The sequence below is a fragment of the Apodemus sylvaticus genome, chromosome 19, assembly GCF_947179515.1.
Source record: "Apodemus sylvaticus chromosome 19, mApoSyl1.1, whole genome shotgun sequence".
Lineage (NCBI taxonomy): Eukaryota > Metazoa > Chordata > Mammalia > Rodentia > Muridae > Apodemus > Apodemus sylvaticus.
The window spans coordinates 66,059,277-66,131,365 of record NC_067490.1 but is presented as its reverse complement, the minus strand read 5'-3'; the positions used below and the strand labels follow the sequence as shown (position 1 = coordinate 66,131,365).

The 72,089-nt window shown below is 41.8% G+C and overlaps 2 protein-coding genes across 2 annotated transcripts; both read left to right on the top strand.

The window, feature by feature from the left end:
• Positions 1-31,488: 31,488 nt before the first annotated feature.
• On the top strand, positions 31,489-34,017 carry LOC127669353 (PRAME family member 8-like). Its single transcript, XM_052163160.1, has 4 exons — positions 31,489-31,613; positions 32,023-32,422; positions 32,534-32,613; positions 33,636-34,017. Exons 1-4 carry the CDS (start codon positions 31,489-31,491, stop codon positions 34,015-34,017), a joined length of 987 nt encoding a protein of 328 aa, XP_052019120.1.
• A 1,220-nt stretch (positions 34,018-35,237) lies between these two features.
• Positions 35,238-69,653, top strand: LOC127669352 (uncharacterized). Its single transcript, XM_052163159.1, has 2 exons — positions 35,238-35,361; positions 69,133-69,653. The coding sequence occupies exons 1-2, from the start codon at positions 35,238-35,240 to the stop codon at positions 69,651-69,653; spliced, it is 645 nt and encodes a 214-aa protein (XP_052019119.1).
• The last annotated feature ends 2,436 nt before the right edge of the window (positions 69,654-72,089 follow it).

The following is a 72,089-nucleotide window of genomic DNA, read 5'->3' as shown; positions in this document are numbered from 1 at the left end:
TAAGAATTGAATTCATGACCTGTGTAAGACTAAAGCAGAGCTCTTAACCCCTGAGCCATCTCTCCAAGCCTATTCCTGCCTTAAAGACAAAAAGGTTTGGACATAGGTGCTGCAGCATCACAGAAACTTCCCATGTTTCTACAAAAAAGAAACTAGTCCAGATGTTTTGGGTAGATTCAGAATCTGCCATGATAGTGAAATTACTTAGAGGTCACCGCCTGAACTAGCAAGTAAGAAACACCATTAGAAACCTCACAAGTGGTCACATCTGGCTGATGCTTCCCATCCATTCCCAGATAGTAACCACCACCCAGCATCCACTGCTCAGCCACATGTTCCTCCCCATTGTGGGTAGATATCCTGTGCTCAGCATGTCTCGATTTCAGAGCTTCCCTGAGGTCCCCACACAGCACCCAACAGCAGAGCTCAGAGCAGGACACAGAGAGCCATTCAAGCCTGCACAACCACAGTGAAGACACAGAAGACATCGGAAGATCCCACCTCTTTCTTTGACTGGCAGGTCTGTCTAGCAGCCTTGATTGGCTAGTGAGCTTTACCCCTCCTTAGGTTAACGTGGGCTTCCAGCCTAGGGCCAGAGTTCTCAGGAGAGGGTTGCACCCCATTAGCAGTTGAACAAAAATTCCAAGATGAATGTCACCCCACTCATTCCTGGAGGAGATTCCACCCTTCCAGCTCTGGCTTGTCAGCTGCCTGTTTTTTCCCTCTGTGAACCACAACCCTGGGCATACCAGAACCTGACCTGATTTCTGAATTGGCCTAAGATTTTTCTCAAAGCACTTTTCTTCTTCACATAATCAAGATTAATAAATTTTGTAGACTATTACTCAAGGTGAATTGGAGGTATCAATGTGACCCAGGAATGGATGACCCAATTAACATTAAAGATGGAGTTTTACTAAAGAGTTGTAGCTGGGCAGAGGTGGTACACACCTGTAATCACAACACTTATATAGCAGAGGCAGGTAGATTTTGGGGTTCGAGGCCCACCTGTTCGACAGAGTGATTTCCAGAACAGTCAGGGTTATACAGAGAATCTCTGTCTCAAAAAATAAATAAACAATCTAACAAAAACAAATTAACCAAGAGTTTTGTTGTTGTTTTTGTTCCTCTGTTTGTTTGTTTGTTTGCTAAATGCTTGGATCAGGGAAACTAAAGCTCCTTAAGGGAATCACTGTAGAGCACAATTACTAGTTAGGACATTTTCATCAGTGACAAAGCAAAGAAAAAAACACAGTTGGACTAGTTCAGATTTTCTAGATTAAGCCTACCTCAAATCATAGAGGAAATGAATCTATCTATGCATAGAAAGTGTAGTTAATAGAAAGTTCCAATAAAGGCTGTCAGCCAAGGGAAGTTGGAAAAATTAGGATTTTTTTTTATTTCATGCTTCAGGGTATTACAGCAGTTCTTCATTATATACCAGAATGCTTAAGAAATAAGTACTTCTAATGTGACTTTTAAAATAAAATAAACAAATCAACTTTGTTTTGTAAAATAAAGGAGTGCAAATACAAAAAACAAAAAGGACCTTTCCACAAGGTTGCAGAAAGCATCTACAGCCTATATCAAAGGTGGATCAGAACATCTCAAAAGATCAAGATTAAGAAAGGGTTTCTCACTTCAAAAGGTATAATTAAGAAACATCCCCCACAGTAAGCATGGTTAGAGTTAGGGTTAGGGGATTAGAGGGTTATAGTTAGGATCAGGACAAGCATTGTTAGGGTTAGGATGCTTAGGAAAATAAGGGGTTAAGATAGGATTAGAAATTTAGGGTAAAACCCAGGGTTAGGCTGAGGGTTATGGTTAAGGTGACCACCATTATTATTGATCAATAGTATCCCTATTACACAAAGAAGAAATGTCAGGGTTAGGGTTAATCTCAAGTCAAAGTATTTGTTTGTTGTGCTGAGTGGAATCAGGTTCTATCTTTTTGCTCTTCTGCCTTCCTAGTCCTTTATATATTCTTTCATAGTATCAAAATATTCTTTCCCCACCAGGCAATGATGGTGCACGCCTTTAATCCGAGCACTTGGGAGGCAGAGGCAGGCAGATTACTGATTTCAAGGCCAGCCTGGTCTAGTGAGTTCCAGGACAGCCAGGGCTATACAGAGAAATATTTTCTTGAAAAAAGCATATGACAAACAAACAAAAAAATTATAAAATCTTTTTTCCTGGCTCAATGAAAATGGAAAGTGAGTTATCCAAGAACCTAGAATTCCCAGATGGGAAATATCTTTACATTATTATGGGGCCCAGTTCACAAACAACAGAAGAGTAAATATGACTTGCAACATCAGTTGTCCCAAGCTCACAAACACACTGCACCTAAAGAAATTCTTAAGTTTATTAAAGAATGGCAGTAAAATGTCCTTGCTATTAGTTAGTACGTGCTGATCAAATTATTACCTACTGTGAGGTCAGGACACCCCTCATCCCTCCCCAGGCTCTGAAGAGCTTCTTTAAAAGCATCAGCCTATGCAGGTGAGGCACGCATACACTGCCACCTCCATACACATCACTGGACACTTGTCAAATAGGAGAATAAAGTGAGCTCCAGCCAACCTAGAAGACACAGTGAGTTCTAGGGCAGCCCTAGACTACACAGCAGGATCCTTTCTCAAAACACTCAAGTTAATATATATCACACACTACATGTATGCTATTCAAAGAACTTCAGTTTGAGATCAAAGGCTGCAGGTGACATTTAGAAATTACAGCAAGTTACTTCAACACATCAACCTCTGGACACATGGCTTGGACTCCTTTTTCAGAGGGAACATTAAAAAACACTGGCCGACCATACGATTTTATAGTGATAACTGCAAACACTGTCAAAAATATATATGCCAAAATTTTGACACTGAGCTAATGGCTTGACTGCTGTACTTACCACCCTTTTAATCCCCTATCAAATCCCTAGTACTTCAAATTACACAGTCGGACAGCAAGAACAGGTTTTGCACTTAGCAGTTGCCATGTGGTCTCAGGTCCCTAGTGGCTCTCACTGTTAGTCTATGTCCTCCAATAAATAAAAAGAACCTGGACAGCCAAGCAATAGTGGCACACACCTTAAATACCAGCTCTTGGGGGGACAGAGGCAGGCAGATCTCTTGTGAGTTTGAGGCCAGCCTGGTCTACAGAATAAGAACTAGGGACAGCCAGGGCTAATGAGGGAACCCTGTCTCAAAAAACAAAACAAAACAAAAAACAACAACAAAAAACCAAAATAATAGCCAAATGAACAAAAAACTTTGACAAGCATGGCAAATGTCCCACCAGTCTCAAACATGCTCCAAGTTCATCCCCTTAACCATCCATGATGTTCCAAGGCCATCCCCTTAACCATCCATTGTGGACCCAAGCAGATCATCTTCCCCCACAGCCTCATCTCACCCGGACAAATCAACAGCACTTTAATTCACAGCAAGCTCACTGGCTGTTGCTTTAAGACTGAGTCTCAGGAGTCACACTTCTGCATTTTATTGCAAGGTAAATCCCACTTCCAAATGTTTGTGTTTTAAATAAAAAATATTTTAAGGTTTTAGTTTTTGAATCAAATCCTATTCATTGCATGCCTATTATGAAGGCCTTTAAGGAGGAAAAATGTCAAAACTTATACATCTTTATCTTTTCTAGACATCTGGGACATTCACTCGTTATTATTTTATTTGAGTTCTCAAAGTGAAGAGGAAAATCTGTCCTATTTCCTGTAAGAAATTTAATTTTAGGGTCTGTCAACATTTTAAATGCACTGTTGCTATTTTTAAAATATATGCATGCATACTGGAATAAGGCTCAGCCTAAGCTTTCCATATAACCATGCCCTGGGCACTCGATAACTTATTAGATGCCAGGCTCCCTGCCTAACACATCAACTCCACTATATCTCATTTGTTGAACAAATAAACTCTCATCTTCTCTGCAACACCAGGCCAAGCATAAGAAGCAGCCACGACAATTATCAAAGTGATTTCTGTAACAGATACTGGTGCTGTGCGGAATCCCTAATGCCTAACACACACATGTCATCCAACTCAGCCCATTTTACTGTTAGCATGGTTTCCAACAGCATTGCTGGGGGAGCTACAGAATCTGCCATCGGTGGTAGCACAACAGGGAAAGCTATTATTAAGTGATGTCCACTAACATCCCTTTCTACAGGTAGATGAACATGATCTTAACAACCCAGATACTTAATTCCCATCATAACTGTAAATTAAATTTCCCCAAACATGATGATCAGCATGTCAACAAAAAGCGAAATGCCTTCCTCCTGAATTCTTAAGCCTGGTGGTGGTTGTGCAAGTCTTTAATCCCAGCACTCTGTAGTCAAAGGCAGGTGGATCTCTTGTGAGATCAAGGCCAGCCTGGTCTACACAGCAAGTTCCAGAACAGCCATGTCTACACAGGAAAAAAATGAATTGAAAATAAATAATAATAATAATGACGGTGATGATAAAGTGCTGTTATACATTTTTTCATTGTTTTGAATTCCAGACTCAATAGATAAGCAATTCTAGTTCTGTTTTGTTTTGATTTTTTAAGGGAAAGCAATGAAACTCTTCAATGATCTACTAAGTTTCAACACCACATTTCCAATGGCAATACTGTGTTTACAAATTGCTCCGAAAGCGATTAGGAGATGGAAAGGAAGATTACATGCAGACATAAAGAATGGTGAACCTCCAAGATAAGACAATAGAAAAAGAAAATGTGTAACTGAATCAGGACTAGCATGTCCCCCCAACACACACACACACACACACACACACACACACACACACACACACACACACACACATACACGTACACACACATATCTACAAGACCCAGCTTTATTTCAATATCTCTTCAGTCCTGACTCTTCAACTGCCCCTGAGTCTTCACCTCTCCACCGGCCTTTCCTGGCCTCGCATACTGTCAAGGCTCAACTGCTACTCATTTTCATTACCCTTTGTCTTAATCAAGGTTCCTATTCCTACACAAACATCTTGACCAAGAGGCAAGTTGGGGAGCAAATGGTTTATTCAGCTTACACTTCCATGCTGTTGTTCATCGCTAAAGGAAGTCAGTACTGGAATTGTAGGGGAGCACTAGACTACACAGCAAGATCCTGTCTCAAAACACTCAAGTTAAAACATCACACACTACATGTATGCTACTCAGAGGACTTCAGTTTGAGAACAAAGGTTGCAGGCAACATTTAGAAATTACAGCAAGTTACTTCTATGCAGCAACCTCTGGACACGGGGCTTGGACTCCTTTCGCAGGGAATATTAAATAACACTGGCCGACCATACGACTTTACAATGATAGCTGCAAACACGGTAAAAAAAATATGGGCTAAGGGTTTGGCTGTTGTACTTACCACCCTTCTAAACCCCTCTTGAATCCCTACTGCTTCAACTACACAGTAGGGCAGCAAGAACAGGTTTTGCACTTAGCAGTTGCCATGTGGTCTCATGTCTCTGGTGGTGCTCACTGTTGGTCTATGCCCTCCCATAATTAAAAAAGAACGTGCATATCCAAGTAGTGGTGGTACACACCTTTATTCCCAGCACTTGGGGGCAGAGGCAGGTGGATCAATTGTGAGTTTGAGGTCAACCAGGTCTACAGAACAAGATGTAGGGAAAGCTAGGGCTAATGATGAAACCCTGTCTCAAAAAAAACCAAAAAAACAAAAAACAAAAACAAAACAAAACAAAACAAAAAGCATACAAACATACATAAAACAAAACAAAACAAAACAAAAAACCCTTGCCAAATATGCCAAAGGTCCTACCTGTCTCAAACATGCTCCAAGGCCATCCCCTTACCCATCCATTGAGGACCCATCCAGATCATCTTCCCCCACAGCCTCATCTCACCCTGACAAATCAAAAGCACTTTAATTCCCTGCAAGCTCACTGCCTGATGCCTTAAGACTGAGTCTCAGTCTGCATTTCCTTGCAAGGTAAATGCCACTTCCAAATATGTTTGCTTTTTTAATAAAAAAATTTAATTTATGTGTCAAATCCTATTCATAGCACATCTATTATGGAGGTCTTTAAGGGGGAAAATGCCAAAACGTATATATCTTTGCCTTTTGTAGACATCTGGGATATTCACTCATTATTTTATGTTAGTTTTCGAAGTTAATAGAAAAAGCTGCCCTATTTCCTGTAAGAAATTTAATTTTAGGTTCTGTCAGCATGTTAAATGCACTGCTGTTATTTTTAAAATATATGCATGCATACTTGAATAAGGCTCAGCCTAAGCTTGCCATATAACCATTCCCTAGGCACTCGATAACTTATTATATGCCAGGCTCCCTGCCTAACACATCAACTCCACTATTTCACTAATTTTACAAATAAACTCTCATCATCTCTGCCACGCCAGGCAAAAGCAGCAGCCATGAAAGTTATCAAAGTGATATCTGGATACTGGCGTTGTATGGAATCCCTAATGCCTAACACAAATGTGTTGTCCAACTCAGACCATGTTATTGTAAGCACGATCTCCATCAGCAATGCTGAGGGAACTGCAGTGTCTGCCATCTGGGTGAGCCAAAGAGGTAAAGCCATGATTAAGTGATGTCAACTTATAATCCTTTCTACAGGGAGATGAATAATATCTTAAGCACCCAGATATTTAATTCGCACCATAACTGTAAATTAAATTTCTCCAACATGATGATCAGCATGTCACCAAAAAAGTGAAATGCCTTTCACAAGAACTCTTAAGACTGGTGGTGGTGGTGGTGCAAGTCTTTGTTCCCAGCACTCTGTAGGCAGAGGCAGGTGGATCTCTTGTGAGATCAAGGCCAGCCTGGTCTACAGAGCAAGTTCCAGAACAGCCAGCCAGGGCTACACACACACACACACACACACACACAAACTGTCTTGAAAATCAATAATAATAATAGTGATGGTGATGATAAAGTGCTGTTATATATTTTTTCACTGTTTTGAATTCTAGACTCAACAGATGGACAATTCTAGTTTTGTTTTGTTTTTAAAGGAAGGCAAGGAAGCTAGCTCTTCAACAATCCAAGAAGTTACACCACTGCCTTCCCAATGGCAAAACTGTGTTTCCATGTTGCTCCAAAAGGAAAGGAAGAATACACTCAGACATAAAAAATGGTGAACATCCACAATAAGAAAATAGAAAAAGAAAATGGGTATCCATATCAGGACTAGCATGTACCCCCAACACACACACACACACACACACACACACACACAGACACACACAGCTCTGCAAGACCCAGCTTCATTTCAAAATCTCTTCAGTCCTGAATCTTCAATTGCCCCTGTGTCTTCACCTCTCCACTGACCTTTCCTGGCCTCTCATAATGGCAAGGCTCAACTGCTACTCATTTTCATTACCCTTGTCTTAGTCAAGGTTTCTATTCCTGCATCTTGACCAGGAAGCAAGTTCGGGAGGAAAGGATTTATTCAGCTTAAACTTCCATGCTGCTGATCATAACTAAAGGAAGTCAGGACAGGAACTCAAGCAGGTCAGGAAGCAGGAGCTGATGCAGAGGCCATGGAGGGATGTTTCTTACTGCCTTGCGTCCCCTGGCTTGCTCAGCCTGCTCTCTTAAATAATCTAAGAATACCAGTCAAGGGATGGTCCCAATCCACAATAGACCCTCTGCTCTTGATCATTAATTGAAAAGCATGGCCCACAGTTGGATCTCTTGGAGGAAATTCCCCAACCTAAGCTCATTTCTCTGTGATAACTCCAGCCTGTATCAAGTTGACACACAAATGCAGCCAGTACATTTGACCCCTTGTCACTTGACACACCAACATTTCACTATTAATCCTAAACCCTTACTTTCTTGTTCATCTGTAAGATCTAAATAAATTTACAAGTCCCATACTCTTTACATATTAAAAATTCAATTCCTTTAAAAGGTCCAATATCTTTTAAAATTCAAAATACTTTAAAAATTCAAATTCTCTTAACAGTGGGCTCCACTAAAATACTATTTTCCTTCAAGAGGGAAAAATAGCAGGGCACAGTCACAATCAAAATCAAAACTTAAATCCTTCAATGTCTGGAATCGAACTCAAGAACTTCCAGGCTCCTCTGAGGGCTGGGGTCATTTCTCCCACTCTGCCCTTTGTAGCACACAACTTTTCTTCTAGGGTCCAACTAACTGTACTCCACTGCTGCTGCTGTTCTTGGTTGTCATCTCATGGCACTGGCATCTCCAAAACACTGCTGTTTTCTGCCATAACTAGGCTTCACATATATCCTCTCATAGGCTCTTTTCATGGTGCCAAGCCTCAGCTCCTATGCATGACCCCCTAAAGTCCTGGGCTTTCAATTGCAACTGAGATTGCACCTTCACCAAAGGGCTTACATGGCCCGTCTCTCACAGTGCTGCATTTCACCTGTTCTTCTTGACACCTTCACACCTTCAAAACCAGTACTGTCTGTGTTACACATATGCACATTATCAATTCCAACCACAGCACAAAGTACAACTGTGATTATCTCTGGAACACAGCCTCTGTACCCTCAGAAAAAACTTCCCAGAAGATTTCAGCTGAGTGGTGCTAGGCTTTTCTTAATCACTGCTAATTTCTTAGCTCCAGCGAAGGAGCCATCAATAGTTCCAGTAATGCAAAAGGTTTTGCTTTAATAGTTCTAGTATCTTGTTAATCTCAGCTGATTCTTCAGCCGCCCCTAACCAAAATCACAGAATCTTCACAATCAAAACAGCAACAGCCCTGAAAAGAATCTTAAATTTTCCTTCTGAAATTTCACGAGCCAGGCCATCATTTTCTGAACTGTTCTCAACATTATCATACAAGCTCCTACAGAAAATTCCACAGAGCTCTTAACAACCAATGGTTCTTCTAACCCAAAGTTCCAAAATCTTTGCACAGTCCTCCCCAAAACAATGGCCAGGTTGTCACAGGGATACACCACTATGCTGGTACAAATTTCTCTTAGTCAGGGTTTCTATTCCTGCACAAACATCATGACCAAGAAGCAAGTTGGGGAGGAAAGGGTTTATTGAGCTTATACTTCCATAAATCTGTTCATTACTAAGGGAGGTCAGGATTGAAACTCAAGCAGGTCAAGAAGCAGGAGCTGATGCAGACGCCATGGAGAGATGTTTCTTACTGGCTTGCTTGCCCTGGCTTGCTCAGCCTGCTCTCTTATGTAACCCAAGATTACCAGTCTAGGGATGGCACCACCAAAAAGGGGCCCTCTCCCCATAATCACTAATTGAGAAAATGCCCCACAGTTGGATCTCACAGAGGCACTTCCCCAACTGAAGCACCTTTCTCTGTGATAACTCCAATCTGAGTCAAGTTGACACACAAAACCAGCCAGTACACTCTTTCATTCACTTGGCTGCCTTGTCTAAATTCAGTAAGAGAGCTATGCCTAAACATACAGAGAGTTGAAATTCCATAGGTTTTTGATATGCCAGTGATGCCCATGCTTCTTGAAGAGATAAAGGAATTAGGGATGACAGACTGTGTAAGGTGGAAAAGAGAGATGGGAGAAAACGGAATTTAAATCAAATAAATAAATAATAAATAAATAAATAAATAAATAAATAAATAAATAAATAAATTAGTGGGGAAGTGACAAACAAATACATATAAATAGAATGAAATTTAGAAATCAGCCCATTATTTTAAAATTTACCCCACTCTATATTCAGGTATAAGACAAGGAAAAAGGATTTTTGGCAAAATATCACACAAAAGACCTCTCACTAAAATTTACAGTTTCTGTATTCCTCTGATATGCTATGTTCTCAATTTTCTCTGGCTGCATACTGTCAAGACTTCCATCTTCCAGGTCCTATGAGAAAAAAATGATTAAATACCATCTACAGATTTCTATGACTTTCACCATTTCAATTTCTGATATATTCCATATTCCTTCAAAAGAGAACATAGATTCTGTCCAGCAGCAAAATCATATATTGATAACATTTGTTGTTGCAGTTCTAACTTCCTATTCTGCGTCTGTGGTGGGATCCTCTGGGCAAAAGGAACTCAGGTAATAAATGGTTGTTGTGAATGCTTCTGTCAGACTACAGTTCACCACTTTGGGAGGTTAGAGTAGAAATTGAAAGGACAAACTGAAGGTAAAAGCATGGACAAACATTGTCTCCTGGCTTGTTGTCGTCCTTGGTCAGTGTCCCATGCTCAGGTAGCTCTTTCATGCATCCCAGACCCACTTGTTTATATATTGTCACCCTCAGTGGAAGAGTCTTCCCACATCAATCATCAATACTATCTCACACAGATAGAGCAACCAGCAATTGTGACAAAGGCACACCTTCAACTGAGGCGCATTCAGATAACTGTAGCTCTGGAATATTGAAATGTTGTTAGCTTCACCTCTCTCCTGACTACATCTCCATGTGGATTGCTAAGATTATGTCTTCCTGCCAACCTCTTCTCCTAGCTTTCAACATTAGCCAGCATTCCCTCTTGAACATACCCAACAAACAGAGCAGTAAAGGGGGCAACACTCAGTCAACACTATCTGATAATCTAGACAGCAAACTATAACTCAGGAATAACTTCCCATCCAAACTAGACAAACTGAGAAACCTTACCTAGCCTAAAATAACCACACATGCTGATGCCTAGACACCAGCACAGAAAGATAAGGTATTCCAGCCAGGAAAATAATTCAACATCCTCCAATTTTTAATACTCTGCCTCGCTTCATACAACCTCTTTTGCATCAGTTAGTTTTGTTTAGTTTCTCAAGACATATTAGGGAAGGAGGAGGAGAAAGAGAAGGAGAAGAGAGATGAGAAGGAGAAGGAAGAAGAAGAAGAAGAAGAAGATGATGAAGAAGAAGAAGAAGAAGATGAAGAAGAAGAAGAAGAAGAAGAAGAAGAAGATCAATAATCATAAAGATCTAGAAAATATTTCCACAGAAATCATAAATGAAAACTTTCCTAAACTAAAGAAGATGACTGTTAATGTACAAGAAGCATCAAAAATACCAAACAGATTGGGAAAGTGTCTCTTTGCCACATAACAATCAAAGCACTAAAGCTATAATTTAAAGAAATATAAAAAAATTACAGCGGAAAAATAACAAACTAAACAAAAGAAAAATTATTAATGTATGAATTCAGAATTATTAGATTCATATCCATCTTCTTTTCTTAAGGATTGAATTCATTATTTATACAAAGTTCTCAGTACAAGTATTCCTGCAGTCCAGAAGAGGCCACCAGACACCATTACATATAGTTATGAGTGACCATGTGGTTGGTAAGAATTGAAATCATGCCTGTGTAAGAATAGCCAGAGCTTTTAAACTTTGAGCCATCTCTCCAGGCCTAACCCTGCCTTCTTAATGTATATTATAAAAGACAAAACGGTTTGGACCCAGGTGCTGCATAGTCACATAAACCACCCATGCTGCTACAGGAAAGCAACTAGTCCAGATGTTCTGGACAGAATTAGAATCAACCATAAAACTTAAGGTATTTATATTTAAAGGCCTGAATTAGCAGGTAAGAAGCAGCAATAGAAACCTCACAGGAAGTCACATCTTAATGATGCTTCCGATCCAACACCATAGAGGATCCACAACCCCAGCACCCACTGCTCAGCTGCATGTTCCTTCCCATTGTGGGCAGAAATCCTGTCCTCACCATGTCTTGATTTCATCGTTTCCCTGAGGTCCCCTCACAGGACACAACAACAGAGCTCAGAGCAGAACAAAGAGAAGCATTCAAGCTGCACACCCACAGGGAACACCTCAGAAGGAGAAGCTGAGGGCAAGAGTGAAAAAGATCAATCAGCATAAATGTCTAGAAAACATTTCCAATGAAATCTTAAATGAAAATTTCCTAAACTAAAGAAGGTGCCTGTGTAAGAATAGCCAGAGTTATTATAAACATATAGCCAGAGTTAATGTAAAAGCATCCTAAATACCAAGCAGACTGGGGAAAAGTCCCTTTTCTGCACAATAATCAAAACACTAAGCATCTAAAGTAAAGCAATAAAAAAACTACTACAGAAATAATTAACAAAAACTAAACAAACAAACAAACAAACAAACAAAAAAACAAGTTACCCTGGGACCACAAACAAACAAGCAAAAAACAAGTTACCCTGGGACCTAGCCCCGCCCATCCCACAGACCTTGACCCCAGCCAGCTGCAACTTGGTCATTAATGTTCCTTGGGAAAGCGCCAGCACAGACCTCTGTAAACTCTATCAGGTCTTTGTCCTTTCACAGCCCAGCCTGTGTCATTAAGGAACAGGATGCAATTTATTGGCCTGTCTCAGCAGCTCAAACTGCGAGGGCTGGGCGCACAGACCAGCGATCCAGGGCAGCCAGGCTCTGCTTCTGTTCCCACAGGAGGGTCATGCCAGGAGGCCACTGTCCCTGCCTGGAGGATCACAGTGAGGTTTTGCACTCAGCCCCTCTGCAAACTATTCCGGAGAGGGAAGCTCCGCCTTGTCCTGCCACTGTCTCTTCCAGGAGCACAGAGAGGGTTTGCACTCCGCCCCACTGTAAACTTTCCAGAGCGGGAAGCCTGCTTCTTTCCTGGCCACTGTCCCTGCCTGGAGCACAGAGAGAGTTTGCACTCTGCCCCTCTGCAATCTTTCCAGAGCTAGAAGCCTGCGCCTCACCAGTCCACTGTCCCTGCCCTGAGCACAGAGATAGTTTGCACTCCATCCCCCTGCAAACTTTCCAGAGCGGGAAGCCAGTGCCATGCCAGGCCATTGTCCCTGCCCAGAGGAGCACAGAGAGGGTTTTCACTCCGCCCCACTCTAAACTTTCCAGAGCAGGAAGCCTGCGCCTTTCCTGGCCACTGTGCCCGCCCAGAGCACAGAGAGGGTTTGCACTCCGCCCCACTACAAACTATCCAGAGTGGGAAGCCTGCTTCTTTCCTGGTCACTGTCCCTGCCTAGTGCACAGAGAGGATTTGCACTCTGCCCCACTGTAAACTTTCCAGAGCAGGAAGCCTGCGCCTTGCGTGTCCACTGTCCCTGCCAGGAGCACAGAGAGGGTTTGCACTCCGCCCCACTGTAAACTTTCCAGAGCGTGAGGCCTGCATCTTTCCTGGCCACTGCCCCCTCCTGGAGTACAGAGAGGGTTTGCACTCTGCTCTGCTGCAAACTTTCCAGAGTGGGAAGCACGCGCCTTGCCCGGCCATTGTCCCTGCCCAGAGGAGCACAGAGAGGGTTTGCACTCCGCCCTGCTGCAAACTTTCCAGAGCGGGAAGCCCGCGCCTTGCCAGTCAGTCCACTGTCCCCGCCAGGAGCACAGAGAGAGTTTGCACTCCACCCTGCGCCAATTTTTCCAGAGCAGGAAGCCCGCACCTTGCATGGCCATTGTCCCTGCCTGGAGGAGCACAGAGAGGTTTTGCACTCTGCCCCACTGCAAACTTTCCAGAGCGGGAAGCTCGCGCCTTGCCCGTCCACTGTCCCTCCCCGGAGCACAGAGAGGGTTTGCACTCCATCCCACTGTAAACTTTCCAGAGCGGGAAGCTTGTGCCTTTCCCGGCCACTGTCCCCGCCTGGAGGAGCACAGAGAGAGTTTGCACTCTGTCCCCATGCAAACTTTCCAGAGCGGGAAGTCCGGGTCTTGCCAGGCCTCTCCAAACTCACAGACCGCCTCTGTGGAGAGGACAGGAGGATATCATGGAGTTACTCCAGAGCTCACAGACACCCGCAGCATGGAGCACTATCTTCATCCGAATGCGCATGCAAATGCGGTCCCGTTCCACAATTCCAGGCCGGGTTGCTCAGAGCCTGGGAAGCTAAGCAATCCTAGCAGCTGTAAATGCGTGCGCTCACCTCCTGCCAGCCCCTGCCAGACCTCCGACCAACACGCACGTTCAAACTCGCGGCCCAATTTCATTCATAAAATAGAAGACAGGAAATGACATCATTCCAGGAGGCTGGATGCTGGGCCGGCACCACAGTGACGTCAGGGGTGGGGCCAGCGGTCGCCGGGTGATGGACAGGGATGCCAACATGGCGCCCGCCAGGGGCTGAGATGCATGGTCATGGAGTGGGGGTGGGGCTCGAGTGATGTCAGAGGGCGCGGCCAGCGGTTGCTGGGTGAGAGTCAGGGACTCCAACATGGTTTCTGCCCTGGGCTGAGATAGATGGGCAAGGGCCGGGGTTGGCATGACCTCAGGGGCAGGGCCATCAGTCTCTGAGTGACTGACAGTGAACCCAATGTGACATTTTCACTGAATTTGAAGAAATATATAAATATGTGTGTTAAAATTGAAGAATTTGATGTACAATATACACATGAAAGTGTACACATAGATAATACATCAAAACTGACTGACAAACCATGTAAAAAATTCTAATCAAATTGATGGCTTTCATGGAAAATACTTCTTATAAAATTGAAGAAATATACAGAAAATTTATTTAAAATTAAGATTTGGCCCTGAAAATAAATACACATAAAATGTTGACAAAGAAAACTAAATGTCTAGGCAAATTCAATTTTAGGAAAAAATTGAAAAATAAAGTGTTAAAATTGAAGAATCTGTTGGAAAATAATAATGGTAAAAGATAAATCATCTTTACTAAATCAAGCACTTACAAACATTTTCTTATTAAATTGATGATTTTCATGGAAAATATTTCTGATAAAATTGAAGCAATATATAGAAAAGTAGTGTTAAATTGAAGACTTTTAATGGGAAATTATTCAGATAATAGTGTGTACATAAAAACATCTCTAAATAATTGAAAAATTAAATAGAAATATTTTCTGATAAAATTAAAGTTTCTCTTAACTGATATTCAAGTAATATTGAACAAATATATATAGATATGTGTTAAAATTGAAGAATTAGTTGGAAAATAATAATAGTAAAATAGTAAACATAGAAAATATACCTAGAACATTGTCCAACAACCAAGAAACAATTTTAATAAAATTGAAGATTTTGATGGAAAATATTTCTAATACAATTGAAGTAATATACAGGAAATATATTATAATTTAAGATATCAGAAAAGATAATACAGATAAAATATTAGACATATAAAATATTTCTAAACTAATTGATAAAGGTAGTAGAAATATTTACTGAAAATATTTGTGAAAAAAATTAAGTAGAACTTGAAATAGTGAAGGTTTTAATTGAAAAATAATACAGATATATGGTGGACATTGAAGGGAGCTAGGATTTCTCAGAATGCATAGTTGAGGCAGCAGGCAGACTTAGAGCCCGGGCACAATAGACAGGCTTGAAGCAATGTTGTGATTGAGCCATTCTGCAAACAGACCTGCCATAAAAAGATAAGGGACATGCCAGGGCAATCTCCTATGGGTCATACACCATCTGGACTGGAGTCTCCTGTCTCCTGTCTCTTGGATGCAGTTTACTAATGTCGAAGTGACCTTCCTGCTAACAAAATAAATCGCCCTCTTACATTGCTGATGGCCCAAGCTGTATGTATGCAAAAAAGCCCCCTCTGCGTGCCAGAATCCCCTGTCAATTTTTGGATCAGCAAATCATGTGTAACCATGCCAAAGCCCCTTGACTTTTCCTATATAAAACACTAACTTTTGAGCCTCAGGGTCGACTCCTCTGTCTCCTGTGTGAGATATGTGTCAGCTTGGAGCTCTGAAAATAAACTGCCTCATGTGTTTCCATCAAGTTGGTCTCTCATGTTTCCTTGGGTGTATGCTATCCCAAGAATGGAGTGGGGGACTCCCCAAAAGGAGGTCCTACATTTGGTGTCCCGTACGGGGATATAGGTGGCACCCAGGAACCTTGAAGACACCTTGGAGGTACGCTTGTGTGTGTGTGTCTGTGCTGGCAATGTTTTTGTTCTAAATATCCTGAGTGTCTGAGTGCGGCACCTCTGTGTATGTGTTTTGGTTTCAGTTTGTTAACAGATAGGAGTGGAAGCAGAATTCCACTCTGCAGTTTGTTTGCAGCTGCTGCTGCATGCCATGAGGACCCAGCTCCTGTGGAGGGAGACATCCTAGAGTCCTGGAGACTGCAACTTTGGAGGACTCTCCAAGGGTGAGGGGCAGTCAGGGGGACCTAACTGTGGTTTTCAGGAACGAAGGAGACAGAGTACTTCTTCTACCAAGAAGGGAGTGGAAGCAGAATCCCACCCCGTCAGAAGTTGTGTTTGGCTGTTTGTATAAGTCCAGACAGGGACGAGTGTGCTTGGACGTGCTAGTGTTTATTGTTTGTGTCTTGTTCTTGTACCTTTGGTTTTTTGTTTTTGTCGTAGGGAAGACAGTGACAACCCCTTTGTCTTGGACTAAGGACCATTGCATGGAAATTAGGGCAAGAGGACATAATTTATCAGTAGAAATTAAGAAAAAACAGTGGCAGTCCTTTTGTGCCTTGGAAAGGCCTGATTTTGGGGTAGGATGGCCGCCCATAGGAACTTTTGGTTTGGCTACCATTAGAGCTGTGAAGGCCATTGTTTTTCATGAAGGACCGGGATCACATCCAGACCAACAGCCTTACATAAGAGTATGGGAGGACTTGCGCGATCATTCCTCCCACCCCATCATTCCAGCTCCAGGATCCTGGCTGCGAGAGGAGATGCTGCAGATAAGAAAATGAAAGTGAAGCCTAAGGAGAGGGGCAAGTGCAGCACTCCACTAGCACATGTTCCTAAGATCTACCCTGAAATAGAAGAACCCCGAGTGGCCTGCTCCCCCACCCCCACTTTACCTTGCAGCCCCACTACCAGAAACCCAAACCTGAGCTCCGCTGGCCCCCCTTCTAGCTCCAGTCCCTGGGGCCGGAGGAAGGGATACCGTTGCAGGGACAAGGAGTCGATGGGGAGTTACCTCCGAAGGACTGGCCGACTCCACTGTAGCATCCCTGGGTGTGGCGCTTCCCCTTAGGGCTGTTGGACCACCTCCAAATCCAGACGACCAGGATGGTTTACAACTTTTACAGTACTGGCCTTTCTCTTCCTCTGATTTTTATAACTGGAAAGTTAATCCCCCTCCCTTTTCAGAAAACCCTGCAGGGCTTACAGGTCTAATAGAGTCCATGATGTTTTCGCATCAGCCTACCTGGGATGACTGCCAACAACTTTTACAAACCTTGTTCACCACCGAGGAGAAAGAAAGAATTCTCCTCGAAGCTCAGAAGAATGCCCGGGACAATATTGGATGTCCTGTACAGACTCCAGCTGGGATGGATGAAGGATTCCCCTTGATGCGTCCTCAATGGGACTATAACATGGCACAAGGTAGGGGTGAGCTGTCCAATTACCATTGGGCTCTAGATGCGGGTCTCAGGGGTGCCGCACAAAGGCCCACAAATCTGGCTAAGGTGAGAGAGGTCATGCAGGTGCTGACTGAACCCCCTTCAGTCTTTCTGGAGAGGCTCATGGAGGCTTACAGAAGGTTCACCCCTTTTGACTCCATGTCTGTAGGGGAGGGAGCCTCTGTGATTATTGCCTTTATTGGACAGTCAGCTCCTGACATCAGAAAGAAATTGCAGTGGATTGAAGGATTGCAAGATTGTACTATAATGGATGTGGTTAGAGAGACTGAGAAAGTGTACCACAAGAGGGAGACAGAGGAAGAAAAACAAGAAAGAGAAAAGAGGGAGAGGAGAAAAGACAAAGCAAGAAAAGACTTTGACTAGAATACTGGCCGTAGTAGTAGACAGAGATAAAAGAGACAGGATATGGCTGTCAGGGGACCTGGGAGACAGAAAATGGTAGGGGACAAAGAGACCCAGAAGAGATAAACCGCATTTAGAAAAAGATCAATGTGCACACTATACAGTCAAAGGGCGATGGGCTCAACCTTTTACTCTAAGGTAGTGTCTGTCTTTGTCACTGAGGTGTGTTTCCAGTATGCAGCAAAATGCTGGGTCTTGCTTGCATATCCAGTCCATTAGTCTGTCTTTTTATCGGTCATTGATATTAATAGATATTAAAAAATAGTGATTGTTGCTTCCTGTTGTTTTTATGTTTGCATGGTTATCTTATTTTGGTCTTTTTGAAAGACTACTATATTGATTTTTCTAGGGTGGAGTTTCCCGCCTTGTGCTGGCATTTTCCATTTATTATACATTTTAGGGCTGATTTTGTGGAAGTATATTGTGTACATTTTTTTTTGTCATGGAATATGTTGTTTCTCCATTTCTGTTAATGTTGAGTTTTGCTGGGTATAGTAGGCTGGGCTGGCATTTGTGGTCTCTTAGGGTCTATATGACACCTGCCCAGGATCTTCTGGCTTTCATATTTTCTGATATGAAGTCTGGTGAAATTCTGATAGACCTGTGTTTATATGTTACTTGATCATTTTCCCTTACTGCTTTAAATATTCTTTCTTTGAATTGTGCATTTGTTGCATAGATTATGTGAGAGTAGAAATTTCTTTTCTAGTCCAGTCTATTTGGAGTTCTTTAGTCGTCTGGTATATTCATGGGAATCTCTTTCTTAAGGTTAGGGAAGTTTCCTCTGTAATTTTGTTAAAGATATTTACTGGGCCTTTAGGTTGGGAAATTTTGCTCTCTTCTCTATCTATTACCTTAGATGTGGCCTTCTCATTTTGTTCTGGATTTCCTGGATATTTTTGTTTAAGAAATTTTTGCATTTACATTTTCTTTGACTTTTCTGTCAGTATTTTCTACAGCATCTTCTACACCTGAGATTCTTTCTTCTCTTTCTTGCATTTTATTTATGTTTGCATCTATGACACTCGATCTCTTTCCTAGGTATTCTATCTCCAGGGTTGTCTCCCTTTATGAATTCTTTATTGTATCTATTCCATTTTTAGATCCTGGATGGTTTTGTTCAGTTCCTTCCCCTTTTTATTTGCCTTTTTCTTAAAACCATTAAGGGATTTTTGTGTGCCCTCATTAAGGGATACTGGATGTTTTCCTGTGTTCTGTATTTCTTTAAGAGAGTTATTTATGCTCTTCTTAAAGTTCTCTATCGTCATCATGAGATATGATTTTAAATCAGAGACTTCCTTTTCTTGTGTGTTGGGGTATCCAGGGCTTGCTCTGGTGGCAGAACTAGATGTTGATGATACCAATTTGCCATGAGTTCTGTTGCTTATGATCTTGCCCTTGTGTCCTGCTCTCTGGTTATCTCTGATGTTAGCTGAACTGTCTCCGATTGAGGCTTGTCTCTCCTGTGAGTCTGTGTTTCAGTACTCCTAAGAGAACAGTTCTCTCCAGGAGAAATTTTGCATGGAAATAATTGGCACATAATCAGCTACCTCTAAGGTGCAGACAGAATCCAGAAGGATCCTGTCCCCTTCTGTCCCTTGGTTCCAGGGTTCTGATGGCTCTGCGTGGATCTCTCATGGTCCAGGGATTTGAGCAGAAGTGGAGCTTACAGGTGTGATGGAATTTCTGGGAGATCGACTCTCTCCACACAGAATTTGGTTATGGAGCACTGTGGCAGAGGATAAGCTCTGGGTGCAGGCAGAGAATAAAAGGATCATGTCCCAGGCTGCTGCTCAGTTCTTTCCGAACTGAGTGCTCTGTCAGGGTCCTTTGAGCAGAAATGGTAATCTTACCTCTACTCACAGGCTTGTCAGAACTCCTGGGAGACCCGCTCTCTCACTTCAGTATTTGGGTATGGAGAACTGTGGCACAGGATCAGCACTCACATTTCATGTTTTGAATATTGTATGACAAGAAAATTTTTTTTTTTTTGTATAAATTGTTTGGAGATTTATAGGCTTCTTGTATAGTTATGGCCAGTACCATTTTAAGTTGGAGAAGGATTTTCTTTAATGATTTTATTGATGACCTTTTTCTAGTACTTTGAGCTGTGTGTTTGAGGACTGAGACATGCTATTGGAGACAGAGGGTAAGAGGAATGGGATGGGTAATTCTGGGATAGTGTGCCAGGAGAGAACTAAGAACTGGACTGAAAAAAATGAAAGTAATAAAAATGAAAATAAATAAATAAATAAATAAATAAATAAGACTGAAAGATCTCCCATGTTCAAGAATATGTAAACTTAACATAATATGAGGACAATAAACTAAAAGCAATCATCAGATTTAATACAAGCCCCCTCACATTTTCAGCTTATTTTTTTTGCAGATACTTCAAGGACAGTACTCAATTTCATATGGGAAAAAAACCTCTAAGATATCTAAAACCATTCTTGGTCAATAATTGAATTCTTGGAAATAAGACCATCCTTTACTTTCAGTTTTCTTTTATAAAATATTTATTTATTTATTTATTGTATGTAAATATCCTGTAGATGTCTTTAAGAAACTCCAGAAGGAGTCATCAGATCTCATTTTAGATGGTTGTGAGTCACCATGTAGTTGCTAGGATTTGATCTGCATAGAGTAGTGGGGTGTTGTTAGATTTGAGACACTTAGACCATATTTGGAGGCAGTCGGGTGTGGCATACTGTGGTTAATTCAGTAATAGAATAGGTTGGAAGTGGTTGAGGGACAGATGACAGCTGTTTAGGAAATGGGGAATTTGGAAATGTGTTGACAAATTTGGATACACAACTCTTGGGCAGTGTCTGGGTAGATGGGTCTCTCACAGCCTGACTTACAGAGCATGGAATACAGAGATATATACTATACAATATGCTATATAATATGTACAAGATTACTCAGATCTGACACTCTGACCGAAGAGAAAAAAACAGAATAATCTTGTTTCCTGATCGCTGTCCGCAGGCATCATCTCCAAGCAAGACCTTCCTGAGAACGTCCCTCCTGTGCTAAATCTTCACATGCTAAAGGTGTCCCTGGAACTGCCTTCTAACAAGTTCATGCGGCCAAAGCCTAGTAAGAAAGTGGACATCTCATGTCTTCTGCTGCCAACTTTATGGGCTAGCTCTTCTCTCCATCCCGTCCCAGTTCTCCACAGTTAACACATTTGGAAATAAAGCACGCCAATTTCCCATTGTTCTGACACTGACAAATCTCAGTGGCTGAGACCTCTGGGTTTTGAAAGGGAGGTGATCAGCATTTGTGTCCCAGGAGAGTCTCCCAGAATGGGTGCTACAACTTCTGTTCAATAGAGGGAGAGCATTAACAGGAAGGCAAAGCCTGTTCCCCATGACATAAATAATCCCTTGTCTGAACATTCTAGTGTATCCTGGAGAGATCTAGGCAAGCCCTGTGATGTCACCAGTGATGTCACAACACCCACTGCTCTCAGGGCTTTCAATTAGTCCCTAGAGAGTTCACCAATATTTATGTCTGCAAGATGGAGGAGGAGTCTACTTAAGAGTGAGAATGGGGAACTTAAGAGAAGTGAGAGTCCAAAAAAGGTTGACTTTCAATCTCACTGTAAACCAGCGAGGAAGATGTGGTCCTAGGAAAGGCACAGGGAGTCATGGATCAGTGATTTGAAAATTCCTGGATTTGGCACACTTGAGCTTGGCTTCTTAGGAGTGGGTAACAGGAAATAGTGCACCCAGGTCTGCAGTACACTGCCCTCCCAGCCTCTATCTCGGACCCATGAAGAAAGAGTTAGCATATGCATCCTTGACCTCGCCTGAGCATCCCAGCCTGTAGCATGCAGATGTTGTTGAAGCTATGACAGAAAATCAATTGCTAATTGATCAATAATCATCAATCGATTGATAATTGATACTTATTCGACAATTGAGTCATAGTTGCTATACAGCCAGTCATAGAATAAACCACAGCCTGTCAATAATTAATTTGTGATCAATACTGAGGTTGATTGATACTTGATCAATGAATGATAATTTATCAATAGCCAACAATCCGGAGCTCACATCCATCGCCCTGCCTCACACACATCACACACTGTACTTGTAATCATACCCAAACCTCACTTCCCTCACTCATGGACATCCCCCTGACTCATGCCATCACTTGTGGTCATCCCAGAAGATAGGAGCTGGGTATTCCTAAGATATTATATAGTGAATTTTTATATTTCCTTGTTACTGGTCATTGGGGTGTAACCTGGGGACATAAGGAGACCATAAATATCCTGGGAGGAAATATTTCACAGTTTATATCAGCTCAACACTTTACTCCCAGTTTGTTTTTCTAGGTATAGTGGCTATCAGACTATAGCAACTCAGAGCAAAATATTATTTTGACACCTTACATTCTCAGACCTCCTCTGACAACTTTATCCCTGAGAATGATGCCCTGAGTTTCCTGAATCAGCAGATTGGGTATTAGACATATCTCTAATGCAGCCAAACAACTGTCAGGATCAGAGACTGGGTACTTTCTCCAGCTCAGTATTGTTTTAGTATTTCAGTTGCATAAAATTTTCAGGTTTTGATGGTGGTTTGTCATACAGGACTATTTAATGCACAGTCATGAGCCTAGAATCCATGACAGGGCATCTGGTTATGAACACTGCATATGGGTGCTATGGGACTGTGCCATTTTTCCTGGTTTCTGTAGCTACATCGTTGGGGGCTCTGAACCTGAGTTGTACCCTGTGCAGTTGTTAACAAGCCTGGAGAGGCCCTCTGTGAGGCCATCATTAGCATGTGTAGGGAGGCAGATAAAACACCTGGCTGCATAGATACCCAAATCTCTACAGCATGATGGGAGAGCTGAGATCCACAGAGCAGGCATTTCGAGCCTGTGCAAAATCTTTGGTGTCTCACTGGATTCCAGGCATTCTCTCTTTCTGTTTGGGCCTCAGCCTTGTCTGTCCACACTCTACTCCTTCTCATTAAGCAAGTTCAATTGTTTTCCTCTAGCTACAGAGGCTGGCATATGCCACAACCACCTCCTACGAACAATTGTCATCAAGAAGCAGTAAAAGTAAGCCGGAGGGTGGGTGACGCACACCTGTAAACCCAGCACTCTGAGAGGCAGAGGCAGGTGGATTTCTGAGTTCAAGGCCTAGTCTATAGAGTGAGTTCCAGGACAGCCAGGGCTACACAAAGAAACCCTGTCTTGAAAAAAACAAATCCAAAAAAAAAAAAAAAAAAGAAGCAGGAAAGTAAATAGAGACATTCTCTCTTTCTGTTTGGGCCTCAGTCTGGTCTGTCCACCCTCTACTCCTTCTAATTAAGCAAGTTCAATTGTGTTCCTCTAGTTACAAAGGCTGGCATATGCCACAACCACCTCCTACCAACAATTGTCATCAACAAGCAGGAGAAAAAATAGAGAATCTGACCACTTACCTGATGCCCAGTGAGAGAAATGAGCTGCAAGATCGCTTGGCAGTCATTACTGATGGTTCCCTGGACTACAGCAATTCATTATTTCAAATCCCATTGTGTCATCCTTGAGTATGCAAAGCCCCACTGATATTTTTCAGGTTTTTTTGTTCTAAGTGGCTGCACCTCCAGGATGTCACTATGCCCCATCTCATATCCATAAAAGCTTGTTGAAGGAAGAGTTAGTTCACCTTGGTACACTTTTGAGACCCTTGGCAGTTTATAAAGTTGTTCTGTTCTTGGTTCTCACCCCCACAATAACTTGTAATTTCTGACTGACTTTGCTCCTGAGAACCTAATGGGATAGACTGCATTTCCAATCCTACTGAGTGACCACATGCATCCCCGTCAAACCCCAGTTGGACATATAGCCTTTGTTCACCTAGTGTCAGTATAACATGTTTGATAATTGCCATAATTTGACAGTACCAGGATCCAGGATACTTCATCCCATGGTATGTGTTCTTTGAGGACAACCCTGTGCTGATGTAATGTTTTAGGGCCAGTGTTCATGTGAATCTACACTCCTAGGGAAATGTCCTACCACAGGGCATATTCTTTGAAGAAGATTCTGAAATTAGGTCATGAGCAGGTAATATCACACCTGCAAAGATTTGCAAATGAGAACAATGGAGCCTCAGAGAACTACATGAAGCTCAAGAAGAAATGCTTCTACTGCTAAGGGCCTCTCAGGGAGCACCCAGTTAATTAATCCATTTAATCCCAGCACTTGGGAGGCAGAAGCAGGCAGATTTCTGAGATTAAAATGAAAAGGAATGGATGTTTCTGCATATTTTATTTTGGACTGCATAATCTGTAGGACTTATTTTATCCCTTCTGCCCCTTATCCATCAGATAACTTTGTGGGATTTGGCCTAAATTTTGCTAAAGGTGAATGAGACTGTTGTCCCTCCCAGAATTGTCTTGTCAGCCTAATGGGACTCAAGATTAAAATAAAGTGTATGGTAGCTCTTGGATTAGGCAGAGATTACAGAGTGGATTGTTATTGAATATGTACATAGAATATCCTCTGCTTGGGATTCCTGTACTATTATATCATACATGATTTTGTAATTTTCCCATTACCTGTATTAGTCAGGGAAAGCTGGAGATCCCATCTTGCTTTGGAGGGACATCTATACGTATTGGTTATGTTCTTGGCATAAGAGCTCTCAGGGATTTTTCTGCCTTTCTAGTCTTCATGGGTTCCTGTGGCCTGGATGTGTTCTTACAACAAAACTGTCCCTTTATTGGATCATTTCTTTTTCTTTTTCTCTCTTTTTGTGTTTTTTTTCTAGACAGGGTTTCTCTGTGTAGCCCTGCCTGTCCTTGAATTCACTCTGTGTCCCAGGCTGGCTTCAAACTCAGAAATCTGCCTGCTTCTGCCTCCCAAGTGCTGGGATTAAAGGAGTGTGCCACCACCGCCTGGCAATCTGATCATTTCATGCAAGGAATTTTGAAAGCTCTTCATCTATTTTTATGTTCTTTGTATGTGTGTATATATATAATAGAAATATATATATAAATCCTGGTAGGACCAGTGGAGGATTGGGGTTAGAGTGAACTATAGTCTCTACAGAGACACATCTTTTCCTGAAGCCTACATCTTACCTGTAAATTGGTCTCTTCATTATCCTTTGCCTGGATTCTCTTGGGATAGGATTGATTGTTCATAGGGTACTGTACATGTCATCCAAATACTCTAACAATGAGTTGTAGGTACAAAATCCCATTTATCTTCTACAAAATTGCAGGGTAGATTGAGTGAAGGCAATTAGCTTGGAATCTGTCCATCCATAGATTGGATATCATAGAGAATGACTGAAAGGATGCTCTCAAGATTGGCAGTGTTTAGCTACCTGATAGAGAAACTCGACTCCACAGTGTGTAATAAGGACATTTCAGTCTGGGAAAGTCTGTTATGAACTTATTCTATTCCTTCACATGTGCCAGTAGAAGATGCCAAGTTAATCAGTTCATCTATTAGCATTATCCAAAGCAAACACACATTACACTGAGGACACACAGGAGAATATGTCATAGCCAGGTCCAAGCTCCTTCCAGGTACTAGTATTGACATAAAGACGTACTAAGTATACTAGTTCCTTGGTAGTGTGTCTTAAACCTAGTATCACAAAGTTTCTAGTGTGTCCTTTCTCTGTTAGAGTCAGCTTAGAAAGACAAGGTGACTCTCTTAAGGCAGAGATTTACAATGGATGTTGATTTTGAAAAGCCACAGTGTGCCAGAAACTGTCTTGGGGTCCATTATATCACTTCCTCCACGATTTACTCTCTTGCTTGCATTCAGTCTCAGTAAATAAGTGACACTTCATGAATCATAAACCATTTGTCAAGGAATAGACTTACCTTGGAGAGAGATTCTAATGAAGAGATGTCTGATAGTAGGAAAACAAATGGTTAAATTACTAAAAAAATGTATGGCTCAGATTGTTTCTAGAACATCACTCTTGTTAGAGAAATACTCTGCCACTGAGGTAAACTTCATCACTCTAACCCCATTCTTTGACAATTACAGGGCAGACTGAATGAAGACACTTGGTTTCTGTTTTGGCCATCACAAATCTGGTCCATGGGAAAGGCTGACAGAATATTATAAAGACAGGGAATGGTTTGCCACCTGGAGAGAATAGATGTCCCTCAGGCCATACTGTTTACTAAGGAGGGTTTAGTCTGGGAAATACTGATATCAAACTACCATCTAAGAGAAAATGGCACTCTTAGATGTAGCGAGGCCAGTATATCCACCTGGTATTATTTACCAAAGATACTAAACACTATATAGAGGACCCCAGATGAGTAAGGTACAGTGAGGCTCAGGATATTCACAGGTACTAGGATAGACAATGAGACCCACTCTGTATATGAGTCACTTAGTTCTGGGTCCCAGTGCTAGTCTCACCTAGATTCCAGTGTGTCTGTAGATGGTACTTTCTGCGTCTGGGTCAGTTCATAAAGAAAATTTCATAAAGACCATAGAGGCTGCCTACACCTGCGCAGTAGGTATACACAGCAAGTGTTATCATTTGGAGTCCCAATATGGAAAACCACATTGGGACAACACAACTTATTAACACAAGACTGGTAATCTCATAGGCAACCAACATATACACAAGATCAAAGGATACTAATCTATTCACACAGCACGCTTCATCAAGTCTTCAGAAAGATGTAGTGCTGGCATAGATAGTGAATGGATTTGTAATAGATTCTAAAATTCAATCTGCAATTTCATCTAATATTTCTCCCTAAGCAAATTCGTATATAAGATATTCATGGCAGAATGGAACGCGACACAGAACAGCTTGAGGGCTCTCTGAGAAGCCTTCCTTGCTGCACGACTCGTCTGTCAATGGCAATTAGCAGAGGTTGCTGAAGCCCTCACCATACTCAACATCTTTGAAGGCATCAAGAGTCTTGCTTGTGCTCTTATTACATTTTCTATTTTCTTGCTCAATGTCTTCATTTTTAAATGCCAGTCAGACAAGATAACAGTGCTAATATGAGGCAAAATTTAAGTAAAAGAGCAAAAAAAAAAAAAAAAAAAAAAAAAAAAAAAAAAAAAAAAAAAAAAAAAAAAAAAAGAAAGAAAGAAAGAAAAGGAAAAGAAAAGAAAAGAAGTAAAGAAAAGAAAATATGTTATCAAGGAAAAAACTCAATCAGTAAACTGAAAGCCCTAAGAGGAAAAAGGCAAAAACATAGTGAGAGGGAAGGAACAAACACATATAAGAAAAGTATAATGTAAAAAAGCACAAGGGTGAATGAGGATATGTTCACACCTGTAAACCTTGCTTCTTCAGTATATCACAGAACTACACTCATTCTTTCACTCAAGCGAGTTGGTAAAATAGACATTACACTTTTCTGGACACCTCTAGCAGTCTCCCAAGCACATCACATTTCGTTTTCTTGTTGTTGTTGTTGTTGTTTGTTTTTTGGTTTTTTGAGACACAGGTTTCACTGTGTAGCTCTGGCTGTCCTGGAACTCACTCTGTAGACTAGGCTGGCCTCAAACTCAGAAATGCACCTGCCTCTGCCTCCCAAGGTTTGGGATTAAAGGTGTGCACCACCACCGCCCGGCCCACCATCACATTTTGCAATACTTCTGGAAAAAGTGTGGAAGCCATAACTCATTAGGAGAACCAGCCATGGAACAAAGCAAGAGTTCTTGCACCCACACATGTTTATTGTCTCTGTTCTTTTTCCATAAGGATGTTTAGTGTTTTAAATTTAAAATTGTTAAACAGGGAGTTGGATTTATTGTGATACAAAATAGATAATATATATATATATATATATATATATATATATATATATATATATATATATATTATATTTAAGTCATATTTACCACTATAGAAAGAATTTTTTTGACATTTGATCTTGTTTCTTTTGTCTTTTTAATTGGATTTATTGAATATCATCTTCATTTACATTTCCAAAGGTAAATCCTTTCCCAATTTCCCCCTGCCTCGCACATATATGCCCCTTCACCAGACACACTCCCACCTACCCCCTTTTGATTTCCCTTTTTTGGGGCATCTATTGAGCCTTTCCCTTGCCAAGGACCCTCCTCCCACTGATACCATAAGAGGAATTCTTCTGCCACACCTTTGGCTTGAATCATTGCCTCCTTTCTTAAGCCACAGCACTGTCAATTTGTTTGTTATTACAAGAGGACAGAAGAAATATTGTACACCCAGTATTGAGCTAAAGTTTCCATCAGACCCAGTACCCTCTGTTTCTATTTTAAGGTAAGTCATAGCCCTACTGTTAGTTCATTCAAAGACCTTTTCTAAATGAGACTTATAATCAAATATTTTATCAGCACCTGCTCTTGAGGCCTGTGCCCTTGTAAGACCCCCCAAAACTGAGAGTGCCCCAGCACCCCACACCTTGGAAGGAGACACCAGAATCACTCGCGAGAAACGGTCTCGATGCAATAGCATGAGGATTTCTTTATTCCAGAATTCTGGGTTCCACAGCCATACACTGTGCATGGGTAGAGGACTGAGGACCCCGTGCAACTGAAGTCAGGGGCATTTAAAGGGGAAAATCACAAGAGAAGGGTTGGAGACACAATTCACAAGGCAAGGGGTGGAGGACAAAACATGCATGGAATGGGGAAGTACAAAATGAGGAAGTAAGGAAGGTTAGAGATTATCTGGAGCAAATGTCCTTGGGGCATTTTATTGTTAAACATTGGAACTAGAACAGGGTGGGCTATCTTTCTCATGCTGAAAGCAGAAAAACAAATTACTCTGTGCTGGGATAGTTGTTTAGAAGTCTAAAAACATTGAGTTAGGGGGTCTCTCACCCTGACACAGCCCACTGGCTTCTACTAGTTAACAGATAAGAGGTCTGGGCTCCCTCCCCATACCCCCACAACATCACTTTCTCTCTTTCATGTGTAGTGAGGGGGTCCACAATAAGAACTCATAACTGGACTTGCATGCACCCTGCTTCCTTGAAGAAATGAACAAATTCTTCCATTATCCCTACCTTATATAACCCTGAATCTTGTCATGCCTCTTTGTCCAGGCAGTAGTCAATTGTTTTTAATAGTCTCTTCAAGATGGGTGAAATTAGGGATAATGCCAAGTGTTTTATGTGTTTGATGCCAAACTGGGAAAGAAGAGAATTAAATTTGCAAATGTCTCAAGGATGTCAACTCTGCTTGGCAGGCTCTGTCTCCTCTGGTTACATTTAGGGAAAATCATAAGAAGTGATTGGATTCTACACTGAGAAATGCGACTTTGGGAAATTGGCCCATCAGCATCTATTATAAATGACTGTATCAGTTAGCAGGAAAGCAGATCCTGAATATGGAGTCCCAGGGTGGTTTTCGTTTTGTCTGCACTTTACAGTCAGCCTTCTCTGACAACTTGTCAACTAGGACAGATTGTCTGACATGATGATGGCCAAACCAGCTCAAAAGGTTCCCCAGAGCAGGAATGAGAATTAAAATGAAACAAGGCTCCAAATCCATAATAACTCTCTATGGAGGAGTAGGCAGGCCAGACCTCACTGTCTTTTAAGTTCCATAGCCTCTTTAACCTTTCATAAATCTCAAGTTTGAATTATATTTTGAACAGCATCTGGAAAAATCTGTTAGTAATGAGGTTCCAGCCTGTAACTTGCTGAATGGAATTTGCAAGACAAAGCAGTGCCTCACAAACCTCTCTAGGCCTCGCTGAGGTTAGCATTAATTAAGATGTAAATGCGAGTTTCTTAATCTGAGCCTATTGTCTGAGTTGTTCTATTATATATTTGTAAATGATTATAATATATAAATGTTGGAAACAAGAAAACGAAATTTTTCCTAAGGACTGCCTTTTTATTACCAAACTCCATTTAATCATGAGTTCAAACTAAGTTTAAATGCCAGGTGATTGCTAACTTGAGCACTTGACAATATTGAGCCCATCTCAGAAGTCCACAAGGGCAAAATGAAGCTCTTGCTTAGTTTTGCTCTGGCTCCTCACAGGGAATATATTGAAGGATTTCAAGGTGTATGCTCTCCACCAAGCTTCGGTGTCTTTCATTTCAAGGTCCCTTTCTCATGTAGTCTCAGATTTTAGTCGTTTCTGGGAACACCCTTGGCTCCAGGATTCACCTGGGGTAAGCAAGTCTCCACTGATGTGGGCGCTGTCATCTTCTGGTTGGTTCAGAGCCCATTGAACCTTGTCCTGGAAGTGGCTCCTACTTCTTAGGACCCCAAAATCTCTCTGCAGTTTCAGCCATTGGCTCCTCTCCATGTGGCTCTCTACAGCATTTCTGTCCATTTCTTCTCCAAATGCAGCTCCATCCAGCAGTGTGGCTATGCTGGGGTTCCCAGGCCCACAGCACCAGGGGTGCTGGCAGAAGGGATGATTCAAGGCCTCAAAATTATCCATTGCCCAGGCCCATGCCTGTTCTCGGGTCATGTCTGGAGGCATGTTGGACTTTGGGTGGTCCTTCCTTCCAGGCATCTCTTCCAAGGGTGATGCAGAAACCATAGGTTCAGCTTCTCAAAAAAGTAGCAGAGTTTAGCAGGTGACTTTCTCTATATTATAATCTGAGAAAATTTGAAAAGATAATTAATATATATTTATCTGTTATATTATATCCTGCATGTTTATCCTTGTAATATATATTTAATATATTTACCTCAGGAGTGGAGGCTGATTTAGCCTATATATTACTAGTATCAATAGGTGAGGCTGCTAAATCTATAGAGATAAATTTGTCAAATACATTCAACTGATATCTGTATTATGATATCTGCCTTGTGTATTTTGCCTGAATTCAAAGACAGAATGGCATTTCAGTGACTGTGGATGTAGCTCAATGGCAAACACAGAGGAAGAGACCTTCTTCTCATCACTTCAGGGATCCTTGACGAATACTGACCATATAATGGATCCCAAATCAACAGATACCAGAAAATTGAAATGACACCTTGTACCTTGTCAGAGCACCATGGATTAAAGCCACCCTGCAACAACAGAAGAAAAAAACAAACAGAAAGTCTACATAACTCTCTGCTCACTGATCTCTGAGTCAGGGAAGAAATAAATGAAGAAATTCAGTTCTTTCAACAATGAAATTAAAATGAAGGCACATTTATGAGACACAATGAAAATAGTCCTAAGTTCATAGTGCAATGCATACATAAAGAAAGTAGAAAGTTATCATATCGACGACATATAACTCGTATTAGTTAGGATCCTCTAGAGTGACAGAGCTTATGGAATGTCTCCATAAATGAAGGCAATTAATTGTAATGACTTACAGTCTGCAATCCAAACAACCCAAAAATTGGCAACTGTGAATGGGAAGTCCAATAGTCTAGTAGTTCCAGCTTATATTCTGTATAAGCTGGAATCCTGAAGAGGTAGGTTCCAACATTTGTGTAGGCAATTCAGAGCAAGCAGGCAGAGAGTGAGTCCTCCTTCCCACACAGTCCTTATATAGGCCTCCAGCTGGAGGTGTGGCTCAGATTAAAGGTGTACCAGGTTTCTATTTGGAACTTGCTTTGTCCCAGGTTGACTTTGAACTCAGAGATCTGATTGTCTAAATCTCCCAGGATTAAAGGCATGAACTATATTGCCTGGGGCTAAGATTTGCATAGCCACTCTGTTTCAAGATCTCCCTTCTAAAATCTAGATCAGAAGCCTGTGCATTCCAGCCTCAAGATCTGGATCACAGGTGTGGCCTCCACTTCTGGATTATCCTTCATTTCACAAATTGTCATGTTGAAAGCCAGTAATAACCATCACAATAAAACACCTGAAAGCTTTAGGAAAAAAGGTAAGACACAAACAGATATTGAAGGCAATGGTGGCAGCTTGGCCCTTTACCTGCCTCCCTGTGTGGGCCCTGATGAAAACCCCTGATGTGGAGGTCTTGCAAGCAGTGCTGGATGGCATAGATATACTGCTGACACAGAATGTTAGTCCCAGGTAAGCAAGGCCCAAGGAGACTAGATGGGGAATCATAGGGATAGTGTAAGACACACATTAGGGCAGGAAGAATGGGGTCAAACGGTATAGGGGCTAATGATGCCATTGACATGGTGATTTGTGGAAATACTATTCAATTTGAAAACGGATCTAAATGATAGTCATAGGTCAGGACAGGTCAGGGTACAAGGAGCCATGTTAGGATGAGCCGTTCTGTGCCTTTCCTACAGGCACTAGATAGGGAAGAGCCACAAGTCAAGAGGGTCATGTCTCCAGATGCATATCATGCAGTTTCCTTGCCTGCCTGGTGTGACGTACTGTGATGGAACTGATCTTAGACATGTGGGATCCAGGCTAACTCCATGTTGGTTCATTTTACATTATGAAACTTGGCCTTTATCTTTCACAGAAGCAGGAAGTGTCAAGTCCTGAACTTGAGAGATGTGCGCCAGGATTTTTGGGATGTATGGACTGGAAGAAAGGATGAAGTCTGCTCAGCAAAGACTGGGAATGAGAAGCAAGTTGCAAAGCACATTCCTAGATATGCACTGAGGCAGCATTTGAAGGTGGTCACCGACCTGAGCCTTGGCTTCTGTCTGCAACAACATCAAACATGCTTACTACAATGGGCCCAGCAGAGAAAACACTCTTTGAGGCTATGCTGTCTGAAGATGAAGATTTGTCACTTCCTAGTGGAGATTATCAGGGAGATCTTGAACATTTTTCAGCCAAACTATATTGAGGAATGGGAAATATACACAAAGCAGGTCCTATCCTTACTAGGTTGCTTTGTACCTTGCTTTGACCAGGTGAGAAATCTTTGCAAATTCCATCTAAGGGAAAGAAGATTGAGGATCTCACTTAGTGGTGTGCTTCATTTTGCACATGTAAAGAACTGTGCTGCCAAATTCCTTTCTCAGTTCTCCAAACTCAACTATCTCCAACACCTCTCCATGAATGGTGGCTACTTTTCCAGTGACAACATGAAGCAGTTGTTCAGGTACAGAAGGATAGTGATCTGTTTCTGTTATTGCAACAACCTTTCCCTTTACTCCAATCATTAGTGGGCATCAAGTGTGACAGTCATAGAGGATGTTACAGTGATGCACTTTTTACACTATCAATGTGTGGATTGTTTCCTTTTTAATGGAGCTCACTTGCTTCGGTCCCCACTCGTTTGGAATACTAAATCTACAGAACAAAGAAATAATAGTATAAAATAACACACACGGTGTGATGGATCCAATGGGCAGCATTCGACTGTGACTTCCAATGCATCTGGTGGCAGGACTCCTGTTTGCTTTGTAAACAATAGTGTGGACCAACTTCTTTGTTTCCTTAAAATTGGAATAACTGCGTAACTAGTCACGTTAAATTACTGTAGTTTTTCATATGGTATTTAATGTAAGTTGTGTCGATTGCAGTTTTAAACTGATTCAAGGTAACAGGACAGACCAGAGGGGCCAGATATGGGGAGGCTCCACACCTACTCTCTACAAAGATTTGTGAGAACAGGAACCCGTTTGTTCCTCCATTGGAGTCAGTCAGCCTCTACTTCTCCATAAAGATTTGAACACAACTTATGACTAAGTAGACGGGTAATCTGTGACACTGTGGTGGGGGTCATCAGTGTCAAGGGTGAAACACTGTGATCAGGGATAAAGATTGTGGAGATAGCCGGGACATGGATGAACTCTGCAGGACATAGGCCATGATATTGCCGGAACCCTTCTGTGCTTGTTCTTTCTAGGTGTGCTCTCCTAGCACGATGGGGCAAACTCTAGTTCTCAGACAGAGTGAGGAAGGGTTGTTGCAGACATGCGGTCTGATCCCACCCTACCTGAGTGTAATATGCTTCAGGAAACAATGCTATGAGGAGACACCATCATGCAGTTTCCCCACGGTGGACCTTCAACATATGAATAGATTGACTCCACATATGTGGATTCTCTGTGTCAGTATCAGTCTTACTCGTGTCCTCCTGCACCATGACTCAGAACAATTTTCTTGTTCTTTCTCTAGATGTCTGAGGAGCCCCTTGGAATCCTTGTCTATGATTATCTGCCAACTCTCCAAGTCAGACTTGAAACACATGTCAGAGTGTCAGAGGCTGTGTCAACTGAAACACCTGCACTTTGATGGTGTGGTGTTTCCCAAGTCGTGTTCCACGAGTCTCCGAATTTTCCTCGAGAATGTTTCTGAATCTCTGCAGACCCTGCAATTAGAGAACCACAGGATGAAGGACTCTCAGCTCAAAATCCTTTTGCCTGCTCTGGGCCAGCGCTCACAGCTCACCTCTTTCGATTTCTATGAGGACGGCGTCTCCACGGCTGTAATGAAGGAGCTTCTGCAATGCATGGCCAATCAGAGGAAGCTGGTTGTTGAGCAGTACCGGCCCAACTAGAGTGCTATGGTCACGAGGATTATCTTATAGTGGACACATTTTCCCAACTGTGTCGAAATCTCATGGACATTCTCAGGACCAGAAGGCAGCCCAAGACAATCACATTTGCTCCAGAAACCTGTCGTTATTTTTGGAGTCGCTGCATCTATGATATGAAGACCAGACTTTGTCGTTGCTGGCGGTAAAGAAAAGGTTGATTCTGGATGCTAGGAAATGATATCTGAGGAAGTACGTTCATCACGGGGTTCCAGAACTTTGTGGTTTCAGATCCATTGGAATCAAAATGGTGTTCTGTGTATGGAGACCACAGGGGTCACTTCAAATGAAGAATAAGAAAATAATATCAGGTGTCTTGTAGAATCAGAAAGACGGTACTGCGTTTCTAAATGAGCCCCCATCGGGACAGAATCGGCAGTGTCTTTCCCATGTTGTAAATATATGGCCAATCTGTGAACCGAATGTTCTCCTCTCATGTACTACTGAGTCACCGACCTCAGTTTTAGGCTTGTGTTCATAGTATCCTATGACACCATGATGTATGATCAAAGAAATTATCATATAAGACATATTGGTGGCATTAAAGTCAATTATGACATTGTATTTTACTGTTTACTTCCCACACTTTGGCTCCTTGGTGAGTATGTACAGAGAATTGTCCAACTACTTGTGAGTGCCACCACTTCTGCACAGGAGAATATTTCTGTTTTCTGCAATTTCCTCTGCAAATTTCAGCATCACAATTTTACCCACCTGCAGAAATAGGACTGGCTAAGTTGGAAGGCCAGGGCAGTGCTGGCCCTGATACAGAAAACCCAGGAACCTGGCCTTGAGAAAGTGTGTATCTTTTATGTGCTTCAAGTCTTGGAAGAGCTTCATGTTTTATAAGCCTTACTTCTGCAGTTGGTCTTCCTTAAAGCTTAGCCTCTCAGCAGGAAATGGATCTGAGGTAGGGGAGTTCACTCAGGCAGGAGATTCCCTATGAGTTCTAGGCCATGCTGATTTACACAGAGAATTCTAGGGCTATACAGCAAGAAGAAGAGATAAATGGAGGAAAAACAGAGGGAGGGCAGGAGGGAGGAGAGGAGGGAAGGAGGAAGGGGAGCAGGGATTGAGGGAGGACTGAGTGATGGATGGGTCTGAATGACAGTCCTTGCTTCATTTGTGGAGTATAAAAGGAAGCAGCTGTGTAAAACAGTGCTCAGGAAATGGGAGAGTCAGCTATGATCTTCCTCGTGGGACTTCACCTGCACAAGACAATGCCTGGGAAGTTAGAGGCTCTCACTCTGCAGTCCACGCTTTCACTCCCGGGCCAGTTGTGTTCTCTACACCATGCTGAGGATGTGGGTACTAGTAGTCAAGAATGGTCAACATCTGTTGTCATTCCAAGATAGTGTTTTATAATTTCTTGTACCTTGTGTTGCAGTTTTACCTTTTCAATTTCCCCAGGAATGTGAAGTGATCTTCCCCCTACTCCCCATCAGACCTAACCTGTGAAATAAGTCATATACAAGGCTAGGGAGTGATCACAAGGTTGTCAGTGAGATGACAAAACTTAAATATCATTGCTTACAATCTTTGAGTTTGCTTTCTGGACTTCATTTTTCAGGAAGTTTATGTAGGAAATACTGACCAGCATGTTTTTCTTTGAATTTTTATATTTTATTTTAAAAATAATTACATCACCTGGTCCTTTTAATAGTTGTGGGAAGAAACAGATAACACATTTTGGATTCGCAGGGAGAAGGACAGCCTTCCATTATGTCTTCTGTAAGGAGCTGTCCTGGAGGAGATTTCTTCAATACTCCGTCAACAGTCGAAAATACCAGACATTGTTGCAGAACTTCAGTTTCTAGTATAAAAAAAAAAAAAAAAAAAAAAAAAAAAAAAAAAAAAAAAAAAAACGGACAAAAATAATTTTGTATCAAAGTCGAATGGGGATTTTTTTGAAACTCATAGTTCAGTACTTTCTTTATTCCAGTCTTGACTGAATTCTGTACATTGTAATACATTTTAACATATAAATTTAAATAAGTAGGACCCTTTTCAGTTTAGATATACTGGAACTGGAATAAATAATAAACAAATATGGAACATTTTTTTTCTTGTGAATCTCTGGCTTGTAAATATTTTGTGTTAGAGATGGGTTTGGAGAAGGTGTTTTGCTTAGATATTACTTGAGGATCTTCAGAACACAGTCACTCTAGTGACCAGGACAGATTGGATGGATCGAGGACAGTTAACCTTAGGACTCTTCCAGTCTGGTTACGGAGCCATAGCAATGCTAAGCCTGAATCTGCTACATTGTACTGAATTATAGTAGTAATGTGGGGACCAAGAAAAGTCCAAGCGGTTCAAGAGCTAAATTCCCTTCCTAAGCACCCCTCTTGACCTTAGGGGAGCTTCAAACACATCCTGAAAAGAATTGGAAACAGGTATCCTAAATTAAATAGGAGGCTAAGGAGTAGTTCGCAGACTGATCTCCAAGATCTCCCAGGGAATGGAGTCTGGGTACTCAGAAGGTTATTTAACTCTGAAATGTCCAGCGACCTTGCTTTGTTTGTAACTTTTCATGATCATAATGTGTTTTTGAAGACACTGAAGTGCATTGTGTCTTTACATGAAAATGACTGCAAGTTATGGTGTTGAATGAACTGTTAAAGTAAGCAAACCACACTGGGAAACAGAAGGAGACCCTGGTGATCTACGAAGAGTCTCAGCACCAGGTACAGCATCCCTTTCCCTTCCCAACTCAGGAGAACAGGAAGGAAGGGATTTCCTGCTCAGCAGGAGACTTCAGCACTGAGACTTCTTGTGGAAATCCATCCATCAAGTACACAGAGTGAAGGAGGGAGGAGGTCTTACCCACTGAGCAGGACAACCAAGGATACACAGAGAAAACACAAACAAATACAAAAAGAAAAGAAAATTTGCCTTCCTATAGATCTCAGGTATGCAGATCTCACCTGAGCCACCATAGTCCTTAGAGTTCCACCCCTCTTCCAATTCAGACACCTCTGAACTGTCAAAGCCCAGAGGCTGCTGCTGTTGTGGAGGAATTAGCCATCCCATCTGACAAATGCCCTAAACTGTTTCACTCTTAGGGATGTGGAACTCCTGGATGTCCTAGAGTGGGACAGGATGATTAGTTGTCCCAGTTACTGCAATTGCCTTACTATTCTGCCCAGCTCAGAGACCTTTCCTCTAAAATCTAGAATTCCCTCTAAAATCAAGTGATTCATGCCATTGTTGTGAGAGTAGCTACTTCACCATCTCTCTGTACACAGACTCTACCTAACACCCTTGGAAGTGCTCAGATGATTAAAGAACCTGAACATCTGAAAGTCTTTTTGCCAAATCTCTCTATCCAACACAAAAAGAAATTTTTGTGTTTTGAGACAAGGTCTCCTTTTGCAGTCTTTGAATGTCCCAGAATTATAATGTAGAACACACTGACCTTGAACTCAGAGACCTGCCTTCTTCTAATGTGCTAGGATTAAAGGTGTGCACAAGCATGCCTGGTTCTCGAAATCCTTATTTAATTATAAATTTAGGAGGCATTTGCCTGTTCCTCAGACACCATCCATGAGCCCCATTTGTTTGTTGGATGTGGCAGTCAACCTTACACAGTAACATTTGAAATGAGAGTGTCTTAAAGAGAAATGTTTTATTTTTCCCTGGAGCTGACATCCTGTCATCACTTGGTGGTCAATTCAGAAGGTCTAAAATCAAATTGTTCCTTTCTTGCCATTGTAACCTGCAGATCACCTACCACCCATGTCCCACAACATGTACCCAGGCTTCTACTCTGCCTTCTTTTTGAGAACAAGATAAGAAATTGTAGTGGATGGGGCACTCTTTTCTCCCTAAAAAGTCTGTTAGTGTCCACACCCCACCCCCTAATGAAACTCCACCCACAAGGAAATTCCTTTGAATTGATTAGTGACCACTTCCAACCCCATATTCAAATTCTGTCTTTGACCTTGAAATACAATTACATAAGTTACAGAGAGGAAATATTTTAATTCTGTGCACTTTACACATCAGAATCCAATGATTCTACATAGATTTAAGGAAAAATTCCTTCACGTATCAATTGAAAAGTCAGGAGGACAAAATAAAGCAATTTCAAGGCTCCGGGGCATGTGGGGCACAGTCCCAGCCCAGAATCCCACAGAGGCAGAATAAGGTTCTTGCTCAGGTTTGCTCTGCCTTCTCCCATTGAATATAGTGAAGGATTCCAAGGCTTATTCTCTTATTCTTTCCACAGTGCTTGGGTGTCTTTTATTTCCAGGTTCCTCAGTCATGTAGCCTCAGTCATTTCTGGGAGCGCCCTTGGCTCCAGGATTCACCTCGGGCAAACATGCCTCCACTGTGGTGGGCACTGTCATCTTCTGGCTGCTTCAGAGCCCATTGGACCCTTCTCCTGGATATGACTCCTACTTCTTGAGGACCCCAAAGGCTCTCTGAACTCTCAGCCATTGGCTCCTCTCCATGTGGTTCTCTACAGTATTTCTGTCCCCTCTCTTCTCCAAATGCAGCTTCATCCAGCAGTGTGGCTATGCAGGGGTTCCCAGGCCCACAGTACCAGAGGTGCTGGCCAAAGAAATGACTCAAGGCCTCAAAATAATCCATTGCCCAGGCTCATGCCTATTCTTGGGTCATGTCTGGAGGCATGCGGGGCTCTGGGTGGTCCTTCCTTCCAGACAGCTCTTCCAAGGGTGATGCAGAAGCCATAGCTTCAGCTTCTCAACAAAGTAGCAGAGTTTAGCAGGTGACTTTCTCCAGATTATAATCTGAGAATATTTGAAAAGATAATTAGCATATGTTTATCTGTTATATTATATCCTGTATATTTCTCCTTATAATATGCATTTAATATATTTACCTCGGGAGTGGTGGCAGATTTAGCCTATATATTACTAGTATCAACAGGTGAGGCTGCTCAATCTATAGAGATACATTTATCAAATACATTCAACTGATATCTGTTTTATGATATCTGCCTTGTGTATTTTGCCTGTATTCAAAGACAGAATGGCATTTCAGTGACTGGGGATATAGCTCATTGGAAAACACAGAGGAAGAGACCTTCCTCTCATCACTTCAGGGATCCTTGTACAATACTGACCATATAATGGATCCCAAATCAACAGATGCCAGAAAATTGAAATGACACCTTGTACCTTGTCAGAGCACCATGAGTTAAAGCTGTCCTGCAATAACAGCAGAAACAACAAACAGAAAGGCTACACAACTCTCTGCTCACTGATCTCTGGGTCAGGGAAGAAATAAAGGAAGAAATTCAGGTCTTTCTAGAACACAACTAAAATGAAGGCACATTTTTGAGACACAATGAAAATAGTCCTAAGTTCATAGTAAAATGCCTATATAAAGAAATTAGAAAGTTATCATATCGGCAGCATATAAGTCATATTAGTTAGGGTTCTCTAGAGTCACAGAGCTTATGGAATGTCTCTATAAATGAAGGTAATTAATTGTAATTACTTACAGTCTGCAATCCAAACAACCCAACAATTGGCAACTATGAATGGGAAGTCCAATCGTCTAGTAGTTCCAGTTAATATTCTGTGCAAGCTGGAATCCTGAAGAGGTAGGTTCCAACAAACACATGTGCTGGCAAGTCAGTGCAAGCCATCAGAGTGTGAGTCCTCCTCCCCCCACTGTCCTTATATAGGCCTCCAGCAGGACTTGTGGCTCAGATTAAAGGTGTGTGCAACGAGGCCTGGATCTGGAACTTGCTTTGTCCCAGGTTGACTTTGAACTCAGAGATCGGATTGTCTCAGTCTCCCAGGATTAAAGGTATGGACTATTTTGCCTGGGGCTAATCTTTGCATAGCCACTCTGCTTCAAGATCTCCCAGCTAAGATCTAGATCAGAAGCCTGTGCATTCCAGCTTAAAGATCTGGATCTCAGGTGTGGCCCCCACTTCTGGATTATCGTTCATTTCACACATAGTCAAGTTGACAGCCAGGAGTAGCCATCACAGTAAAACACTTGAAAGCTCTAGGGAAAAAGGGAAGAATCAAGCCCCCCAAAGAGGAGTAGAAGGCAGGAAATAATCAAAATTGGGGCTGAATGGAATCAGTTAGAAACAAAGAAAAAAATGCAAAGAATCAACCAAACTAAGTGCTGGTTCTTTGAGAAAATCAACAAAATAGACAAACCTTAGTCAAATTACCAAAGAGATAGAGAGAAAGAATCCAAAACAAAATCCAAAATTAAAAGGGAGGCCTGAGAGCTGACAGTGAGGACGGTCAAAGAATCATTAGGTCCTACTACAAAAATCTGTACTCTATAAAATTGGAAAATCTTAAAAAAATGAACAATGTTCTAGACAGATACTACTAACCAAAGTTAAATCATGATCAGGCAAACACTTTAAATAGCCCAAAACCCCTAAAGAAAGAGAAGCAGTCATTAAAAGTCACCCAACCAAAAAAGGCCCAGAGCCAGATGGTTTTGGTGCAGAATTCTTCCAGACTTTCCAAGAAGAGATAATTCCAATACTCCTCAAACCACTCCACAAAATAAAAATAGAAGGGACATTTCCAAACTCAGTGTATGAATCCACAGTGACCCAGATACCTAAACTATATAAACTTTCAACCCAGAAATAAAATGTCAGACCGATTTATTTTATGAACATTGATACAGAAATACTAAATAAAAATTCTCACAAACTGAATCCAGGAACACACCAAAGAAATTATCCATCAAGATCAAGTAGGCTACATTTCATGGATGCATGGGTGATTCAATATAAGAAAATCCATCAAAGTAATCCACTGTATAAATAAACCGAAAAAAAACCATAGGATTATCTCATTAGATACTGAAAAAACCTTTGATAATATCTGATACCCCTACATTTTAAAGATATTAAAAACATCAGGTATACAGGGCACGTACCTGACACTATCAAAGCAATATACACCAAGCCAATAGCCAAACTCAAATTAATGCAGAGAAATTTAAGCTTTTCTACTAAAATCTGGGACAAGACTAGGCTGCTCACCCTGTCTCTATCTATTCAACCTAGTACTCGAAGTTCTAGCCAGGGCAATTACACAACAAAAGGAGTTCAAGTGGATACAACTTGGAAAGGATGAAATCAAAATATTGCTATTTGTGAAGGATATGATAGAATATAGAAGCAACTCCAAAAATTCGACCAGAGAACTCCTACATCTGATAACACCTTCACCAAAGTGTCTGGATACAAATTTACTCAAACAAGGCAGCAGCCCTCCTGATAAATCGTCCTAGAAATAAATATCTTGCTGTGACTTTAACCAAACACGTGAAAAAGATCTGTATGACAAGAACTTCAAGTCCCTGAAGAAAGAAGTTGAAGAAGATAACAGGAGATAGGATGATGTATCCTGCTCATGGATAGATAGGGCTAACCTAGAGAAACTGGCCATTTTATAAAAGTCAAACTACAGAGTCAATGTAATCTCCATCAAAATTCCACCTCATTTTTTTTACAGACCTTGAAAGATCAATTCTCAACTTTATATGAAAAAAACAAAAATCCCAGGATAGCCAAAATTGTCCTGAACAATAAAAGAACATTGGGAGAAATCACAGTCTCTTCTATCAATCAGTACTACAGAGTAATAGTAATAAAAAAATTGCTTGGTATTGGTGCAGAAAAGCATTGATCAATGGAATTGAATGGAGAATCGAGAAATAAACCCACACATCTATAGACACTTGATATTTCATAAATGGAAAAATGAAAACTCCCTCAAATGGTGCTGGACTAACTGGATGTCTACATCTAGAGGAATAAAAATAGATTCATACTTATCACCATGCAAAAAACTAAAGTCCAAGTGGATCAACAACCTCAATATGAAACCAGATGCACTAAATCTCACAGAAGAGAGGGTGGGAAATACCCTTGAATGCATTGCTACATGAAACACACCCCTGAACAGAACACCAATGGTTCAGGCTCTAAGATCAACAACTGAGAAAATGGACCTCATGAAACTGAAACTGAAACACTTTTGTGAGACAAAGGACACTTTCAATAGGACAAATCAACAGCCCGCGGATTGAGAAAGGATCTTCACTAAGCGTACATCTGACAAAGTGATAGTATCAAAAATTTACAAAAAACTCAAGAAGTTAGACACCAACAATCCAAAAAATTAAAAAAAAATGGTGTAGGGTGCAGAACTAAACAGATTTTCTCCAAAAAAATACCTAAAGAAATACTCAAGTTCCTTAATCATCAGAAAAAAGAAAATCAAAACACTCTGAGGTTCCATTTTACGCCCACAGAGTAGCTAAGATCAAAAGCTGAAGGGACGGCACGCGCTACAGCCGATGTGAAGCAACGGGAAGACTGCTCCACTGCTGGTCGGAGTTTCGGCCCTGAAACACAAAGGTTATACTATCACACGCTGACTTTATTTCAGAATACTTTAAAAAGAAGTGTGTGTGTGTGTGTGTGTGTGTGTGTGTGTGTGTGTGTGTATGTGTGTGTGTGTGTGTGTGTGTGTGTGTGTGTGTGTGTGTAAATGTATTTTGTCCATAGGACAATAATACAATCTGCATGAATTGATGCTCTCCTTCCAACATATAGCTCTAAGGAATCAAACTCAGGTTATCTGAATGTTAGAGACTCAATAAAACATCATGCAAACGTCCCCTTGTGTTGTCCTCTAGGGAGTAATTTGTCCCTGTGACCACGCCTGACCCCCCTCAATTCTGGAATACACTGAAATTCGTCACAACTAGAGTGTGTTCCCTTCTCCAGGGAATCAGTGTAGTGGGCGTGGCCGACCCCTCCCTATGGAGATGCTGCATCTCCTGTGAATGTGAATCACAGCCACAGCCAGGGTGAACATGGACTGCAAGGGAGAGGGGTGTGGTGAACGTGCTGTGTGAACAAATCCTGTACTTGAGCAGTGAGGGCGGCTGATAGACAGGTTCAAACCTGCCAAACTCCATGTAGGAGGCTCAGCCCACCTGGGCTGACAGAGGCCCTCTCCACCCTCCCAAGGGGCCTGGCTCTGCAGGCTGTGCAGACAGCACCATGTTTCCAGCTGTGGTCAGCCATCGCCCACGCTGTGGTGGGCTTTGGTCATTTGTGTGTCTGTAAGTCAGTCCACTCACACTCCTGTCAGCAACCTCTGCTCACTGACCTTCCTGTAACTCCAGTAAAGCAAGTTGAACTTGGATGATACTCTTACTTCAGCCTGTTGTTGGTTCCCTGTCTGGGGTGAGTCGATGTTGTTCAACAAGGAACTGTGCCGCAGAACAGCAGAGAAGGAGTTATGGGTCACTGAGGCGATCCAAGTGGATCTCCAGTCTTCATGGCCAGATATTGGCCGGACTGCCCAGGTACAGCATTGAAACCATAGAACATTAAAAATCCACACAGAGACAAAGCACAACACACAACTTTGTAAATGATACAGTTGGAAAGTTGTAGTTCACATTAAAACTGACAATAATATTAATAGCAACAACAACAACAATATTGAAGTTAATAGTGTAGTGGAATAAATCAGTTCCAAGTCTTATTTCATGGCAGATTTTGGCCATATGTGGTGGTTAATAGCAATAGTAGTAGTAGTAAAAATAATAGTTACTGAGTTACTAATAACAGTAATAAGATAGTTAATAATAAAAACAATAATATAGTTAATGATAATAATAATATCGTTAATAAACCATACAGCATTTAAAAGCCATACAGACAAAACCCAGCACAGAGCTTTGTAAATGACACAGTGGAGAAGTTTTAGTTCACATTCACACTGACAACGTATTGTGAAATATCTCAGTGAATGAAAGGCTTTTCAGAGGGGAAGATACATTTCTTACAATGGAAATGAACACAACTGAAGCTGAAATTTGGTGCAGATCACAATTTGCAGTCTTGCCGGGGACAATTGGATGACTTTGGTGACTTGCCAGACTGAAAACGTTCCTAAGGCGATGCACATTTAATACAGAAATATTAGAAATTGGAGTCACATCCAGCATTTAGAAAGGAAGGTGAGCAGAGGGGACCCGGAAAGAAATTGAAAATGGTTCTGGATCACAGAACATTTCCTAGACACCAGCACATGGGCTCCAGGCGTTTCATGCAGGGCTCCCTCCACCCCCTCTGGACCCCAAGTATGCAATGGATCCCACCAGAGCCTCTCCGCAAAAGCCTGGCTTCATCTGAAATCCAAAGCACCTGGAAACAAAATCAACTATGCTGTTAATAATCAACATCAGAGGCAGGTAGGAGTGGTGCACACCTTTAATAATAGTACTTTGGGAGGCAGAGGCAGGTGGGTTTCTGAGTTTGAGACCATGCTGGTATACAGGGTGAGTTCCAGGACAGCCAGGGCTACACAGAGACACCCTGCCTTGAAAAACTAACCAAGCAAAACAAACAAACAAACAGAAACAAACAAAAACACACAAAAAAACACAAAAACTCCACCAATAAACAAACAAAAAGAAAAATCAAACAAGCAAAACAAACAAAAACAAAAAACACAAAAAACACACAAAAACCCAGAAATAAACAAACAAAAACAAAGTGAAAACAAAGAAAGAAAGAATGAAAAAAACAAAGAAAGAAAGAAAGAAAGAAAAAAGAAAGAAAAGAGAAAGAAAGAAAAAAGAAAGAAAGAAAAAGAAAAAAGAAAGAAAGAAAGAAGAACAAAGGAAGGAAGGAAGGAAGGAAGGAAGGAAGGAAGGAAGGAAGGAAGGAAGGAAGGAAGGAAGGAACGAAGGAACGAAGGAACGAAGGAAGGAAGGAAGGAAGGAAGGAAGGAAGGAACGAAGGAACGAAGGAAGGAAGGAAGGAAGGAAGGAAGAAAAACAATCAACATGGATCCAGCCTCTGCCTGCTGATAGCACAGGGCAACTTGACTTGACTGACAGGTCACACTCAGTTGTGAACCAGGATCATACAACACAAAGCTCAGGTGCTGGACATTGCGAAGGTGGGAGAGGTGCTTTCCTGGAGACACAGTGCCCACTGCTGCAGTAGTCGCTGGCCTGCATCTTGCAGGCAGAGCTGCAGATCTCTGCAAATGAACCATTCTGGTTTAGGACTCTATCACTGGCTCCTGCTCCCCTATTGATATGGAAAGGTCTGAGAGTGCAGTGACCATGGACTTATCCTGGACCAGAAGCCTGGGTAAACCTCAGACCGGGCTAGTGAGAAGCCATCGGGCCGCCATGTTTGGGTTCTTGTTGCCAAATCAAGTGCTCGCCAGGGAAATAACCTGGAAGCCTCCATAGAAAGTGACGCCTTGAGGGTCAGCAGCATTGGAAGCATGGGTCCAGACAGAATTCCACTGCAGCCTCCCTGGCAGTCTGATCCTGTCAGCAAAACTAAAGCACCGAGAAACACAATCACATACCCAGTTTGAAACCGGTGTAGGATTTCCGCCCGGCATTGTTGACATCTGAGCAGAAATTTGCTTGGCTGCAGGTAGCAAGCTCTTGCAAACAGGGATGCTCAGAAAAGACTCTTGGCATCAGAAGTTGGCTCAAAGCACAGCGCTGGCGCCTGAGCACCCTCTACTGTGAAGAAGTCACAGGCCTGAAGCTCTGAGCTGAGAACAGCTTATGCTTCTGGACAGACTCATGCATTGGCCAGGCTCCCTTTGTGTGATCCACAGTGTGGACAAGCAAGAGGACAACTAACCATGGGCTAGGCCAGGATCAAAACCTGGCCCCAAACCCTGGATATGTGAGTGAGAAGCCATCAGTTAGTGCCTTCTGTCGTCTTGCACACTAGACAAGTGCACAGCAGGGCCATAGGCATGGGACAACTGCAGAAGGGAAGGTGTGTGGGAGAAAGACAGCTCAGAGAGCAGAGCTTTACGGTCCTGTACTGGGCTGTCTTGAAAAACTAAAAAACAAACAAACAAACAAACAAACAAAGCTGGGTGGTGGTGGAGCATGCCTTTATTCCCAGCACTTGGGAGGCAGACGCAGGCAGATTTCTGAGTTCGAGGCCAGCCTGATCCACAGAGAGAGTTCCAGGACAGCCAGAGGTATAGAGAGAAACTCTGTCACAAGCACGCAAACAACAAACAAACAAACAAACAAAAACAACAAAAAACCAACCAACCAAACAAACAAAACCCTTCACAACAAAGGAATGCAGCTTCAATTGATATTCTGGTGGATACCAATTTTGTAGACCTCCAGAGGTGGGCAGTGGTGGGGTGAGGCAGATGCTTTGATCTACTTGTAGGGCCAAAAGTGTGCCTTTACCAATGACAGTTTTACCATTCTTCTAGTAAATGGAAAAAAACTGGATGGATTTTCAGGGTTTAGAAATGACAAGGAACTGAGCAGACAGAAACAATCAGAAAACACGTGGTCTGCATCACATCTCCTGCATACTCATAACTGAGCACCAGGCTCTTCTGTCAGCATTTAGTAATGCACCCTGGGTTTGAATCAAATCCCACCTCATCCTGCCAGGAAGAATCTGATCTGGTTATCAAGACAAAAGCACCAAAACAAAATCCCCCACGAGGTTAGAAATGATCTTCAGACTTTCAGCCAGGGCCTGCTGACAGCCATGAAGAACTTGGCTCTGTGGGAAAGTCATAGTTATTTGCACCCTGAGAATGGAAAAGGTGGGCGCTCACCACAGTCATTCCTTTGTGGAGGAAGAGCTGCCCCACAGCGACCCCTGCTGTGAAGCAGTGGCAGTGCATGGAGCTCAGCGTCAGAGCTTGGGATCTAGGGGGCTTTGGAGCTTTTGTCTCCTTCCTTGGTCCCTGCTCCAGCTGTGGCCCCTACAGGTCTGGACAAGTGGACAGGGGGGCTAACTATAGACTTGCCCAGGATTGCGCGATTTGACTAAAACTCAGGGTATGCAAGTGAGTCTTAAGGGGTCATCTACTGTTTTCCTGTCAGTCAAGGGTATTGTTGGGTCTTGGCTCCAAGACAACAGCGCAAAGTACAGTGAAATGGAAAAGACCAGCTGAGAGGTAAGAGTAATAGACCCTTAATCCGTGCCATCCCGGAAACCTTAGGTGAACAGAAATGAAAGCATCTGCAATGAGGTTTGTGTTTGCACTGAGTTTGTCATGTTCCTGGAGAAGGGCGTGGTGTCCCAAGTCTTGGCAAACTTGTAGGGCTGAATAGGTCTTTTACCTAAGGTACACCAAAGCAAATGCAGCTTCAACTGAGATTCAAGCAAATACCAAGTTTGTAGACCTCCAGTATTGGGTGGGGGTGGGGGTGGGGCAGATGCTTTGGTACCCCTGCCAGGTTCAAAGTTTGCCTTTACCAACTACAACATCAGCATGAATTTCGTAATAGAACGGACAAAGAGCATTGGGGACACTCAAAGACACAGGACATAAAATGTGAGACAGTGACAGGGGCTGGGGAGTGGGCAGGTGGAGAGGAGAGTCTGTGTCCTGAAGCTTCATCTCTGCACTTAGCTGTTCCCCCTGACCATCTCTCTGCTGGGAACACAGGATTAGCATCTGCTCAGGACTCCAGCTAAAGAAAGGACTCTTAACAGGATTTCCAAGCAGGTCATGGTGACACAGGCCTTTAATCTCAGCATGAGGGAAGCAGAGGCAGAGACATCTTTGACTTGGTAACACGCTTGGGCTACAAAGTGATTTTCACAACTTCCAGGGTTACACAGAGAAACATTCTCTGTGGTTGTTACTCTTTGTTATCAACTTGATTATATCTCAAGATAAGGAAAATCGAAAATTTGATGACACACCTGCAAAAGATTCTTGCTTACTTTGTAGAAAGTATTTTATATCTTTGGTGTAGGAAGACTTGTTTTTAATGCACATATTTTTGTGTGTTCCAAAGACACAGGCCTTTAATCTGTATCCGAAGCAAGGAAGACACATATTTTTGTTAATGTGATTGTTGTTGTTTACAGGTTTGTCTGTATTATCACAGGCTATCCTGGAACTCACTTTGTAGGCCAGGCTACTCACACAGATCCACTTGCTTGATCCAGTGACATAGCACTGGGATTAAAGGCTTGAGTCACCACACCCAGCAGAAGACACTCAGCTTTAATCCAGAGATTGAATCTGGAACACACACCTTTAGGTTGGGCCACACCTTTATCTTGAGGCCTATATAAGAACACAGAGGAAGAAAGCTTTCTCATTGCCTTCTTGCTCTGACCAATTTGTATGCCATCAAAAGACAAAATGCTTTAAAAATGAACACATATACATTACAAGAGCCTTCTCTACTGCCTTGGACAGCAAACACCACGGTGGTCTGTCTCAAGCTAATCAATGTCCATAATCTCAAGAAAATTGTAGGACCTTCTAACCTTCAATGTTTTTATCCATTTATTACATTCTTATCATAAATACCTGTATAAAGCAATAGCTCATCAATAGTCCTATACCTTTTCATATTGTTTTACTTCCTGCTACAAACTAGGATAAGGGCAGCCACAAATCTCTTTGGTCGTATTAATTTTTACAATTTCTTTAAAGTCTGTATAGCTGTATTTTCATATCATGATTCATCCTTCAAATCTACTGGCAACATGACATATGCAGGACGCTTCATCAAAATCATGACTGTCGTATGTTTATCTATGCCAGAATCCACACAATTAGTAAGTCTGCATGCATAACCATTAATCATACAATGCAAGGAAAATAAACTCAAGAGTCTGCGGCTGCTGTCGAGCAGTCACCAACTCTACAGCTTCTCTTGTCAGATTCTTCAGTTGAATCCATGTTGGCAGTCTCCTGAGAGCCAGTAAAAGCTTTAGTAGTTTCACTTCAGTCTTCCATCTCTCCTCCTTTCATTTTCTTTGCCGCCGACAGCCACCAGTCACACAAGCCAATCCGGGATCCAGACTTGGGAGTCTGCATCCTGTGGGAACACATAAGTATATCTCCTCCCAGAGAAAATCAAAGCATCCGGCCCTTTCCAGGTGACGGTCATCAGTTTCTTCCACATGACTCTGGAGGAGTTGTTCTAAATATGATTAAATCCCATTGTTTATTATATAGAATTTGTTTCACTCTGGTTTATTTAATTACCATTCCATTAATCCTTACCATCTTAAAAGACTTCCGGGCCCCAATATATTGAACCAAGGCTAGCACATCAGTGGATCCAAACTGTCCTTGTCCCCTTTTTGCTTTTAACACAGGGGTAGACAGTTTAAGATATGGCAACAAGAGAAGTTGTGCTACTCTTTGTCCTTTATGTATCTGTACTGTTTCTCTCAAAAGTCTTATCATTACTTTTATGTCTCGAGTGCTGTCTCCATCAATCACTCCTGGCAATACCTCAAAATTCTTTTTATAGTTTGAACTATGCCCAATTATAAGTCCCTCTAGTTCAGACGATGGGTTAATGTTTTGCACTTTCTGGTATCCTTGTACAAGAGGAAACTCTTTGGTATGCAATCAATCTACTAAAGCCCTTACATATTACAATAGTCTTTGAAAACAATCAAGAATACCAAACATAATCTGTGACTACAAAGAATTTGACAAAATCTGAAGCAACACACTTACATTGTTTCACTGAAGATTATTTATTTTTCTAAAAAAAAACTGTGACATGTCAAGAATCAATTTAGACTTTATGATGTCCCTTGATTTTATTTGAACTTGTAAACATGCACTGAGAAAAGACACATGAAGGCAACAGTAAGGAAACTTTTTTGTATTCCACAATTCTCTTAAGTTACATGAAAGAACTTTTGCATTTGTAAAAATTTATGGCGTGTACTAGTGCCTTTTGTGTTGTAATCATAAATTATAATGTCTAAGGTTACTTCTGAATTAGTTTAATTTGGTTTATTATTCCAGAGGGATATGGTTGACCATGAAAGTGGAAACACAGAAGTGTCTCTCAAGTGGGAGAATTAGCCTGAGGCAGAGAGACTTTTCAAATTGCTTACCAATGCATGTGTTCATCAAAGTGTTCATCCCTGAATCACATACAGACAGCCAACAGAAATTCACTCATCATATTGTATCCTCATATTTGTACATACTTTCTAAAACATACTGAAAATGAATGACTTCGAAGGGAAGAAGTGGGGAAGGCATTGAGAAAGAACAATGTATAACGAGATATACTTTAATTAAAATGTCAAATCATTTTTCAATAAAATCACAGGTAGACAGGCAGCATGCTAGGGAAGAAGATTGTGAACTGAAAGAAGATAAGGGTCAGTCCCATAAACAACTTGGTAGCTAATCAAGTCCTGTAATACAGTCCCAAGGGTTCTGATGCTCCTTGGCCTTGCAGGTATTGCACAGAGATGTACGCAGGCAACACAACCATGCACATAAAAATGAAACTATAAAGGAATTGACTATAGTGCTGACTTAGCCCTGAGACAGAGCACAGTCAGGGCGAGTTAAAATGGACTCCTTCTGGTCTGGATTTAGGCACAGCTGTGGACATCCTTGGAACCAGCCTTCTTAGAGTCAAAACCAGCCATATTCTAAGGATAGAATAGCACAACATAGCTGTTCATCTGAGATCTGCATCCACAGTGCTGTTAGAACAATTTCCTTCATGTTATCTGTATTATTTATCCTTGAAATGTCAGCAAAAATTGAACTAAAAATTTTAGGGGGCTTGTAATAATCTGATGACTGCTGCTTTTAGTTTGTTGTCATCAGATTATGTTAAATCTATATATTCGTGAACATGGGAGATCTTTCAGTCTTTTTTTACCTTTTAACTCTTTTATTACTTTCATATTTTTGTCTAGTTCTTACCTCTCTCATGGTACACAATCCCAAAAATGCCCATCTCATTGTCTATCCACCTCTCTCTAATAGTATGTTTCAATCTGCCAGCAACCAGTTCAAACTACTAGAAGAAAATCTTCAATAAAGTCATTAAAAAAAACCTTCTCAAACCTAAAAACGAGTATGGCCATAAATATCCAAGAAGCCTATAGCACCCCAAATAATTTCGTCCAAAAATAAGATTCTCTTGTCACATTTAATGAAAATACTAAATGTGAGAGCTATATCTGCGCCACGTTCTCCATCCCCAAATACTGCAGTGTGAGAGAGGGCAGTCCTGGACCTTACTTTGTCTATGAACCTTGAACTCCAAGAGCTGCACAGCTGAACCCCAGCATCAATGGAACACTTGGCATGCGGCTGAGCTTGTCTTTTCCTAAATCTGTTCTGGATCAGGATGACCTGAACCTGAAGTCTACTGGACTCTCCTGTCCTGGGATTAAAATGTTGATGTCACATACGCGTGTTCCTCCTCGGATCTACATGCAAACAATAGGCATGTAATAATAATGTGAGGTTAGAGAGTGTGGGAGGAGGCAGTGTGTGGTTAGCATATTCATGAGGGGGCGGGGCTCGCCTGCCTCGTTTGCATAGCGCTCTTGCTCAGATGTGAAGCAGACTGATTTGCATAGATTTGAATAGAAATGCATAAACCATTTCTATGGAGCCTCCCCTGTGCTGAGCACTGTACATTAACATATTCATGACAAGTCGTGGCTCACCTACATCCTTTGCATAATTGAGTCCAGGGAAACCTTCGGCCCGATTTGCATAAATTTAAATCCAATGAAATAAATCATTTCCATCTGTGCTCTCCCAGGCGAGAGCCGTCACGATTAGCATATTCATGAAGGGCTGGGCTCGCCCGCCTCATTTGCATAAACCTCAGCCACAGAAACAGCAAGCCCGGCCGATTTGCATACACGCAACTTTAAAACATGAATCTAGTTGGAATAAATTATGATGTAATGGTGAATTGTGACATCACACAGTTCCCTGCAGCTGTAAATTCATTTTATATCTTCGGATTCTTATTTCCTGCTTCGCCTTTGCGCATCAGAACTCACAGTTTGTTTTATTTTATGTCTCCTAAAATGACCACGTTTCATCCACACAGACATCTTTAGAGTAAACTCTTGCTCAGCCCCACCCACACACCTCCCCGTCAGTCACCCAGGCCTTGCCCACGCCCACAGTAACAGCCACTCAAGCTTAGCCCCACCTACACTCATCCCATCAGTCAACCGGGCACCACCCACACACGCCCATACTAAGGGTCAGTCATGCTAAGCTCCGCCCAGCTCTCCCCTGCACACCTCCCCTTCAGTCACTCGGCCCTGTTCACCTCCCTCTGTCATCTGGGCCACGCCCACGCAAAGAGTAGACGCCAGTCACGCCCCGCCCACAGTAAAGGCCAGCCATGCTAAGTCCCACCCACGCTCCTCTGATTTCATCGTCATTTTGTTCATCACAGATAGAAACTGGAAAAGACTGCAGATTTCCTTGCAGGAAAATACAGATGTGTAAAATACAGTCGTCCACAAGATGAAGTTCCCTTATCAAAAAGAAAGGACATCGTGAACTTTTCAGACAAAAAAAAAAAAATAATAAAATCAATAAATAAAACAGTAAAAACAACAATATCAATCAATCAAAATAATATAAGTAATATAAAGAAAATTAAAAATATATAAAATTCAAAAAATAAAAATAAAAATATAAATATAAATATGAATCTCCCATCTACCTAATTGGCTAGACTTGCATTCTCCTGTACCTATTTAATTATTCCAAAATATAGCATGGGGCGTGAAACTAAAAGCATTAGCCAGAGCTGAATTCATGCTGTCACTAACGAGATTTGTAAGTAATGTTTAATTGTGTGTAGAGTGATTTCTCCCTGGGAAGGCGTATTACTTCTAAGGCAGCTGTGTCTTCAGCCTTTTAGAAAACAGTTTCCAATACAAGCTATGGTGACTCAGGTCAATTTGCTGCCAGTTTGTTTACCACCAAAATGACCATGTTTTCCTCTTGATTAAAATTCTGCAATACTTCAGTTTAAAGGCTGTGCCACCACGGAGTTTTACAATTCCCCATTGGAATCATGTAGTGAACTGTCCATTGCAGCAACAGGAAGTAGATTTGCACATGAAGCATGGTTTTCCCCTTGAGTAACAGGTCAGTTTGGACAACACACGGTGAAATATGAGAGGCAACAGCTACATCGCAGATCAAAGTTTAAGGGGGTCAGTGGCAGGGGACACGATGATGAAGAAAGATCTGATACAAGGAGAGTGAATTATTTTCTAATTTCCCATCTTGTATTAATTCATGTATGTGAAGGAAAACACAACAGGTTATCTTGAAAAAGTGAAAACTGAATTACAAATTAGGGGACTCTCCTGCAGAGATATGTGGAATGCTCACTGATATAGTGAAGTCAGCACAGACATTTGAGACACAAACCATTGGCTGTGCTGTGATTGTCTACAGTAAAATTTCCCAAAACCTATCTTCTTAATGTCATTCCCTCTACCAGCGAACGTCTGCTCTATTTAAAAATCTGTCTTTTTTGTATAGCTCTGAATATGTATACAAATCTGTCTTTTTTAAACATGTTTATCTTTTACAAATGTCAATTGTTCCTATTACGTTTTGAATTTCATTTCCTCTATATAAGGATAAGTTATATCCTTAATAACTTATTTGTTTCTATTCTCCATCATTTCCTCATCGTTAAGGCTTATATTCCTTTTACTCAGAGTCTTTGGTATTTGATATTTGTTGCTGTTTAGAGCACTGTCTTCTCAGATGAGATGTGGCATACCATCTGTAATTAAGACTTAATTTGAAGACCTAATCCTGCCTCTGCTGCACTGTGCCTTCAAGACACCTTCAAGACACCTCCTCTAAGGCTGGGCCCTACTGCTCAGTGTGAATGAAAAGATATTAGTGTATGAGTGTCCTCTAATCTCCATAGGTTTGTGGGAATTACACATATTCAGAGCTATAATTCTCCTTATCACGGTTTTCATTGTGTGCCAGAGGCTTGGGTATGTTGTGCCTTCATTTTCATTAAAATCTAAAAAGTCTTTAATTTTTTTTAATTTATTTTTTCCTTGACCAAGTTATCATTGAGTAGGGTGTTGTTCAGTTTCCATGTTTGTGTGGGCTTTCTGTTTTTTCAAACCCAGCCTAAGTCTTTGCTAATGGGATAGGATGCATGGGGTTATCTTCAATCTTCTTGTATTTGTTGAGGCCTGTTTTGTGACTGATCATGTGATCAAATTTAGAGAAGGCACCATGAGGTGCTGAGAATAAGGTATATTCTTTTGCTTTAGGAAAGAGATATTCTACAAATATTGATGCATTTAGTTCATATGTTCTGTTAGTTTTACTGTGTCTCTATTTAGTTTCTGTTTCTATGATCAGTCCATTTCTAAGACTGGGGTGTTGAAGTCTCCCATTACTATTGTGAGGTGCAATGTGTGCTTTGAGCTTTAGTAAAGTTTCTTTTGTGAATGTGGGATCCCTTGCGTTTGGAGCATAGATGTTCAGAATTGAGAGTTCATCGTGGTAGATTATTCCTTTGATGACTGTGTAAGGGTCCTTCCTTATCTTTTTTGATAACTTTTAGTTGAAAGTCAATTTTATTCATTATTAGAATGTCTACTCCAGCTTGTTTCTTGGGACCATTTGCTTGGAAATTATTTTCCAACCTTTTACTCTGAGGCAGTGCCTGTATTTGTCACTGAGATGCATTTCCTGTGTGTAGCAAAATGCTGGGTCCTGTTTGCATATCCAGTCTATTAGTGTGTCTTTTTATTGGCCATTGATGTTAAGAGTTATTTAGGAATAGTAATTGTTGCTTCATGTTATTTTTATATTTGTATGTTTATCTTATTTTGGTTTGTTTGTTGTTTTTTTTTTTGATAGAAGACTACATTATTGCTTTTTCTAGGGAGTTTCCCTCCTTGTTAGGTATTTTCGATTTATTATCATTTTTAGGGCTATGTTTGTGCAAAAATACTGTGTACATTTGCTTTTGTCACGGAATATCTTGTTTTCTCCATTTATAGTACCTGAGAGTTTTGCTGGGCAAAGTAGCCTAGGCTGACATTTGTGTTCTGTTAGGGTCTATATGACATCTGCCCAGGATCTTCTGTCTTTCACAGTTCCTGGTGTGAAGTCTAGTGTAATTCTGGTAGGCTCACCATTATATATTACTTGAGCATTTTCCCTTATTGCTTTAAATATTCTTTCTTTGAATTGTGCATTTTGTCCTTTGATTATTATGTGACAGGAGGGATTTCTTTTCTAGTCCAGTTTATTTGGAGTTCTGTAGACTTCTTGTATCTTCATGGGCATCTCTTTTTTTAGGTTAGGGAAGTTTTTTTATTTTTTCTTTCTGTAATTTTGTTGATGATGTTTACTGGTCCTTTAGGTTGGGAAATTTTGCTCTCTTCTGTAAGTATTATTCTTAGATTTGGTTTTCTCATTGTTCCCTGTATTTCCTGGATGTTTTTGGTTAAGAACCTTTTGCATTTTTCATTTTCTGTGACTTTTGAGTCAATGTTTTCTATGGTATCTTCTACACATGAGATTCTTTCTTCTCTTTCTTGCATTCTGTTGATGTTTGCATCTATGACTTCCGATCTCTTTCCTAGGTTTTCTATTTCCAGGGCTGTGCCCCTGTATGACTTCTTTATTGTATCTATGTGCGTCTTTAGATCCTGGATGGTATTGTTCAATTCCTTTCCCTCTTTAGCTGTCTTTTTTCTGAAACTCTTTAAGTGATTTTTGTTTCCTCTTTAAGGGATCCTGGCTGTTTTTCTCTGTTCTGTGTTCATTTAAGGGTGTTATTTATGCCCTTCTTAAGGTCCTCTATCATCATCATGAGATATGATTTAAATTTGATTCTTGCTTTTCGGATATGTTGGGGTATCCAGGGCTTGCTGTAGTGGGAGTTCCAGATTTTGATGATACCAATTTGCTTTGGGTTCTGTTGCTTATGTTCTTCCCCTTGTGTCCTGCTCTCTGCTTACCTCTGGTGTTAGCCAATCTGTGTCTGACTGAGGCTTGGCTCTCCTGCAAGGTTATGTGTCAGTAACTCTTAAGAAACCATTTCTCCCCAGGAGGAATTTTGGTATGGAGGTCATTGGCACATAGTCAGCTAGATCCTAGGTGCAGACAGAATCCAGTAGGATCCTGTCTCCAGCTGCTCCTTGGTTCCAGGGTTCTGATGGCTTTGCATGGATCCCTCTTGGGCCTGGAATTTGAGCAGAAGTAGAGTTCTTACCTGTGCTTACAGGTGTGATGTTACTCATGGGAGATCAGCTCTCTTAGCACAGGATTTGGATGTGAAGTACTGTGGCAGGGGATCAGCATTGGGAGCAGGCAGAGAATGGAAGGATCATGTCCCAGGCAGCTCCTCAGTTCTTTTGACCTGAGTGCTCTGTGGGGATCTCTTTAAGCAGAAGTGGCATTCTTACCTGTACTCAAAGGCTTGTCAGCACTCCTCTTTCTCACTGCAGTATTTGGGTATGGAGAACTGTGGGACAGGATCAGCTCCCACACTTAGTACTTTGATTATTTTTTGGTCAAGAAAATTTTATTTTTTGGTTTAAATTATTTGCGGATCTATAGGTTTATTGTATATTTATGGCCATCACATTTTTAAATTGAAAAATGATTTTAAAGATTTTATCAAAGTTTTTTTTTTTTTTTTTTTTTTTTTTTAGTTCTTCAAGCTGTGTGTTGGACGGTTGAGACATGCTTTTGCAGATAGGGTAGGAAAGGAATGGGATGGGTAATTTTGGGATGGTGGACCAGCAGAGAAGTACCAAGTGTAATGAAAAAAATGAAAGAAATAAAAATACAAATAAATAAATAAATAAATAAATAAATAAATAAATAAATAAATAAGACTGAAAGATCGCCCATATTCATGAAAACATAGACTTAACAAAAGATGAGGGGAAAGGAATAAAAGCAATCATCAGATTTAATACAATCCACCTCAGATTTTCATCTCAGTTATTTTTTGCAGATACTTCAAGGAAAATGCTCAATATCATAAAGGAAAACAAACAAACAAACAAACAAACAAACAAAAAGCATCTAGGGCACCTAAAATATTCCTGGACTAAATATGAGTCCCGGAAAATAAGACCATCTTTTTGTTTTGTCAACTTTCTTATGGCTTGAATGGATCTTTGAAAAAATGCTGCAGTTAATATTGAATGTCTACATGTCTTAAGGATGCAAACAAATACATATGTATGATACTTAATTTGTCTGAAGTCCATGTGGTTTAAACAACTCTACACTAAGATGGTAGAATAAAATGTAGAGAACAAATTTCAACTTTTGGGCACAGGGGACCAGTTTTTGAACAGAACACTAAGAATTCAGGTACTCTGAACACATATAAGCAAGGCCTCTTATTCTGGTCTGAAGGAAGTAACCATGCTCTACACGCAATTCCTTCTCCCACGACCAAAAAATCATCCATGATGTTTCTACAAGCAAACCAATGATGCAAATGATTTGGGAAGATTCAACCATGATAGTGAAGTCATTCGCAGGTCACCACCTGATATAGCAAGTAAGAACCACCACTAGAAACCTCACATGTAATCACATCTAGTTGACATTTCCCATCCAACCTCTGATAGATTCCTCCACCTCAGATCCCATTGCTCAGCCACCTGTTCCTCCCCATTGTGGGCAGATATCTTGTGCTTACCACGTCTCGATTTCATAATTTCCCTGAGGTCCCCTCACAGCACAGCACGGAAAAGCAGATCTCAGAGTCTGAAACAGTGAACTATCCTGGCCTGCACAGCAACAGTGAACTTGCAGAGAGGTACCCGGAAGATCCAGCCTCTTTCTTTGAATGGCAGGTCTGCCTGGAGGTCTGGATTGGCCAGTAAGCCTTACCACTCCTCAAGGTTAAAGTGTGCTTTTGGTCCAGGCCCAACCATTTTCCAGATCTTAGGAGTGGTTTGCACTCCCTTAGCATTTGTGCCTGCCTTGCAACAGGGCTTTCACAACAACCAGCCCTAGGGGACAACCCACAATTCCAACTCAGGCTATCCAGCTGCCTGCTTCTCCCCTTTTTAGCAATGAGTCTGCACTTAACAGGGCCTAAATTCAGACCTGTGCTTTCTTCACAGCACAGCCTTCCTCTTCCTGTAATCAAGGTGAATAGCTTGCATAGACCATTCCTCAGGTGCAGTGGAGGTGTCAATCTGACCCACAAGGGGAAGGGTGCCCAGGCTGTTAACTATGAAGAATGACTTTAGGAAACAAGAGTTTTGTTTTCTGGCTTCATGCTGGGCTCAGGAAAATTGCAGCTCCGTTTCCCTAGAAGATAAGTCTGTGATTTTCAAGTTGGCAGACAGCCATTATTGGAAGAGGACAACTGTGTGTGAGACATTATAATAAATCTTACTTCTACATACACAAAAAAATTCACACTGTCTATGACATATGTTGATCTAGAGAACCCGTGCTAACACAATTGTGGGTTTTTCTCCACCTTGCCACTGAGGAAGACATGATGACTAACAAGAGTGTTCCACAATAGTGCTCCACAGTGTGTGTCATCTGTTTCCTGGTTTTCTCCCAGGGTTGTTTCATACCTATCATATGGTGGAATGGAATTGTATGAAGCCACCAAGCAAAACACATGTTTCCTGAAATCCCTCTATAATGATTAAAGCCTGGGAATCCTTCCACTGATGGAACAGCTTTATATCACCCGTGCAAGTCAAGTAACAGGTTAACACCTTGATTTCAGGAAGAAGAAGGGGATCTGCTGTGAGGAATTCTCAATCAAGCTATGAATTCAGGTCATGATGAAAGCAGGATCACTGCCCACAAAGGGGAGGAGAAAGCAGCTGAACAGCCTCAGTTGCAGTGGTGTGTCCTCCTCCAGTGCTGGGTGGGAGTGCAGATGGATGAGGTTCTTGGAGGACAGGCACAAATGCTATGGGAGTGCAAACCTGACCTGAGATATATAAAAGGTCTGGCACATGACTGGAAGCACACTCTAACCTTGAGGAGGGGTAAGACTCAATGGCCAATCAAGGACACTAGGTGGACCTGCCAGTCAGACTAAGAGTAGGGTTCTTCCTTGTGCCTTGTTGAAGTTTGTTTTGGCTTATCAGGCTTGAATGATTCTCTGTGTCCTTCTTTGAGTGCTGCTATTGGGTGGTGTGTGGTGACCTCAAGTATGTTGTGGTTTTGAGACATGTTGAGCACATGGTCTCTGCCCATAATGAGGAGAATTTGGATGAGCACTGGAGCTGGAGTTGTGGGTCCTCCCTGTGGCTGGATGGGAAGCATTAGTCACAAGGAGCCAGATGTGGCCATCTGTGAAGTCCCTGTGGTGCTCCTCATTTGGTACATCAGGTGGTGACCTCGGAATAACTTCACTACCAGGGCTGAATCTGCTCAAAACATTTGGACCAGGGGCTTGCTTGTAGAAATGTCATGGGCAGGATGCCTAACATGGACAGACCTAGTTTCTCTTGATTCTTATAAAAGTTATGCCCTCAGCATTTACCAGTTATGTGTAAGATCCACCTGCAGTTAGTTTTGTAAAGATGTTAAAAGGCATCTCATATATGGATACAACTAGACTATCATCCAAACTTAGATAATCCAGACACAAATAGAAAAGCATGTATGTACTCACTTACAAGTGAATTATTAACCATAAAGTACAGGATATCCACTCTGCTCTCCATTGACCAAAAGAAGCTAAACAAGAAGGAAGACCCAAGTGAGCATGGTTCAATCTCAGAGGGGGAATAAAGCAGTCATAAGAGGCAGATGGAAGAGAGGGAACTGGATAAGAGAGCGGATACGAAAGTGGAAGGGGAAGTTGGGCAGTTGTGGCACACACCTGTAATCCCAGCACTTGGGAGGCAGAGGCAGGCGGATTTCTAAGTTCGAGGCCAGCCTTGTCTACAGAGTGAGTTCCAGGACAGCCAGGGCTACACAGAGAAACGCTGTCTGGAAAATAAAAACTGAATGGAGAGAGAACAGGAAACGTGTGGTGTGAGAAAAGAGAGGACCAGAAGCCAGGAAAATGAATTGAAATCTGCAGTGGGTGGGAGTAAAAGGGAAGGGTATCTTTAGGACGTGCCAGAGATGTTAAATTGGGGGCAACAAGGAGTCTATGGAGGTAATCTTAGCATAAATGCATGGTAATGAGATATTGACCCTGAAGAGGCCACATCCTGCAGCCAGACAGGAGCCCCAGGGGGCCTTAAGAACAACAACTGAACCAAAACATTTTCACCCAAAATTTGTTCTGTCTACTAGAAATGCAGTTGAAAAGATGGAACAGAGAATGAGGGAATGACCTAACAATACCCTGCCCAACTTGAGACCCATCCCATTTGCAAGCACCAATCCCTGACTTCCAGAGAGTAGCTTAGCATAATTGTCCTCTCAGAGTCTCCACCCAGCACCTGACTGAAACAGATGCAGAAACCCACAGCATAACATTGGGCAGAACACACGGAATCTTTTGCAAGAGTTGGGGAAAGGATTGAGGGCCCTTGAAGGAACAGGAAGTCCATGAGAAGACCCTCAGTGTCAACTAACCTGGACACTAGGAGACTCTCAGGGACTGAATCACCAACTAAAGAGCATGCACACAATGGACCGAGACTTCTACCATGTATGTTTTACAGTCTCAATAATTTATATTTCTCTCTTTCTCTCTCTCTCTCTCCCTCTCTCTCTCTCTCTCTCTCTCTCTCTATATATATATATATATATATATATATATATATATATATATGCAAATATAGACATATCAGTAATAATTAATGAGATAAGATTAGGAGTGCAAGGCGCGGTACAAAGGGTGTTTTGGAGACAGGAAATATAAACAAAAAGCAACTGAATTACAGTGTCAAAAATACACTACAAAATAATATTTAAAAAATAAAGCTGCAAGCAGTGCTTTGAGAGAAAAATGACACTGACCTTCATCACCTGATTTATAGAAATAATGTTTATGTGTTTATACATACATGTTTGTGTGTGTAATAATAAAGTGAAATTATCTGTAGTACAAATATAGTAATAAAATTTATGATGAGACCTTTCATCTAGAGTGATTTATATGTTCATCAAATTCACTGGTCCTATTGTCGTAAAGGTTATGTGTGTGACATTTCCATTAGTGACTTTACTTGCTTCAGTAAAACTTTCATTTCATAATGAAAATGCCTTTTACATATATTGACATAGTCCTATATTCCCTCCGCCCATTTCCCAATCATTCCCCTCCCCCTTCCCTGTCCTGCTGCTCCACTACATTGCTGCATCAAGCCTTTCCAGGTGCTGAGCCATCTCCTTCCTTCTTCGGAGTCATTTGATATGTGGATTGTGTGTTATGTATTCAGAGCTTCTGGGCTAATATCCACTTATTCCGTGTGTGTTCTTTTGTGATTGCATCACCTCACTTAGGATGATATTCTCCATTTCCAGTCCTTTGCCTAAGTGTTGGGAACCAGCATGGGCAGGAGTGAGATATCCCACCTTCTTGTTGTTCTGACCCTTGCTGTGGCACAGAGACACGTGTGTAACTCAAGCTCTGCCGCCATTGCAGCGCAGCTGCCTCCCCTACAGGTGCACCTTCTTTATCCTTAAAAGAACAGTGGATGGAGCTGGAGAACACCATCCTTAGTGAGGTAACCCAGTCTCAGAAGATCAATCTTGGTATCCACTCACTGATAAGTGTATATTATCTGAGAAGCTCAGAATACACAACGCACAACTCACACAACAAATGAGGCCCAAGAAGAAGGAAGGAGTGGCCCCTGGTCCTGGAAAAAGCTCAGTGCAGCAGTGTCAGGGACACCAGGACAGGGAATTGGGAAGCGGTGGATGGGGGAACAGGGGGAGGGAAGAGGGCTTATGGGACTTTCCAAGATGGGGATCCAGGGAAGGGGAAATCATTTGAAATGTAAATTAAGAATATATCAAAAGGCCATCAATGGCTGCGGGGAGAGGGAGTCAGATTTAATGTATATATTATTATACAAGTATATGTTATATTATAATAATATTATTATATATTACACAAAGGCCATCGATGGCTGTGGGGAGCAGTGGTCAGATTTTATGTATAGGGAAGCAGGAAAGGGTGGATTGGGGAACAGGGGAAGAAAAGAAGGCTTATGAGACTTTCTGGGAGGGGGGATTCAAAAAAAGGAAATCACTTGAAATGTAAATAAAGAATATATCGAATAAATAATAATAAAATGTTACTTTAAGTCAAAAATATAAAGGAAGCCCCTATTTTTCTTCCTTCTACACTCCATATGCTCTGTAGGTTGTATCACATGTACTGTGAGATTTTTGGGTTAGTATCAATTATTAGTGAGTACATGACACGTGTGTTCTTTTGTGTATCGATTACCTCACTCAGGATGATACATATGTTCTTGTTTCATCCACTTGCCTGCAAATTTCAAGAATTCATTGTTTCTAATTGTGGAGAAGGACTCCTTTGTGTAAATGAACCACATTTTCTGTATCCATTCCTCTGTTGAGGGACATCTGGGTTCTTTCCAGCCTCTGGATTGTATAATGTTTAACTCTTGTGCGACAAGTCATAGCTAACTAGAGAAGGGAGCCCACTGTGTGACCACTGAGGTCCACACCACCTGGAGCGCCAGTGCTGCAGCACCACCTGTGGTGAAGTGATATAAGGGCTGCTGCTCTGTAGGAGAACTGAGGATCTGAAAAAGGAGACTTTGGGCTTCTTGCCAGACCTCATTCCATGGTTCTGGCTCCTGCATTGTCCTCAACCACCACAACCATCCTACATGATGGTGGTTTCTTGTAGGGTCCATGCTAATTCAAATAATATAAAATAATAAAATATGAACCCTACTATGAATTACATCAGATTGGCTCCTATCTGTTATTTTGTAGATCACTAACATTTCCCTAGCACTATACTTCTCTTCTCAAATCGTTGGAACTCACTTTGTAGACCAGGCTACTAACAGAGATCCACCTGCTTGATTCACTCCCATAGTGTTTGGATTAAAGGTCTGAGTCGCCACACCTAGCAAAAGACACTCGCCTTTAATCCGGAGATTGAATCTGGAACACACACCTTTAGTTTGGGCCACACCTTCATCTTGTGGCCTATATAAGAACACAGAGGAAGCAAGTTTTCACCTTGCATGCTTTCCCTCTTCTGGATAGCAAGATTTAGGACTTCCCAGGCATTATTGATTACTTGTCTGTGATTCCATCTTCTACTGGAGACCTGCTGAGACATCCAGCCTCAGGGACTGAGAACTTCTGGATTCTTGGACTTTGCTTCCAATTCAGATGTTGTGGAATAAGGCAGATAGCATCATGTAAGTCACTCAAATATATCCCCTTTCAGGAAAGAGAAAGTGAGTGAGAGATCTTCCTATGCGATATTTTTCTCTTTAAACCAGGCAACCCATATACATTTATTGACCCATGAGCACTTCCCCTATTGCCAGTTTCATCAGTCCACTATAATTTTAAATCTAGACAATTGCATCCAGAGTGATAGGATCTTAATTTGAGAAGCTTCACTCCTTTCTTGTTTGATTGTTTTGATTTTTGACCCTAGGTTTTCCTGTGTAGCCCTAGCTGTCTTGAAACTATGCGTGACTACCAGGTTGGTCTTGATATCAAAGATCTACCTGCCTCTGCTTCTATCTCCAATCTGATTCTTTCCTATAGGTGCTGAGACTAAAGTCTTGCACTACCAGACAGGGCAGAATCTTGCCTCCTTAGGCAACGTAAATAGATGGCAGTATTGTGGGTTTAACACCCAATTTTCCACAGTGCAGTGCTTGGGAGCGTGTAATTAACAAACTGGAGACTTCACTTTATAAGCGAAGGACTTGACCTCAGCATTCCATGGATAACCCGAAGGTTCTGAGGGAGTACTTTCTCAGTTTTGTCAAAAACACAGCAGATTCTGGAAACATGGACTGCTGAGTGCATGTGACTTGCCAACCCTGAGTAGAGGATCTTAGACATCTCAGCCACTTTCTTTCAGTGGAGAGCCAAAACACTGCTTTGAGTATGGCTTGCTTGTTGATTGGGAGCTATACTCCTTTTACTATGTATTTGAGAAGTTGGACAACCTGAGATACCTCAGCAGATTGAATTCTGCAATGAAAGGCACAGAGGTCTTCCAAAGTTATAGTCAGAGGGAGCCACAAGTGTCCTCAAGAGACGTGGACAACAACAAAGGCAAAGGTATATAGGAGCCAGACCAAACCTTGACAAGTTTGCTCTGGGAGAAAAGACTGGAACTTGAGACCTATGATATTGGAGACTGCCCTGACCAGGATGCTGATTCTGACAGTCCCAGGAACCTAGGATGCTGCACATGGCTTCAAATGCTTTTGGCCAGAAGAAGAAGTGCAAACATTTACCCAGAACTCTATTTGGGGCCCAGGAACCCTGATGCCTGCTAAGAATTGCAATTAGGGGATTTTCTCTTTGCTCCTGTATCACAACAAAGGCACACACAAAGGCAGCAAGTTCTCTGCAGCCATCTACTTCATGTTTGGTTTTTTACAGCTTTCTTAATAAAAGAAATGCTGGAAATTTGTTTTCTTCTTGAAATGGACTTAGGGAAACGGTGAAGTGTAGAGTGGATACAGATCAGGATACACTGTTCTCTAAACCAGGCACCCCAAATAGATTTGTTGGCCCATTATCCCATTCCATTTGCCTGTCTGTTCAGTTACCTATTATACTCTAGACAATTGCATCCAGAGTGAGGGAATTTTATTTTGAGAAGTGTCACATCCCATTTTTTTCCAGCTTATTTTGTATTTGGAGCCTAGGTCACAGGAATAAATGGTGTTTTGTTTTTGTTTTTTGTTTTTTTAAGAAGTTTTCAGGCAATCTTAGGAAACCTGGTTCTCATGTGTCCTGGGCCATAAGATAACCAGCACACCGGGAGTAACCTTGAGAACTTTGAGAAACCCCTGTGCTGAATCAACGTGGTGACAACTGTTTTGAGAGTGTAGAGATCCAACACAGCCCAGAGATACTGAGAAACAATGGCAGCGGAGAGGACCTAAAAACAAAATGAAACTGGGTCTCTATCACATTTTTCATATAATCGCACATAGACACCAGGGGTTCTGTCCAGTGTTTCCTCCATTCTTTCTGGACTCTAGATTTTTGCAAAAGATCCTAGTACAGCCTGGAAAAGTCTGGTTCCTTTGGAAAACTAAAGCACTTAGAAACAAAATCAACTATGCTGTTTGCAATCAAGGTGTGATTTAGGATCAGACTGCTGACAGGACAGCACCATATCTCCTGCACACTCACACTCTAATGCCAAGCATTTTGGTTGGTGTCTAGGCACATGGGGTCTAGATCTTGGGTTCACACACAATCCAACTGTAGCCTGCCTGGCAGTGTCTAATCCCGTCGGTAAAATAAAAGCACAAAATCATGTATGAGGTCTGAAATGACTATCAGATTTCAGCTCAGAGGGTGTTGACAGCCTAGTGGAAATTGCATGAGCAGAAATTCTCAAGCACTCAGGGATAGGGCTGACCAGGGGGAACTGTCACAGTGCATTGTTAGCTCCTGAGCGCCCTCCACTGGAAGCAATCACAGGCTTGCAGCTGGGAGCCAAGAAACATTCATACTTCTGGCCAGACTTATTCATTGCCCAGGCTCCTTTTCTAGCTATTGCAGGTGTGGCCTTGAGATGCCAAATCTTTTAAGTTCAGCTCCATTTTAGAGAACCTGACTTATATTTGAACACAGGTAAAGTAACCAGCTAGTACCTAACATTAGTTTCCACATTGCCCCACAGCAAAACTCTGTCTCGAGGCTAATCCCCAACAAGACCAGCATTTCTGGGTTCCACCTTCGACAAGACCTGCATCTCCAGGTCATTCCCCCAACAAACACACACCCCCAGGTTACAAGCCAACCCCTTGCCTAACCTGCACCAATTCAGAGGAGAACAGAAATTAAGTTTATAACTCCCAGCACCAGGCAACTTATTAAAGGCCACAAAAGCTTTCCAATTAGATGTTTACACATGGACTCCCTGCTTACAGCCTTCTATAAAGCCTTTCCCTGATGGACATATGGGGTTAGCCGCCCAATACACACACAAACTGTCCTGAGTGAATGTGGTGTGAGGCAGGGATGAATGCAAGCTAGCTGGAGTAAATACCCTGCTGTGAGTTGCATCAATTAGCTCCTGTCTGTGTTTTGGGGATCACTAACACCTCCCTGGCACTGCAGACAAAGGAGTGCAAAGATTAATTATGGACTTAACCAGGATCACAAAGCTGGCCCCAAACCCTGCATGTGTGAGTGAGAAGTCATCAGTTAGCATCTTCTGTCAGTTTTATACACTGGACAAAGTACACCAGGACCATAGCCATGGAGCAACTGCAGAAACGAAGCCAAGATCGAGAAAGACAGCTCAGAGAGTAGAACTTTGGTGTCCTGGACAGAGCTGTCCTAGAAAAGCCTCTTCACAATGAAATAAATGCAGCTCCAGTTAGATTCTGGAAGAAAGCAGTTCTATATACCTGCAGAGGTGGGTGGCGATGGGATAAGGCAGCTGACTCGGTACAAGTGCAGAGCCTAAAGGGTGCCTTTGTCAAAGAGAGCTTTACCATGTATTCAACAATGGAAAGAAAGTGGACAAATTTTCAGTATTTAGAAACAACAGAGTGCAAAGTTTGTCTTAACTCAACAGACCTCTCAGTGTCTGAGCTCAGTCGCTCAACCCCTCAGCACTCAGCTTGATGAAAGATTGATACAAGAGCATGAGGTTTATTGTTCCACGTACTTAGGGTAACTCATCCTCACAGGGAGAGTTCTGCCGAAGACAAAAAACAGACATCCATGTACCCACTGTAATTCAGGGAAGCCTGGAGCTCAGCTATCCCAGGAGTTCCCTGCCTACCTTCTGTGCAGACACAGACACTACAAGATGGAAATGTTATGTTTATTCATGTCAAAGGCAGGACATAAAATGTGAGACAGACAAAGTGACTGTGGAGTGAGCAGGTGGAGAGGAGAGTCTGTGTCCTGAAGCTTCATTTCTGCACTTAGATGTTCCCCCTAACCATCTCTCTGCTGGGAATACAGAATTAGCAACTGCTCATGATGTCAGCAAAAGAAAGTAGTCTTAATAGGATTTCCAAGCAGATCATGTTGACATGTACCTTTAATCTCAGAACCAGGGAGGCAGAGGCAGGAAGATCTTTGATTGGTGGTCACTTTGATCTACAAAGCAATTTTCAGAACAACCATGGTTACACAGAGAAATACACTCTGTGATCTCTATTCTGTGTTGTCAACTTGATTACATCTTGAATTATGCAAAATCCAAAACATAAGGTCACACCTTCAAGGGATATGTTGTTTAATTTGTAGAAAGTAATCGGGGTCTTTGAAGTAGGAACACTCCAGTTAAAGGCAGATCTCTTTGAGCTTGAAAGACACAGGCCTTTAATCTGGATATGGAGCAAGATAGCCACATAACTGTGTCATTGTGATTGTTATTGTTTCTATGAGCCATGGTTTGTCTGCAATACCACTGGTTATATAGGAACACACTTTGTAGAGCTGGCTATTCACAGAGATCCACCTGCATGATTCACTCTGATAGTGCTTGGATTAAAGACATTAGTCACCATTCCCAGCAGAAGCCACTCACCTTTAATCCAGACATTGAATCTGGAACACACACCTTTAATTTGGGCCACACCTTCATCTTGAGGCCTATATAAGAACATAGAGGAAGCAAGTTTCCACATTGCCTGCTTGCTCTCTGCTAGCTAGCAAGTCTCATTACTTAGCTGGCATTAGAGCTTGCTTGGCTGTGATTCCATTTTCTACTGAAGATCAGGTGAGATATCAAGTTTCGGGGACTGAGATCTTCTGGATGCTTGGAACTTGCATCCTATCCACCTCTTGTGGAATAAGGCAGGCTGCATCCTGTAATTCAATCTAATATATCCCCCTATCAGGAAAGAGAGAGTGAGTGAGAGATCATTTTATGTGATCTTTTTCTCTTGAAAGAAGGCACCCCAAATAAACTTGCTGGCCCATGAGCACTTTCCCCTTTGACTGTCTAGTCATTTGCCTATAATGTTTAACTCTAGACAATTGCGTGATGCTGAAAGATATTTCCTATCCCTTTACATTGATGTGGTGAGGGGCTAGTGATTAGAAGGCAGAGAGGGGTAGGAACTAGGGAGAGAAACACAGGGAGATGAATGCAGGAGCCATGAGTGCGAGAGGGTAGAGATACAGGGTGCCAAGTTGGAATCAGAGGTAAATATATCTAAAAGTTAGACTATTGGGATAGAACTTTTACTATCATAGATGACTTTGTTATTACCTTATTGACATCTTGAAATTTTTAAAAATATATTTCAATCTAATTGGCAAATTAATTAATTAAGTGTTGAGAGTCTGTTCTTCTGGGCAATTTGAGGCACCTTGGTTGGGGAACCAACAGAACTGGTGTCCCACAGGTAGAGTGACATGTGTGAAACGTAGGTCCCCTGCATATGGCAGAGAGAGAAATCACCTGAGATGCTGAGAAAGTTAGTTGGAAGAGATTGCTTCAGAGGCAAAAGTGAGATCCCCTCGGAAGGTGGAGCAGCTGTGGAGACATGGTAAGTGTCAGGTGAGGCAAGAAGTGGCCCGGACTGCTCTAGAATGTCTGAGGCAGTCACCAGATTCTTGATAGCCTGGCTTGACCCTAACAAAGGGTTAGATTGCCACCCCTTCCAACGACTTCACTGAGTGGGCTGGTTGTCTCTCCTGTAGTTATGGTGGGTGAGGAATGTATTGGCTCATTTTTTTTTTTATTAAATATCATTACAACATCCAGAGAGATATCATCTTATATTGATCAGCTTCACTCCTTTGTTTTTTGTTTTTTGTTTTGTTTTATTCTTTGAGCATAGGCATTCCTGTATAGCCCTGGCTGTCAGGAAAGTAGGTCTGACTACCAGGCTGGCCTTAAGATCAGAGATCCACATGCCTCTGATTCTGTTGTTCCAGATGTGCTTCTTTCCCTTAGATTCTGGGAAGACAGGATGTTGCCCTCAGACGGAGCAGAATCTTGCCTACTTAGGGAATGCAAGCAGATGCTAGGATTGTGGGTTTAATCCCCAGTTTCTGACAGGGTCGTGGTTGGGAGAAGCCATGGAGTATAGAGTAAAATCCACTAACTAGAGTCTTCTCTGAATCAGAGGGTCAAGGACTTGGCCACTGATTTCCATAGATAAAGCCAAGGAGATGATGCAGTCCTCTCCCAGTTTTGACAAAGATACATTAAATTCTGAAGAACATGTACTGATAAGTGCACCAGTCTTGCCAGCTATGAGTACAAGTTGTTCCATGTCTTATCCACATTGTTTTTGTGGAGAGTCAAGCCACTGCTCTGAGGATGGCTGGTTTGCAGATTGGGATCTATACTCCTTTTGTGTATTTGAGAGCGTGGACAACCTGAGATACTACCAAAGATTCAATTGTGCCATGAAGAAGAGCACAGATGTCTCCCAGATTTTGAGTCAGAGGAACACACATGTGGCTTCAGGAGATGTAAACAACAACAACCAAGACAAAGATATAGAGGAGGTAGACCAACCCTCACCAAGCTTGCTGAGGGAGAAAGGGCTAGAACTTGAGACCTATGATGGTGGAGACTGCCCTGACCAGGATCCTGTTTCTGACAGTCCCAGGAACCTAAGATGCTGGGCGTGGCTTCAAAAGACTTTTGGACAAAAGAATAAAAAGAAGTGAACAAGGCACTCAGAACTCTGTTTGGAATCCAGGAGCCCTGACCCCTGCTAAGACCTGAAATTAGGGGATCTTCAGTCAGCTCCTCTATTAAAGCAAATGCACACACAAGGAAGTTGTGTCTTTGCAGGCATCTGGTATTTGTGTGCTTGTTTCTTTACATCTTTCTTAGTAAAGTGTTAAAAAGCTGGAAATTTTTGATATTATTGAAATGGCCCAAGGAAAAATATGGGGGCTAGAGTGGACCCAGAGGAAGATATTCTATTCTTTCCTACCTTCAGTTACAGGAGTAACTGGTGGTTTGTTTGAAAAAAGTCCTTAGGAGACTTTGACATCCTGGTTTTCATGTGTGCTGGGACACAAAAGAACCAGCACACAGGGAGTAACCTTGAACACTTTGGTAAATCACTCTGCTTAATCAACATGGTTGAGGAGTGATCACCCATGTGCTTCCTTTACAAATTAATCTAGGGGTCACCTACAACTTCCATTTTACTGCTTCTTCCTTCTGTATAGACTAGACTAGCCCTGGACTCAGATTTACTTTGCTTTATCTCTCTAGTATGGGGATTAGTGGCCTGTGCCATCACTTTTGCACAGGAGACTCTGTATTTTCAGCAGTTTTCTTTGGAAATTTCTGCTTCACAATGGAACTCACCTGGAGAAACAGTTGGACTAAGTTGGAAGGTCAGGGCTTTGCTGGCCCTGACTCAGAAAACCCAGCTCCCTGGCCTCAAGAGTGTGTCTTTTAAGTGCTTCCACTCTTGGAAGAACTTCAGGTTTTCCAAGCCTTACTTCTACTGTTGGTCTTCCTTACAGTTTAATCCCTCAGTAGATTAAACCATGTACCTGGCTAAAGAATGATTTCTTATATTTGACTCTCTGAACTTCATTTCTCAGGAATTGTACCTAGGAAAAAATAGACATTGCACAGAAATACTGACCAGCATGTCTTCCTTTGAATAGTCAATATATTCTTTAATTCACGTCACCTAGAACTTTCAACAGAGGTGGGAAGACTCAGGTAATACATCTTGCATTCACTGAGAGAATGACTCATCCCTGGGCACCAGGCTGTTCTGTCAGTATTTAGGAGCGCACCCTGGGTTCGAATCAACCCCCATTGCAGCTTGCTGGGCATAATCTGATTTGGTTGTCTTAAACGATAGCACCAAGAAATCATGGACACAGTTGGAAATGATTTCACCTCCTGCAAGTCAACAGCCATGGAAACCTGACTGTGTGGAAAATTCACAGTTAGTAGAGCCCTGAGAATACAAACATGGACACTGAACATTGCATTCCTCTCTGGTGGAAGAGCAGCCCATGGTGAACCCTGCTGGGAAGAAGTGTCAGTGCCTGGAGCTAGTGGAACTAGGAAGCTTTGGACCTTCTCGATCCTTCCTTGTTCCCAGGTCTAGCTGTTGTCTCTACAAGTATGGACATGCAGACAGGGGAACTAACTATGGACCTGCCTTACCAGGATTGCAAGACTCACATAAAACTCGGGGTGAGTGAATCAGTCCACCATGGTTGTCCTGTGCCTTCCCTGTCAAGTGTACTCTTGGGCCATGGCCCCAAGGCAACAGGGAAACTACAGCTACATGAAAAGACCAGCTGAGACAGAATACCAGTTGAGCACTTGTCTGTGCCATCTGGAAAATGATCAGAAAGGAAAGCAGCTGCAAGGAGATTTATGTTTGCACTGAGTTTGTTGCATTCCACGACGGGGAGGGGAATGTGTTGCAAATATTGGCACACTTGTATGGCTGAATGTGTTATTTACCTAAGGTAGACAGAATGAAGTCTGCTATCTGAAAATTCAGGAGGCTTAGTGGGGCAGAAAACAAACTGAACCTGTAGCACCTGCAATGCATCTCCTTCCTTGAATACGGGCACCAGGCATTTTGGTCAGCCTTTAGCAGCACACCTTCCAGTCCCTGATCTCCTGCAGAATTCTACCTCTGTTCACCTGGCAAAGTCCAATCCTGTCAGCACAGCGAATGTTCAGAGGAACAAAAACACATATGAGGTTGCAAATCACCTTCGGAAAACAACTCAGGCCTGCTGACAGCCTAGAAGGAATTGGCTGGGGGACAAGTCATAGCTAACTAGAGAAGGGAGCCCACGGTGTGACCATTGAGGTCCACACCACCTGGAGTGCCAGTGCCGCAGCAACCCCTGTGGTGAAGAAGTATAAGGGCTGCAGCTCTGTAGGAGAACTGTGGATCTGAAAAAGGAAACTTTAGCCTTCTTGCCAGGCCTCATTCAATGGCTCTGGCTCTTGCATTGCCCTCAACGACAAAAACGATCCTGCATGACAGTGGTTCCTTGGAGGGGACCAAGCTAATTCAAATAAAATAAAATAATAAAATAACAACCCTACTATGAGTTACATCAGATCGGCTCCTATCTGTTATTTTGTAGATCACTAACATT

Coding starts and splice junctions, on each gene's coding strand:
- LOC127669353 (XM_052163160.1), top strand. CDS start 31,489: ATGGTGGCAGCTTGGCCCTTTACCTGCCTCCCTGTGTGGGCCCTGATG. Junction 31,614..32,022: donor ACACAGAATGTTAGTCCCAG/GTAAGCAAGGCC, acceptor TATCTTTCACAG/AAGCAGGAAGTGTCAAGTCC. Junction 32,423..32,533: donor TTGTACCTTGCTTTGACCAG/GTGAGAAATCTT, acceptor TTCCTTTCTCAG/TTCTCCAAACTCAACTATCT.
- LOC127669352 (XM_052163159.1), top strand. CDS start 35,238: ATGATCTTCCTCGTGGGACTTCACCTGCACAAGACAATGCCTGGGAAG. Junction 35,362..69,132: donor ACACCATGCTGAGGATGTGG/GTACTAGTAGTC, acceptor TGATTTCCATAG/ATAAAGCCAAGGAGATGATG.